Source organism: Triticum aestivum, chromosome 7A (assembly GCF_018294505.1).
Source record: "Triticum aestivum cultivar Chinese Spring chromosome 7A, IWGSC CS RefSeq v2.1, whole genome shotgun sequence".
Lineage (NCBI taxonomy): Eukaryota > Viridiplantae > Streptophyta > Magnoliopsida > Poales > Poaceae > Triticum > Triticum aestivum.
The window spans coordinates 544,840,358-544,912,446 of NC_057812.1; the positions used below are offsets into that span (position 1 = coordinate 544,840,358).

At 46.6% G+C, this 72,089-nt stretch overlaps 2 protein-coding genes and 1 pseudogene across 3 annotated transcripts; 1 reads left to right on the forward strand and 2 right to left on the reverse strand.

Annotated features, from left to right (window-relative positions):
* Positions 1 to 12,839: 12,839 nt before the first annotated feature.
* Positions 12,840 to 14,518, forward strand: LOC123154738 (uncharacterized). The gene has a single exon (XM_044573385.1). It carries the CDS (start codon positions 13,188 to 13,190, stop codon positions 14,385 to 14,387), a length of 1,200 nt encoding a protein of 399 aa, XP_044429320.1. The 5' UTR covers positions 12,840 to 13,187; the 3' UTR covers positions 14,388 to 14,518.
* Positions 14,519 to 21,094: 6,576 nt separating this feature from the next.
* Positions 21,095 to 24,088, reverse strand: LOC123148091 (protein RMD5 homolog). Of its 2 annotated transcripts, XM_044567448.1 has the most exons (3): positions 24,001 to 24,046; positions 22,338 to 22,483; positions 21,095 to 22,267 (listed from the first exon to the last, which is right to left on the reverse strand). In XM_044567448.1, the coding sequence occupies exon 3, from the start codon at positions 22,242 to 22,244 to the stop codon at positions 21,288 to 21,290; it is 957 nt and encodes a 318-aa protein (XP_044423383.1). In that variant the 5' UTR covers positions 22,245 to 22,267; positions 22,338 to 22,483; positions 24,001 to 24,046; the 3' UTR covers positions 21,095 to 21,287. The 2 variants fall into 2 exon arrangements, with proteins under 2 accessions (XP_044423383.1, XP_044423382.1); XM_044567447.1 differs by having other exon boundaries at positions 21,095 to 22,483; positions 24,001 to 24,088.
* A 1,285-nt stretch (positions 24,089 to 25,373) lies between these two features.
* On the reverse strand, positions 25,374 to 41,103 carry LOC123148093 (ABC transporter A family member 4-like; annotated as a pseudogene).
* Between the last annotated feature and the right edge of the window lie 30,986 nt (positions 41,104 to 72,089).

Consider the following 72,089-nt stretch of genomic DNA (forward strand, 5'->3'; position numbering starts at 1 on the left):
GGATTACAAGCTCATTGCCTTGTTCAACATGGGATTAGTCTATCTGGAATCCGGTCGCCATACATGGTTATGGCTCATCATCAATCCTGTTGAGGCAACATTTCTGTCTGATGCTATAGTGCACGATGGCATCGTTTACGCGGTCGACGCACATATTGGCTGCCTATACTGGTGGAATCTATCGTCGTGTAATTTTTCTATCTCATCTCATCTTTACCTTATGAATACGACTGCCTGTTCATTTGTTACAAATTTAGAATGCATAGCATGTCTATAACCACATCATTGCTATATGTTCCTCTCATTTCCTAGATTTTTATGACCACACATGTTATTGTTAGAGTTGATATGAGAACAATTGGCATCTAATGATTGTTAGAATACATATTATGAGCATAACATCATGATTGCTATATGTTACTCTCGTTTACAAGATTTTTATAACAACGCATGTTATTGCTTAGAGTTGATATGAGAACAGTAGTAGTAAGTGCTATGGTAGAATATGAGTAGGCGCTGTCATAGCTGTTTTCCTCTCATTGTTACATGATGTTTGAACCATGACATATTGCTAGAATATGAAAGCCATTGGCTTATTTTTTTAACTTGGGGTATGATTATGACCACGGCATTGCAATTCTCTGTCTATGATATGTGTCACTGTTATAATAATCTTAATTCCACACATACTCTGAACATGATTGTTTATTTTTGTCCTTTTGGTCTCCAATTTGAATTGTTGCAGCAGACGCAAATGCGCTGGCCTTCATGATTCCAGGACCTGGAATCATACCAGCCGATGGGTGGTGGTTTATCGCTCGTTCAGCTGACGGCAGTCATTTGATGCTCATTCGCACGTACCAAATTGACCAAACCATTACATCAAACCACATGCATTACAATGCGTGGGGCGTTCGTGACATTGATGGCTATGGCTGCTTCGTGTTCGAGAAAGATCCCAGCTCCGTTGGGCCAGGCGTATTCAACTGGAGGCGGGTTTACAGCCTCGGCAACCACTCCTTGTTCCTCGGGCTCAATTATCCGATCATCCAACCAATCATCGATCATGTCACCGGCGATGATTATTGTGCTATGCAACTTCCATTCGCGAGGGGGTCTGTGTTTACACATCATACCATGGGTTTCATGAATCACCATATCCAGAGATTCGTCGACACATCTTGTTGCCAGATAATCTTCAGTGTGTGAAAGGCATCAAGCTTCCATGCGATGGATGGCTTTTGCAAACCCGGCATGCGGGGATGTGGTTCATGCCAACAGCAAATATGCACAACTTGATTCGTGTTGATATCTAGACTAAGCCATGTATTCTGCTGCTATAGCACGACCCTCTTTTGTTGGATATTATGTAATGTTGTTAGTTTGAAGCACTCCTCTGGTTTGAAGGATAGATACCTTCCTGGGATCAAGTGCATCCTAACTCACCTGCGTAGGATGTACTGATAATGATGATGAAGATGTTGTGCAGAAGCCATATATATCAGTTAGGCTTTAAGTGCATACTTATTAGTTAAACCTATGTATAAATTGTGACACTAAATATGACTAGTAAGTACTCCAGTACAGTAGCAGTACTAGTATACGTTGGTCAAATTATTCATCATGTCCACACATTGAATTGACGTGACAACACGCTGCGCATGAGGTGACACAAGAATCCCGGCGACATGTTCGGGTATTCTGGACTTCAGATTTGGAGTACCACTTATCTGTCGAAATCTTTCATCATTCACTTAAAACAGTCGATTGATCATACATTGAGTACCATATAACTGGAATTACTGATGTAAGTCGAAGAAGGATTGGCTGGTGCTGCCGGCTGGCGTCAAGTTCCATCCCACGGATCAGGAGCTGATCGAGCACCTTGAGGCCAAAGTGAGTGCTGACAGCGCGAGATTTCAGTCTTTCATCGATTTGTTCATACCAACCATCGACAGCGAGCACGGCATATGCTACACCCAACCTGAGAAACTTCCAGGTAAGACACCGATCGGTCGTCTACTTGCACAAACATATTCCTTTGTTTATAGCTCTATTTTTATTTTTAAACGCAGACCTGGTGAAGCAATTACAATTTGACAGTTAATAAAAAGTGAAACAAGTGACTGCAACATGCCAAAGATGTTATGAAAATGCCAACTAGGTACACTAAAACCTGTATTCCATAATACTGCAGGTATCACACTGAGTGGCCTAAGGAAGCATTTGTTCCAGCGCAATTCCAGGGCGTTCAAAAGGGGCACATGGACGTGTCGCAAGATAAAGTCAGAGTGCGGCATGCACGCGATGTGGCACAAGACCGGCAATACCTTGCCGGTGATGGTCAACGGCCGGCAGACGGGCAGCAAAAAAGGTTCTGGTGTTGCACACCAACAAGAACTTCGACCAGCAGAGGTCCAACTGGGTGATGCACCAATACCACCTCGGGGACCTGGAGCAAGAGAAGGAGCAGGAGCTGGTCCTCTGCAAGATTTTCTACCAGACGAACACTAGGGCCAGGAGTAAAAAGATTATAAGTTAGTTTGGTATTGGTAGTTGTACTACCTTATCGTCCACAAGTTGGTATTGTTGTTAACGATCTTTTGGTATGAACTTGCATTTGCTTCCAACCATCATGCCGAGGGTCGACGTGGATATAAAGCTGAATCATTTGTTTCGAAACGAATTTTCAGGCACCTGATTTTTATTTGATGGGTAGCATAAGCACCCGCCGTTCGAATTCCCAGTTCTCCAATTTTTTCGAAACAAGTGCATGCACTTATTATCACGATAAAAAACAATATCCGTGCTGCATCCCAGTTATCAGTCTGTACTTGCAGAATTCTCTCGTTTATTGAGCACGTATATTGTTTTTTCAGGTCGAGCAAGTTTCAACTGGGCTGTAGACTGCCCAGGGTTGGTTTTGTTTTTAACAGGCCCAGCCCATGACGACAACGGGGCACAAAGATCCAGCAGGTATCTACTGGCCTCTGGCCCGCCAGCGTTAGTTATATTTTGTCTTACAACATCCGCAGGCAGTTTTTTTACTGAATCAAACACACAGCCCAGTTCTATTATCCTCTTGAAACGCATGTCCTACATCCGTTTTCTAATCTCTACCTATAGTTTTACTAGTTCATATACACGTATCATTATATTGAAAACACATAAAATTCCCTTTTCATATTTACATGCTTATTTTTGTTGTTTTTCCCCACCCAGCGCTGATTTTTTTACCACTGGTTTTCCCTTAAACCAACTCAATTGTCCCACGTCTTATTTGCTTACAAAAACAAAACGATTTTTTTGGCAAATCAATAAGTTCTTAAAAAATGTTTATCATTTCGGGATTACAACAGTTCGGACTCCACCGAAATATGCAAAATAAGGTTGAACTTTTTGACCGTGGTCCTGGGCAGAAAATGGGCTGTAATAAATTACTTAAGAATTAGCAAATGGGCTGCAAATTATAAAAAATAGCAAATGGGCTTTATGTTGTCTGCCACAGATTTGGAGGCTGACTTGTGGGCCTACTAAGTTCATGCATACACAAGGTTTCTCAAAAAAGAAACTTAGTCAACAATCGACTCTACCAGCGTCAGACCGTTAGATGTCAATCTAACGGCAATCGTGCTTCTTCAGTCTCTGATCTTCCTGCCCCAGCCGCCCAAACCAGCGCCGTCGGAACCGCCTGCTCCCGCCTCCCGTGGCCGGCAGTGCTGCCGGGCAGGCCTCACGGCCCCATCATACTCGCATCCCTGGCCTGTCTATCCCTCTACTCACCCACACCTCCTGTTATTTTCCGGCGACGGCAGCCGAACCAGTCAACCCTCGTACTCTCCACCACGTGGGCAGCCACTGCCGTGTCTTCCCCGGCTCCGTGTCGTTCCCTTCGTAGGCCTCGCCGTCGTCCACCGCCCTGGTGCTCTCGGCGCGGCGTGGTCAACGATGTCCATCCAACGGCCGTAGTGCTTCTTCAACCTCTGGTCTTCTTGCCCCAGCCGCCCAAAGCAGCGCCGGTCGTGCCGCATGCTCCTGCCTCCCGTGGCCGGCTGTGCTGCCGCGGAGGCCTCACCGTCCCCATACTACTCCCACCGCTGGCCAGGCCATCCCTCCACTCACCCACTCCCCCTGTTATTCTGCGGCGACGGCAGCCTCACACCACAGCCGAACCAGTGAACCCTCGTATTCCCCTCCGCGTGGGCATCCACTGCCGCGTCTTCCCCGGCTCCGCGTCGTCCCCTTCCTAGGCCTCGCCGTCGTCCACCGCCGTGGTGCTCTCGGCGCGGCGTGGTCAATGTGGTCAATGACCGACTTTCATCGGAAGAGTACTGTACGTGGAGAGGCTGACAGCTGGGTCCACGGCAGCCGCAAGGAAGTGCCTCCTTATTACACGCAAAATAATTATTCCTCCACCTGACAGCAGGGACCTACCGGACGGGCCACCAGTATTTCGGGGAAAAAATGTTTCCCCCCTGACTGCTGGGACCCATCGGACGGGCCACCGTATTTTGCGAAAAAAATGTTTGCCCCTGACTGCTGGGACCCACCGGACGGACCACCATATTTCGCGAAAAAATGTTCCCCTCGCTGTCAGCTCGGACCCACCGAAAGTGCCTCCTTATTACGCACAGAAAAATGAATACTCCCCCTGCTAGCTGGGACCCACTATGGTGGGAGGCTAACTTGTGGGCCTACTAAGTTGACGGGGACGGAGGGCTTTGTCAACTTAGTCAATATGAACGATTCTAGCTCTAGTGACCGTACGATGTCCATCGAACGGCCATCGTGCTTCTTCAATCTCTGCTCTTCCTGCTCCAGCCGCTCAAACAAGCGCCGACGGGACTGCCTGCTCCCTCCTCCCCGCGGCCAGCTGTGCTGCCGCGTAGGCCTCACTGCCCCATCATACTCCCATCGCTAGCCTAGCCATCCCTCTACTCACCCACACCTAATGTTCTTCTCCAGCGACGGCAGACGAACCAGTAAACCCTCATACAGTCGTACTCCCCCCCCCCGCGTGGGAAACAACTGCCGAGTCTTCCCTGCCTCCGTGTCGTTCCCTTTCTAGGCCTCGTCGTCGTCCACCGCACTGGTGCTCTCAGCGCGGCCTGGTCAACATGGTCAACGACCAACATGCATCTGAAGTGGACTGTACGTGGAGAGGCCGATAGCTGGGTCCACGGCCTCACGCAAGGAAATGCCTCCTTATTACGCGCAAAATAATGATTCCTAAACCTAACATTAGGGACCCACCGAAAGGGCCTCTGTATTTCATGAAAAAAATGTTACCGCCGCTGACAGCTCGGACCCACCAGCTATATCTTCGCACGCAAGAAAGTGCCTCCTTATTATGCACAAAAAAAATGAATACTCCCCATGTTAGCTGGGCCCAGTATAGTGGCAGGCTGACTTGTGGGCCTACTAAGTTGACGGGGACGGAGGGCTTTGTCAACTTAGTCAATATGCACGATTCTAGCTCCAGTGACCATACGATGTCCATCCAACGGCCGTAGTGCTTCTTCAACCTCTGGTCTACTTGCTCCAGCCACTCAAACCAGCGTCGGTCGTGCCTTGTGCTCCTGCCTCCCGTGGCCAGCTACGATGCGGTGGAGGCCTCACCGCCCACTACTACTCCCACAGCTGGCCAGGCCATCCCTCTACTCACCCACACCCCCTGTTATTCTGCGGCGACGGCAGCCTCACACCGCAGCGAACCAGTGAACCCTCGTACTCCTCTACGCGTGGGCATCCATTGCCACGTCTTCCCCAGCTCTGCATCATCCCCTGCCTAGGCCTCGCCGTCGTCCACCGCCCTAGTGCTCTCGGCGCGGCGTGGTCAATGTGGTCAAGAAACGGCTTCCATCGAACGTGGACTGTACGTGGAGAGGCTGACAGCTGGGTCCACGGCCGCAGCAAGGAAGTGCCTCCTTATTATGTGCAAAATAATTATTCCTCCACCTGACAGCGGGGACCCACCGGACGGGCCACCGTATTTCGCAAAAAAACGTTTCCCCCCTGACTGCTGGGACCCACCAGCTACACCTTCGCACACAAGGAAGTGCGTTCGGGCAAAAAAACGATTCGCCCCCCTGACTGCTGGGACCCACCAGCTACATCTTTGCAAGCAAGGAAGTGCCTGACAGTCGGGACCTACCTGGTCGAAGCATACGTAGCGTTGTCATTCTGGTCGCGAACGTGTACGTACATACTGGCTGATGTAGAGGCGTGCACGTGTCGTAGTAGAGGCGCACACGTGTCGTAGTAGAGGCGCGCACGTAGCATGTACACGTACATACAGCGGCCATGGTGCAAGAAAGAAAATACGGCCATGTATGTGTACATACGGGCAGGGTCTCGAACGCCTACTCACGCATATGTACGGCCAGGGCCCGTGTACATGGCTGGGTCGGAACGGAGAAATAGCGTTGTCGTCGTGTTCATGGGGAGGCAACGGAATGCGTCGTGTTCATGGGGAGGCAACAGAATGTGTCGTGTTCATCGGGAGGCAACGGAATGCGTCGTGTTCATTGAGAGGCAACGGAACGCGTGGGAGCCAACCGGCTGGGTCGGAACGGAATGCGTGGTCGTGTTCATCGGGAGGGCTTGGACGGAACAAGCGATGGAAACGAGGCCTGGCGTACCGCAAAAGGAGGAAACGGACCTCCTACGGTCGAAATGGGGGTCCGGTTGATCGGGAGGGGTGTGGCGTACCGCAAAACGGAGGAAACGGACCTCCTACGGTCAAAACGGGGGTCCTGTTGATCGGGAGGGGTGTGGCGTACCGCAAAACGGACAAAACGGGCTTGTGTTGGAGCGCTACGGTCGAAACGGGGGTCCTGTTCATCGGGAGGGGTGTGGCGTACCGCAAAACGGGACTCCACGGGATACTGTTCATCTCCACCACCGACCTCCTCCAGCCTCCACGGGCTACTGTCGACCTCCTCCAGCCTCCACGGGCTCCTGTTCATCCAGCCTCCACCGCGCGCTACTCCACCGGCTACTGTTCAACTACCCCTCTATCGTCTACTGTTCATTCAGCCCTCCACACCACGGGGTCATGTTCAACCACCCCTCCACGGGCACCCCTCCACCACACCACGGGGTCCTGTTCATCCAGAGGCAACGTCACCGCTCAATGTTCATCCACCCCCTCCCCCCCCCCGCAATGCTCACTGTTCATCCCAGAGGCAGCATCGATCGGCTTCAGTTAGCAGCAGTAGCGAAGGAATCGCTCGATCAGGTTCAGTTAACAGTCATCGATCGATCGCTCGGGTTCAGTAACGCGTAGCCTGCAGTGCAATCGCTCGGGTTCAGTTAGAGCCCAACGCCTCGCTCGGGTTCATTTAGAGCCAACGCCTCGCACACACGCGCGTACGTGTATGAGAGAAATGTGCATCGCTCGGCCCCCGACCTCCCACCGTAACCGGGAACTCCCCGAAAATTTTCTCCCCCTCGCTTCTACCATGGTTTTTCCGTCATGGACGGCCCAAAGAATGTCATGCAGCTGCGTCTCCGGCCCGCCCAGGACGAAAAGCCCATTTTCTGTCATGATTTTTTGTCATAGAAGTAGGAGCCCACCACATCTATGATGATACCGGGTTTTGTCACAATTATTGTCATAGAAGTGTCATATGTATGACAGAAAAAATTCGTTCGGCCCAAAATATCACGGATGTGTCTTTTTTTGTAGTGAGAGTATTAAGTTAAAAACAGAGTAACGCCTTAAGCAAGATGACATGATGTAGAGGGATAGACTCATGCAATATGAAGAAAACCCCATCTTGTTATCCTCGATGGCAACAATACAGTACGTGCCTTGCTGCCCCTACTGTCAATGGGAAAGGACACCGCAAGATTGAACCCAAAGCTAAGCACTTCTCCTATTGCAAGAAAGATCAATCTAGTAGGTCAAACCAAACTGATAATTCGAAGAGACTTGCAAAGATAACCAATCATACATAAAAGAATTCAGAGAAGATTCAAATATTGTTCATAGATAGACTTGATCATAAACCTACAATTCATCGGTCTCAACAAACACACCGCAAAAAGAAGATTACATCGAATAGTTCTCCACAAGAGAGGGGGAGAACATTGTATTGAGATCCAAAAAGAGAGAAGAAGCCATCTAGCTACTAACTATGGACCCGTAGGTCTGAGGTGAACTACTCACACTTCATCGGAGGGGCTATGGTGTTGATGTAGAAGCCCTCCGTGATCGATGCCCCCTCCGGCGGAGCTCCGGAATAGGCCCCAAGATGGGATCTCGTGGATACAGAAAGTTACGGCGGTGGAATTAGGGTTTTGGCTCCGTTTCTGATCGTTTGGGGTACGTGGATATATATAGGAGGAAGGAGTACGTCGGTGGAGCAACAGGGGGCCCACGAGGGTGGAGGGCGCGCCCCCCTACCTCGTGGACTCCTCGTTTCTTTCTTGACGTAGGGTCCAAATCTCCCGGGTCTTGTTCGTTGAGAAAATCACGTTCCCGAAGGTTTCATTCCGTTTGATATTCCTTTTCTTCGAAACCCTAAAACAGTCAAAAAACAACAATTCTGGGTTGGACCTCCGGTTAATAGGTTAGTCCCAAAAATAATATAAAAGTGGATAATAAAGCCCAATAATGTCCAAAACAGTAGATAATATAGCATGAATCAATAAAAAATTATACATACATTGAAGATGTATCAGTACTTATTTTTTTAATGGCCTTTCTTCCTGTACTCATTCGCTCAACTCCATGCTTTCCTGATCATCCTCTTCCTCTTATCACCTGCTAGGCATTTAACCAAACAGGGTAAATGCAGAAAGGTGCATTCTACAAACCATGTGAATGAGATCGACATGGATTGATTGATCAAATAATGAAAATCTAAGAAATCTAAATCTCCAAAAGAATGCAAACAATCTTCAGGCTATGTAACTGTACCCACATGTTTGCTTCAAATAATTGATTATGAAAAGAAAAGGGAGTGCAATGTAGTTGGGTGAGTTAAATCCACAGGACCATCACATTCGTGTCACGATTAGTGGAAAACCACCGCTTTACGTTTCATGACAGTTTGCCCTGAACCAAAAATTTGACAGGCGCAAAAAACACTGAGTCATTTTCTGAGCGCGTTTTGGCGTGGTTGATCACTTGTCGGCCGGCAGCAGTGAAGGCACGCCGTTAACGGACGTCAACGGCCGGTCGGGAACCGCGGTCAAGCCCAGGCGTTAACGGGTGTCAAAGATTCATGATTAAAAATATTAATGAAATTGAACAAAATGTCCACCAATTCAAAAAATGTTCATGAATTTGAAAAATATCCTAAAAATTCAAAAAATGTTCATGAATTGCAAACTAATCTATTGATTTTTTTAATGTTCGTTGATTCAGAAAATGATCAAGATTTTTTAAAAATGTTCATTAAATAAAAAAAGTTCATGAATTTTAAAAATTGTTCCACCAATCTCCAAAAAGATGTTCATACATTATAGAAATGTTCCCGATTAAAAAATATTCACAATAATAAAAGATATTTGCAAATATTATAAAATGTTCATGATTTTAGAATGTGTTCAAAAATTTATAGAAATGTTTAGGAATTTGAAAAGGTTCATGATTTCAAATATGTTTATGAGTTTCAAAATATCTTCATGATTTAAAAAAAATCACAATTTCAAGAAAATGTTCACAATAAAGAAAAGGAACAAAAAAAGAATAAAAACAGAAAACAGAAAAGAAAAATGAAGAAGTCAAAAACCCGGTTCAGGGAAGGTTCTAGATTCTTCCCAGAACTGGTGTGGAAGAAATCCGAAAATAGGCTGGCCCAAAATAGGATCGAATGCAGGAGAGGCTACATATTAGGTTGCTAGGAAACGACCTGCGTGCCAAATAGGAAACCCCCACGCAGTAGCGGTTGAAAAAAAATTACATTTTAGACAAGGAACACCCCCCCCCCCCACCTGGGTTGATATACATAGTAGCGGCTAGATATACGTTTGGGAATCCCCCCACCTGGGCCGGCACATGGAGTAGCAACCGTGCAAAACGGTTGGGAAAAAATCCTAAAAATTTCTTGTGCTACACATGAATACAACCGATTGCTCACGGATGCAGGTAGTTTTTTTTTTGCATGGTAATACGTGTCTCATTCATATCATAAAGATTAAAATACAAGTCACGCAAGAACCGACATGACAAAACTAAAAAGATAGCAGAACATCTCTGAGCTTGACACCAACGCCCATCACCTGCCTCCGGCACCACGACAGCAGCCACCGAAGAAAAAAATGATGGATCACCTCCTCACCCGAGCTCGACACGGCTCCATCACTGATATGCAGCTTTGCGGACCTCCAAGGTGGCTCACCAAAAGTGAAGCCCTTACCGTTGAACGAATCAGACCGGGGCAACACCCCGGACACGTCATCGAACTCCAGATCTGGCACCCCACCGCGACTAAGACGTCGCGGAAGGAAACCATACCTGCCATCCACGAACCACGAACCCAGCACATGTTCCGTCTTCCAGATGTCGTCGATGCAGACCACAATCTGCATCCGCTCCTGGACTACCTCCCAAGCTCCGCGCCGACGCTGGAGCAAACGCCGTCGCAACGGCGGAGCCCGAGGACACAGGTCCACCACGAGGATGCCGCCGCCGCCACGCCATCCTTGCTTGAACAGACTGGTTTCCAAATCCAACCCCAACCATAGGACCAATGGCCTTGTCAAATAAGGATCTGAAGAATCTTTATTCAGCGCTGTCATCGTCGTCGTCGAAACAAAAACGATGAACAACCTAAAAATCTAAACTACGAGGGAGTAAAAACGATCCACACGCGTGGATCCGGCGACCCCCCTCACCACCGACGATCGAGGTCGCCGGCGGAGGGGAGCCGCCGGAGGACGGCGCTGGAAGATTGGGTCTCCTGGCGGCGGCTAGGGTTCCAACCGCCAGGGACAGGAGGAAAACTGCACGGAGGCAGGTAGTTAAACAGTAGATCTTGTGAGCCTTTGTGACTATATACCCGTGTGAATTTTGAAGAATTAACTGCAGAGGTAGACCAAGAATTAACTGCAGAGGTAGACCAGAATATTATATGTTTTTTACATTTCTTGGAATTCATAATAATTCTTTAAGTAATATTTTTTTGACAAACACGATATTTTTTCCAAAATGTGAACAACGCTTCAATTTGTGAATAAATTTTAAAAGGGAACATTTTTTTTCATTTGTGAACAAATTCTGAAAAGTGGAAAAAATTCCTGAACAAAATTTTGTAAACGAGGCCATTTTTCTGGAAGGGGGAATTTTTTTTTGACATTCTAAACAACTTTTGAAACATTCGAATATTTTTATATTTCTGATTTTTTTTAATTTCCGCTTTTTGAAAAGGAATAATTTTTTGAAATACAATCATTTTTTGAAAATTCCAAACACTTTATAAAAGCAATAATTTTTTAAAAAAATTGAACAAAACTTGACATTTCGAAACATTTTCTGAAAACATGAGCATTTTTTGAATTTATGACATTTGGTAATCTTTTAGGCTTTATAGGGCTGATGTGAAAACAAAGTCAAAAAGAATTTTGTAATCACGAATTGGCATTTGGTAACTTATACGAATTAAACATCAATTTCTTATTCATCTATTTTCTTAGTTTTTGTGGATGAATGTATGACCCTCAAGATTTTAGGCTCTCAATAATATATGAAGATTTCAGGATTTGGTGGTTTTTAGCATTTTCGTTGTTGTTAGTCTCAATGGCGGTGATGATTAGCAACTGGTGTTGGTTGTTTTGCTTTAAGCTCTCTCCCAAGACTGCATTGTATCTTCTTTTTCCTGGGGGTATTTTGTATTAGTGTTGGGACACCTGTTGTCTCTCGTGATTTCTCGAAGATGATATATTTGTGTTATCTTCTTCTTTTTGCAAAATATATACAATTATTATTTAAATGAAGATCTCAATGAAAATGAGAGTGATAGTGTATCTCGGTGATGCGGCAAAATTTGATCATGTCCATTGAAATTTATGGGGGGGAAAATCCCGTTATAACACATGGACCCTTTTACTAATACCACTATATAGTATGCGAATAACTTTGAATAACAACCATTGGATGAAGCCGATCTAACGGTGAAGACGTGGCAAATCCGAGTGTTATTGACCGTTGGATCTTCTCATTACTTCACTGGATTCTTCCACGTGTACTATCTAGAAGATTCTATGGTTGGGCTAAAGCCATATGGACATTTTGCACAAAATTTAAAGCACACTTCTACTTTATTCTAGACTCTTCCATACTCAGACTCTCCTAACTTCTTTTTCTATCGAAACTATCATTCATTTTACTTCGTATTCAAGTCTATGTACCTTCATAAATCATATTTATCTTTACAGATACTGTAGAACATTAGCTTTGAGATAGCCAAAAAAGATACCTAGATAAAACACGCCCAGTATATTTTACGTGATTTTTGTATGTTATACTTCATGCATATGCCTCACAATTTCATTTGCCGGCATAACTAGCCAAAAAGGATACCTAGATAAAACAGGCACAATATATTTTACAGTAACAATATGTCTATATTTGGTTGTAGTTTGACTATACGAGCTCTCACGTGCTATGCACGTATAACTTACTAGTACTAATAGATATAGATATAGATTGTGGCAGTTTTTTTTAATGAAAGTCGACGGGGAAGCCGTTGTATAGAAAACCCAGCGCCGGCGCTCGCCGTGCCGGAGCCGGAAACCCTCCTCAACGATGCCGCATTAATTGCGCCAAGGTACAAACCGGATTCACCAAATCCCACCCCCACCGGGATCGAAACGGCTTGCCGCCCTACGCTGCAAGCACCTGCCTTTTCTGGCTAATCACAATCGCGCCTGACGTTTTAATCCGCTGCCAACAGCCAGCAGCAGCATTTGTTTGGAGCTAAGCTGGACTGCTAATGCCAGATTACGGGGCTTAATAAGCCTAGTGCCTACTCCCGCCTAGCTTCTAGGTATAGCAATCATGGCGGGCAGCCGCCGCGTCCGGGAGAATCCGCGTCGCGCACCTATATATATTCCAGCCGCCTCGCCGGAGAGCGGCAAGGAGCTAGCCAAGCCAAGCCAAGCCAAGGGCGTCTGATCTCACCGGAGGAGCAGAGGAGGGAAGCAGAGCAGAGCACGCACGCGCGCCGCAGCCGACCATGGCGCGCCCCATGAGGCTCATGGAGAACGCGCGGGAGCGTGCCAAGGCGCACGCCAATAGGGCCAATGCGCTCAAGAAGCAGGCGGAGAAGCTCGCCACGCTCTGCGCGGTCCCAGTCGCGCTCGTCTGCACCGGCGCCGGGGCTCCGCCGCTCGTGTGGGAGTCGGAGGAGGGCGTGCTCGAGAGGTACCGCCGCGCCGTCCCGCCGGAGGCCCGCGCGGGGCACACGCACCGGGACTACCTCGAGGCGGAGCTGGGCAAGCGGAGGGCCAAGCTCGCCAGGGCGCGCCACGGCTGCCCCGCCGCGCTCCCGGACTGGGACGAGGCGCTCAACGACATGACGCTGGACGACGCGCGGGCGCTGCTCCGGGCCATCGACGCGGCGCTGCGGGCCACGGGAGACAGGATGGAGGCGCTAGGCGTGCCTGCTGACCACGGCCACGGCCCACTCGGTGAGCAGGTCGCGCCGGACTCTTCCGACGTCGCCGTCATGCCGCAGCACTTCTGGCACGACGGCGGCGTGTCCTGGACCGTGGGCGACCCCGTGGACATGGCCGACGCCGAGGGCTTGCAGCAGCTGCAGATGGTGCCGTACCACGGCGGGAACAACGACGACCTACTCGAGCAATTCCCACGGGACCATGGCTTCCAGATGCAACCAGGATGCAACGGCTTCCAATGCGCCGGCGGCAACTTCTCGGGCGACGGCGACGACGGGATGCTCGCGCTTGGCCTCGGCAATGCTGGCTACAACCACTCGGGCTGCGGCGATGGGATGCTCGCGCCGGGCTTCGCCAATGCTGGCTACAACTACTCAGTCGGCGGCGGCGACAAGATGCTCGCGCCGGGCTTCGGCAACGCTGGTTACAACTGGCCTGATCTTACCATGTGGCACACCGACGAGGTGTGCTTCGCCGACGGCACTCTGGCGCCTGAGCACTACTCCGGCGAGGTCGCCGCCGGCGGCGACTACGTGAGCACACTACCATCTGGGTACGGGTACCCCATGGCCATGGGCATGGACGTCGGCGACAACTTCACCAGTCTGGAGAGCAACTACACGGCGGCGCATTGGCAAGCCAAGGCGCTCCATCGCTCCAACGCCAACGCCAGCGCCAGCACCATGTCAGGCTCAGCCTTGATCATCCCCTGTTTCCAGCATGCCAGAAGTGTTTTGGTCCGTCGATCGTCAATCTAACGGCTCACCTGCCTTCGTACCGGTTCGCCAGCTATAGCGATCTCCAAGCGTTCATTATCGATCAAACGGTCAAGAGGGTGTCCTGTAGCTTTTTCGACAAGCCATGTGCTCCGCTAGCTTTCTGTTCTTCTTTTCAGTCGTGTAATGGCTATAAAGCCACCCATTCCCCTCTTTCTAAGGCATGTAATAGAATTATTGGGTGTAAATCCTAGCCGCCAGTGGCTGCTACTACTTTCCCCTTCGTTCTGCAATGAAAACCCTAGCTAAATTCGCCTTGATCATGTCTGAATTTCACTAGTTCGTGCCTAAATTCAGTATAGTGGGACTCTGTTCCTGACAATTGGTATCAGAGGCCAGTCTTTCCTCGGCGGCGGTAGGTGATTGGGGCAGCGTAGAGGTTGGCTTCTGCTGTAAAATCTCTCTTCGAGCTCTGATCGGACGGCGGAGGCAGCAGGCGGCGGCCGGAGTGGCAGCGTTCGGGTGCAGTTGGAGGAACAGTATGGTTGCCCGGGAGTAATTCTCCGGCGGTAAAATTCCAGCTCCTGTGATCTGACCGTGTACCAGCAGAGGCAGGCGCAGGCGGCGGCGTAGGCGGCGGTGACAAGCAATCCCACCCGCCCAACCCTCTATGGTGGTGATTGCAGACGGTGTAATCATGACGGGCCATGCTGATTCAGGGTCCATCGCAGAATTGCAGCTCGAATCCCTCGAGTTGGACATCAAGGCACTGCAGCGGGACCGAGAGGAGGATCGCAAGGAGTTCCAACAGTTCCAGGCGATAGTTAACAGGAATTTTGCTACGATGCAGAAGAATTTTGATAAGATCCAAGACAACTTCCGACGCTTGTTATTAGAGTCTGAGCCAGCTCAAGAGGAGGGTATGGAAGGACAGGGCAGTGTGCAAATGAAGGACAACCAGGTCAATTCTCCACGAGTGGCTCCAGGTCGACCAAAGCAACTGCAAGCACCTACTCCTCCTTCTATGGCAATGCCTGAAAAAGGAGCACCTTTGCCAATTGGTACAGCTGTTTTGCGTGATCAAGCAGGTAGGGAACTGAACATGGATGGGACTCCTAAAGTTCCTTACAGACATCCAAACTATGGACAGAACAAGGAAAAAGAACACTTTCAGAGAGATATAGTTCAATCAGAGGAAGTGCAAGAAGATGATGGGGCTGAGCATTATTACAGAAAAAGGAATGTTCTTACTGTCAAGCCTGCTAAATTAAACATCTCTGAGTTTGAGGGACAAGATCCTGAATCATGGATTCAGAATTTGGAGCAATATTTTGCTGCTGCAAGAACTCCAATTGAGCATAGGACTGAAGTGGCCATTTCTTATCTCAAGGGTCCGGCAATTCAGTGGTGGAGGGGTACTGGATATGCCTCTAGTAATGTTCCATGGCATAAGTTCTGCTCATGCTTGTCTGACAGGTTTTCTCTAGATTCAGCTTGTGACATTGTGAGCTCCTTTCATGCAGTTCAGCAGACAACTACAGTCTCTGCTTATGTAGAGCAATTTGAACAGCTAATGAATGTTATGAGAAGGGAAAATCCTGCAATTCCAGATGATTATTATGTTTCTAGTTTTGTGTCAGGGCTGAGCACATATATTAAGAGCCATGTGGAATGTTTCAGACCCAAGGACATGCAAACTGCAATATGGTATGCTAGGAGAATGGAAAAATCCCAGTCCCCCAATATGGTTGTGCAAACCAGACTATATGTTCCTCAACCAAGAAGACAGGTCCTATTTGAACAACCCAAGCAAGCACCCACATCTACAGTTCCTAATAGAAATACTGTGATTCAACAGGCTAAGCAAAATCAGGTCTGCTACAAGTGTAGAGAACCATGGGTGCCTGGCCATAGACAGGTCTGTAAGATGAGTCAGAAAGCACAAATTCAGGCATTGCAGGCTCAGGGCAGTGACAATGTGGAAACAATTTATGTGACTGACTTTGAGGATCCTGACTTGGAGAATTCTGAACCCCTTCCTGAGGACACAATGTTGCAGGTGTCAATGCATGCTGCCATGGGCATTGGAGCTGCTAAAAACACTTTTATTCTAACAGTGAAGGTGGGCAACACCACTGCTACTGCACTAGTAGACAGTGGTAGCACCTCTACATTTGTTTCTCCTGAGATGGCTGCTTAATTGCCTGTTCCAACTGCTCCTAATCCCAAGATAAAAGTGGTGGTTGCAAGTGGAGGAGTGTTGTGGAGTGAATTTACAGTTAAGGACTGCCCTTATGAAATTCAGGGCCACAAGTTTTCTGATGCCTTTAGGGTCTTAAAATTAAAAGGATATGATATGATATTAGGGGTGGATTGGTTGAAAAAGTATAGTCCCATTCAAATGGATTTCATTAAAATAGAAATGAGAGTCTCAACAAAGAGTGGCCAGTTTATTTCTTTTGTGGATGAGACCATACCACTGGCTGATATAACAGAAGCTACTGAAAATCCTGATAAGTTAATGGAGCAAGCTGTCTGTGGTTTCTTTCTGTTTACTTCTTCTGGGTGTGAAGTAGTAGCTGCAGCCCAGGAAATTCCTTCAGAGTTGTTGCCTTTATTGGAAGATTATGCACAAGTCTTTCAAGAACCTCAGGGACTGCCACCTAGCAGACCTTGTGACCACAGAATTCCACTAATTGAAGGAGCTAAAGTGGTTAATCAGAGGCCTTATAGAGTTCCTCATCATCAGAAGGAAATTTTGGAGAAAATCATATTGGAATTGTTGAAAAAGGGCATAATAAGGCCTAGTACCAGTCCCTTTTCGTCCCCAGTATTGTTGGTCAAGAAAAAAGATGGGTCCTGGAGGCTGTGCACAGATTACAGAAAACTGAATGCAATCACTGTAAAAAACAAATATCCAATACCAGTAATTGAGGATTTGTTGGATCAACTAAAAGGAGCTAAGTATTTCTCTAAAATTGATCTGAGAAATGGGTATCACCAGATCAGAATGGCTGAGGAGGATATTTATAAAACAACATTTTCCACTCATATGGGCTTGTTTGAGTATTTAGTAATGTCCTTTGGACTTACTAATGGGCCTCCTTCTTTTCAAGCATTAATGAATTTATTGTTTGGTCTCTTGAAGTTTGTAGTGGTGTTCTTTGATGATATATTAGTGTACGGTTTTTCTTTGGAAGAGCACAAAGTTCACCTGGCAAAAATATTTGATATTCTGCAAGCTAACAAGTTATATGCTAGAATGGAGAAGTGTTCTTTTGGCCAACAGGAAGTTGAGTATTTGGGCCACATAATTAACTCAGAGGGAGTGTCTACTGACCCTTCAAAAATCAGAGCTATCCAGGAGTGGCCCACTCCCACTACTGTCACTGAACTGAGAAGTTTCTTGGGGTTAAGTGGCTACTACAGGAGATTTATTCAAGGGTATGGCATAATTTGTAGGCCTCTCTTTGATTGCTTAAAGAAGGATTCTTTCTCTTGGAATGATAAGCAAACAGAAGCCTTCATAGCTCTGAAACAGAAGCTGACTAATGCACCTGTACTGGCACTACCTGATTTCACTAAGCCCTTTATACTAGAAGCTGATGCTTGTGGCTATGGTCTAGGAGCTGTGCTGATGCAGGAAGGGAGGCCCATTTCTTATTTCATCAAGAGTATTAGTCCTAAGGCAGCCGCTATGTCCACTTATGATAAAGAGGCCCTTGCCATAATTGAAGCAATGAAGAAATGGAGGCACTATTTCTTGGCAACTGCACTGGTCATTAGAACTGACCAAGAAAGTCTGAAATACATTCAGGAGCAGAAGATCACTGAAGGAATTCAACACAAATTACTGTTGAAGTTGTTAGAATACAATTTCACTGTTGAATATAAGAAAGGGAAGGAGAACCGAGTTGCTGATGCTCTTTCAAGAGTGAAGTATGTGGTATCTGCTCTCACTGCTAGTGCTGCTACTCCAACTTGGGTACAAGAAGTGGTAAAGAGCTATAGTCAGGATAGCAGAGTACAGGAACTGATTGCTGAATGTATTGTAGCTGCTCCTAGCACTACTGCTTACTCTTACAAAAATGGCATCCTGAGATTTAACAACAAAGTGGTTGTGGGAACAGCTACATCCTTGAGGCAGGGTATTCTTAAGACTTTTCACAATTCTGAGTTAGGTGGTCACTCAGGGGAGAGAGCTACATACCACAGGGTGAAATTGGTATTTCATTGGCAAGGAATGAAACAGGATTTTATTGCTTTTGTTAAGGCTTGCCCTGTCTGCCAGTTGAACAAAGCAGAACACTCTCCTTACCCTGGCCTCCTAGAACCCTTGCATGTACCTGACTTTGCTTGGGCCCACATAAGCATGGATTTTGTGGAGGGATTGCCAACTTCTGAGCACAAGAATTTAATTATGGTGGTGGTTGATAGGTTTACAAAATATTCTCATTTTGTAGCTATGCAGCACCCTATAACAGTGCAAACAGTGGCTAGAGCTTTCCCTGATAATATCTTTAAATTGCATGGCATGCCCTTGGTCATAGTAAGTGACAGGGACCCGATCTTTACTAGTCACTTGTGGCAGCAGCTATTCAAATCACTGAAGATCAAGTTGCACATGAGCACTAGTTACCATCCCCAATCTGATGGCCAGACTGAAAGGGTGAACCAGTGTCTTGAGAATTATTTGAGATGCATGTGTTTTCAGCAACCGAGGAAATGGCATAGTTGGCTAGCTTTAGCTGAGTGGTGGTACAACACTTCATTCCACACTGCTTTGCAAATGACATCATTCCAAGCCCTCTATGGCTTCCCACCCCCAATGGTGGCAGAATCAGCTCTGCCAGATTCTATTTGTGAAGATAGTGATAACTTGCTTCAGGACAGGGAAGTGGCATTGGAGGTAATTAAACATAATCTCCTGAAAGCTCAAGAGAGGATGAAGTATTATGCTGATAAGAAGAGAAAGGAAAGGGAATTCTCTGTGGGAGACATGGTTTATCTCAAGCTACAGCCGTACAGGCATACTTCACTGAGTTTACACAGGCATCTGAAGCTTCACTCCAAATTTTATGGCCCCTTTAGAGTGTTGGAGAGAATTGGTCATCATGCATACAAGCTACTGTTACCAGAGGGTTGTATGCTGCACAACACCTTCCATGTCAGCCAATTGAAGAAGCATATTGGCCCTAGTGTTGTGCCCTCTCGTCACCTCCCACTTGTGGGTCCTGATGGTATTATTAAGGTGGAACCGGAAGCAATACTAGAAAGGACACTCATTCCTCGTCCTCAAGGCAAGATCAGCATTCCCGTGGTCAGATGGTTGGTGAAATGGGTGAATCTGCCCGTGGAAGAGGCAACATGGGAGGATTCGGCTTTCATTCAGAAAGTTTTTCCTTCTTTTCGTGCTTGAGGGCAAGCACGAGCTCAACCGGGGGGTATTGTCAGGCCCAGCCTTGATCATCCCCTGTTTCCAGCTTGCCAGAAGTGTTTTGGTCCGTCGATCGTCAATCTAACGGCTCAGCTGCCTCCGTACCGGTTCGCCAGCTGTAGCGATCTCCAAGCGTTCATTATCGATCAAACGGTCAAGAGGGTGTCATGTAGCTTTTCCGACAAGCCATGTGCTCTGCTAGCTTTCTGTTCTTCTTTTCAGTCGTGTAATGGCTATAAAGCCACCCATTCCCCTCTTTCTAAGGCATGTAATAGAATTATTGGGTGTAAACCCTAGTCGCCAGTGGCGTGCTACTACTTTCCCTTTCGTTCTGCAATGAAAACCCTAGCTAAATTCGCCTTGATCTTGTCTGAATTTCACTAGTTCATGCCTAAATTCAGTATAGTGGGACTCTGTTCCTGACAAGCACCAGCACCGGCGAGCTCCTGTCAGCTGCATCATCGCCTCGTTATCTCTACTAGACTACGTAGCACTTTTGTCACGGAAGGTGTTCAGGTCCAGGAGGAAGAAAGCGTTCTGTTACTAGGGGGAAAATGCAGTGGTAGTTCCGTAGCTAGCTAGCTAGAATATCTTAGAATCGAGTTGGAATTTGGCAGTTTTTCACATGATTCATCTGTGTATTAGGTCCATGATTTTGTACGAAATTCCAAACCTTATATACTATCGGTTATTTGGGAATTTTCGCCTTTTGGTGCTCGGGCTACAAGTTTCAGTGATTCAAAAGTATCCACAGTACCATACGGACGTATACCTCATGTGTGCAAATTTTCATGATGAAATACATTAGCGAGCTACACAAAAAAGTTCTGAACAGTGTGTACTGTTCACTATATAAAAACCAAAGATTTTCACTTTTTTGTGTAGCTCGTAAATAATGTATTTTCTCATGAAATTTTACAGACATGTCTCTGTATGTTTGGAAAAAAAATTCATATTTTTTTTAAACTTTAAAATGTGATTTTATGAAACTTTGCACTCATGGTTTCCTTGTTAACGAAGTTCATGCTCACAAAACATACCCCACTCAAGCCTCAAGATTAAAAACAGCCCGTGTCTAATACTCCATCTAATTTGTCTTGCATACATGATTAACATGATTTCAACGACAATTATTTTGTGTTTATTACTCCCTCTGTCGCGTAGTGATCTAAACGCTCTTATATTTCTTTTCGGAGGAAGTACATGACTAAGCACAATCTGGCAAAAAAAGGTGTAGCAAATTTACCATCCTACATGACTTCATCACCAATATATCATGAGCATACAGGACTCGAACGACAGGCTAAGCCAGTAGTGAAACTTATTTTCGTATTTTGTACCAAGAGATATTTTTAACACACTGGAATTTGCTACTGTACAGATGAACATCCAGGTTTAAATAAAGATACAAGGTTATAATACAGGCAAAGTTATTGTATGGGTGAAACAGAAACACGAAGGAAGGGCTTGTATAAACAGAATTTGATCTGGAAAAAGTGAAACATCTAGAAATGAAGCTGCTTGCACTGCGAAGCTACCGCCTCCGAGGGGCAGTAAGGGCACTTGAAAGGTCTGGAGCTGCTCTTTGATAGCTTCATGATCGACTGCTTTGATACGGCATGTCCACAGGGCATCAGCATCGGAGGGTTCTCGTCACTCGACTGCTCCCTGAGCACCGGGCATACGAAGACTGAGTGGTACTGGAACTCTGGTCCGATGTCTATGGGGACTGGAAGCTGTTTCATGGTCTGCCACTCTTGCTTCTTGGCAGCCATTACCGTTGTTAGCTTCAACAAGGTTGGCAGCCCTTGAAAACCAGCTGATATAGCTACGCTCAGTGGGCTATTGCTAGACTGACCTAAGAGGCTGCAGAACTGGTGGATTAGCTCCTCGGCTAGCTTCTCCCAATGCGTCGATGAGACAAACTCGGCATATGGGGACTGTTCAAGCCGGTCAGCCCAGATCAGGCAAGCCATTAGCTTCTGGATCTCTGCCTTGTGCAAGGAGGCAAAGGGCACCAAGTGAGTCCTCGCATATTGTAAAGCAACATCTCTGCTTCCTTTGGTGAGTATCTCAACAAACTGAAGAGAATGGAGCTTCAACTCGAGCATTGAGCTATTCTGTAACAGCTGATCATGGTTCTTGGCAGCCCAATTGAGCGCAGGCTCAAGGTTTCTTGCTTTCATCGCTTCAAGTATTCCATACATCTCCTGAAATGGCAATTTCAGGCAAGTCTCATCTGATTCACCGCACTCATGGACAAAGCAGTCTCCAAGATCAAAGAGGCCCTGGCGATAGAAATGATTCGCTATTATGTTGTTTACTGTGCTGGCCTCAAAATCCACATTTCTATATGCCTTTGATATATCTGTAGTAAAAGACTTCTCGAGAACCTTGAGATATTTGCTCAGTGCAACATTCATTTCCTTTTGACAGCCTTCGAGTTGGTTCAATGGCACCATTTCGTTCAGCTTGGCCTTCAATTCTGCAAGCATGGATGAATGGTCACAACTGTCCATGGAATCTGTATCCATCATCTGCATCTTGGATATTACCTGCTTAACTTCATCCACTATCTGATCAATAACTTCCTGAACTTTTGTAGAAGATAACACACGTTTTTCAACAACTCGGTCAAAGGCTTCTCTTAGACTCTCAAACTCCATTGTAGGACACCCAACTAAGTGGCACGGTCTTGGCACTGCATGTCCATGTCAAAAAATCACATATACATAAATAATTTGTAGAGAGAACTACCATGAAGCAAAGAAAAAAAGGTAACTAACAATGTCTAACTGCTGATAAATCAGAACACAGAAATTAAAGCATGGGTTTAAAACTTCAATATTCTAAATAAACCTATGGTGATCAACAAGATACAAGAAACACAACCAGCATCACTAAAACATTGAAGACAGTGTCTAACATTCAATTTTATCTCACTCGTGCTACACCACACTAATAGTGTAAAATGTTGGCCAAATACTAGCAGTATCTTAGGAACCCATTAGCAAGAAACATAGTACTAGTCTGAAATGACACCTACAGAATATGTTGCTAAAATGATCACACATTCTCCTGAAGCTGCAGCACTAGAGTAAATAAATAGAAGGCAACAACATGTAATCACCGTAACCCTGTTCCCGCAATTCACAAACATTAAGGATGCCTGGGATTACCACCTCAGGGCAGCCTCCAAAAAATTTCACAATGAATCGCCATTCAAAACTTTATAGCTATGTTGGCCACAAAAGGCCAGTGGGTTCCATGAAATCAATTTGTTAAGATGCCACGAGCATAAGAAAAAAAATGTATGGCATGGTTCTTGAGGCCATGGTTGCAAACACACCTTTTTTAGGGATAAAGTGTGAGCTTTATTACCAAGTGGGTTGGGCATATCACTCTTTACATGGTCCACAACCTGTGCTGGTACATCACTACATCATGACGACAAACCATTCTTCGCGTCGAGCTGAGAAATGGACCATAAACAAACAGAGGCCACGGCAAGAAGAGCCCAAACAGCAGTCATGCGAGCCACAGGAAAGTGTATCATAGTCACAGACTTACTGTCATGCTCCTAAATGGGCATTGCGGAAGTAATCTACTTAACAAGTTATCTAGTGTGAACACGATACGATAATCCCCATCCATCAAATCCAACAGGCGTGCAAGCCTGATTCATAAAGAGGATTTACATCACGAGAAAGCAGAATCAATACCAAAGCCACTTCACTTTCCAATCCCACTCAAGACTCAATTCAGATTCCTTCGGCACGCTATCCACAAAGAGGGCACACACACATGTACTACAACATATAAAGGTTGGTGGCAGGTGGCGCACTCACTGCAGACCAGTGATCCGCGAGTCATGCTACGACACGCAATCAGCGGGCTTTGCGAGCTTGCCTGTGCGCGCAAGCAAGCTCGTTCGATCCGAGACAGGGAGCTACCTAGCCTGGAGCATGGGGGTTCAGTTGAATCCCCAAAGGAATTTGCAAAACCAAGTGCTACAAGGCGGCCAGCAAACAATTCCGCGACAAACGGGGTGGGATATAACTCAGAGCAGCCCAGGCAAGCATGCTGGCTGGGGTTCGTCGCCGACGAAACGAGATAATTTATAGGGGCGGATCCAGATGTAGCACGGGCACAGCTCGAAATTAATGGAAGCTTAGTGTGTTCCACCGATCAGCTGGACGGCGGAAGGGTCATTCGTACCTGAAAATCCAATCTCCGAGATTGCGGACGGGGTGGAGACGGCGGGGGGGGGGGGGGGGGGGGCGGCGGCCCGCGGGGAGAGGCGGATGGGGCGGGCGTCGGCGGGGGCGGCACGGCGGTGGCGTTCTGTGGGGGAGATTTTGCTCAGCGCCGCATTGGAGCGTTGGGTAGGTCAGGGGGGCTGGGATGGGAGAGGGAGGAAGGGGGGAGGAAGGGGAGAGAAAGGTACTGGACGGGACGGCGTCCAGGAAAAGTCCTACGGTGCTCGGTGCAGATGCATTTCCAGCGTGCCCGGGGATTGGATGGCACAGATTTTTCATTTGAAAGAAAACAAACTACTCCATCCATCCGTCTCATAATATAAAATATTTCTACAAGCTAACCGTCTATAAAATGTTGCTACTCCCTCGATTCCTGATTATAAGTCTTTTCAGATATTTTAATATAAACTACGTATATAACAAGATGAGTGAATCTACATTCCGTATGCAATTCATATTAAAATCTCTAAAAAGATTTATAGTTAGTAACGGAAGAAGTACTCCCTCCATTCTAAAATAGATGACACAACTTTGTACTAACTTGGTCCAAGTTAGTACTTCCTCCGTTCGAAAATACTTGTCATCAAAATGGATAAAAAGTAATGTATCTAGTACAAAGTTGGGTCATCTATTTTAAAACGGAGAAAGTAGCTTACAAAAAAGTTTTATATTGTGGAAAGAAGGAAGCAGTACTGACTAGTGCTAATAATATTATTATGAGCTATTTTTCTGCCCCCGGGGACAACGACAGGAAGATTCTCAATTGCAATGAAAGCTAGTCCTTGCCTACAAGCAAACAAACTGCAGTGCAATCCATAAGACTGATTGTAATGCTAGTATCATGCATGTCAACTAGGCAATTTTAATGAGGTGTTATAGCATTAAATGAAGAAAAAGAGAATGGAGTATCATATTATGATACCGTATCATAATAAATGCTATGTTATTTATGTCATGCATGATAATAAATAAAGTACTACATGATACTAGTATATGATACTCCTCATTACAACCAGCCTAACTCGCTCGCGCAGTACTACAACATAAACTGTGTGCTATCTTTCACACCTAATCAATTTGAATATAAATGGCAGAATGACAAATTCCATCTCGCTAAAACAACTGAAGTGCACAAAAAGTGATTGCATCCCAGAGATTATCTTACACAGAAGCCAATAATTGCCATTACTTTAGTTATCTAATAATTGGGCAATGGAAGATGCAGCAATAATGTCAGCCACAAGGTCATTCTAACAAAAGCATAAGCTACACCTTGCTGAATGAAATAGACATGAAAGCAACAGCACAACCAGAGGGGAAATGATGTCAAAATAAAAGAAAAATAAATCATATTAAGAAAATAAGCTGTTGAGTGTTAGCTAGGTACATTTTCTGACTGTACACCTAAATATACACGTCTGTTACATAATGATCATCATACAGCACATACAACCACCTACAGAAAAGTATGGGAAAAAACATACATACAGGATGAGCAAAGCATTGGCTCCACAAACAGAATTTCTACAAAGTGTACACCAGCATATCACAAGCAAGACCTTGCGCCGGGCTAAGAGAGTTCGTCGCTTGACTGCGCCCCTGTCGCGACCTTGACGAACACATCTTCCATGGTGGTGTCCGCGAGGCCCCATGCTTGCACTTCCACTCTCCTCTTGAGATTCTCCACGGCCATGAAAACATCTGCAATCCTAACTTCTTGCTTCGAGAGCTCGTATTTCTGTGTCCCTGACAAATGATATACCTTCCTCGCGTTCTGAGAGAGCTTCAGCGCCAAATCCTCGACCTCGCGCTCGAACTCTGAGGATGTCGTCATCGTCAGCACATAATAGCCTCCATATCTTGCTATGAGCTGCGATTATAAAGTTCCAAGTGCTTAATATAAACAGCAACAAACAACAATGTCACAACTGATCTTCAGTTATGGAGGAGGGGTTGTAATTATATGATATATGATCATATACCTCTTTAGGCCTTCCTATGCACTGGAGCCTGCCATCGACCATAATACACAACCGATCGCAGAGAACTTCGGCTTCTTCCATGGAATGGGCTGCAAAAATGACAGAAAATCAGTGCTTTGATGGCTAGTTGGCTACCATGGAAGAGGAAACTATGGTTATAGGTTGAAGGTTACTTGTAAGAATGATTGCTCTATCTTGCTTTGCTTGCTTCACAGCAGTCCAGAGACTCTTCCTCGAAGCTGGATCCAGTCCAGTGCTGGGCTCGTCCATGTACACTACCTGAGACGGATTTATAAAAGCATAATCATGGATCAACCGGTGACTGAAGAAAATGAAGATGACGCCGGAAGCTATACTTTAGCATCTCCAATCAGCGAGATGGCCACGCTAAGACGCCTCTTCATGCCACCGCTGTACTTCCTGACTTGCTTGTCAGCAGCACCGCCAAGAAGTAAATTTACACTTCTTAAAGATTCTTCGACGGCCTAGAAATCATTGCCATTAGATGTCAAATCAGAAATCATTTTCATTTCAGTAAGCTTTTTTCCAGGTTTCTTTCTAACTCCATAGAACAAAAAGATACCGTTACATATCTTACAAGGTGAATGATCCAGAAATAGTAAAGAAATTTAAGTCTTAAAAGCAATAGCTAGCATACACCGGGTTTTCTTCTAGAACATATATTGGATTCACCTTAGAGAGTATGCTAATGCACTATGCAATTAATGTACTGTTATAACTTACAAGGTCCAAAGCAGAGCCACTGAGGCTCTTCAGTCGACCATAAAACTGGAGGTGTTCTCTGCCAGTCAGCATCTCCCAAAGCATACTGCATCCCAAAAATAGAGACAAAATAATGTGAAAATCAGAAGGAGTTTATCATGAGCTTAACCAAAATTACTATGAATCTCTTGAAACAAAGAAGTGCATATCCTACTCATTCTGCGGGCAAACCCCCATGCTGTTGTATACGTTTTCCATGTCAGTGTGTATGCTGAAATCCTGTACAAATGCATTCCCTGATGTTGGCTTTGAAAACCCAATCATCTGTCAGGCATCAGCAAGAAGGATGAATACCACAATAGGATTAAAACATCACAACTAACCAATGATACTACTCAATTTAGAACTTTGAGCAAGAGTTCATTTACGGGTTTGGTAGTTTGATCATGAAAAAAGCTGATGAAATTGACCCGCAATACACATGAATAGTAAATAAGATTGCAAATGAAAGAATCAGGATGGGAAATATCATAATATTATAATTAATGTGTTTAGAAAAAATGAAGATTGAGCAGGAAGGACTTGATGTCTTCCACACATACTCCCTCCGTCCGGAAATACTTGTCATGAAAATGGATAAAAAGAGGTGTATCTAGAACTAAAATACATCTAAATACATCCCCTTTTATTCATCTTGATGACAAGTATTTCCGGACGGAGGGAGTACATTGTAACAGAGTTAGGATATAGCAAGTCAATTAAGGGTGACAAACCATGCTAATAAAAGAGCTCTTGCCAGCTCCATTAGGACCAAGAATGCCCAAACACTCTCCGTACGGCAAAGCAAGTGATAGACCTCGAACAGCATACTTATCAGGGTTACCATCCTTTCCATGATATACTTTCTTGAGATCATCACAGACAACAGCGTAGCCACTGTTCCGCTGCTGTAATACTTGATCAACAGTCTCCCTCTGTGATTCACCATACCATAGTAATGTCAGCACATAATCAAGGAGCAGGTGATGGCGGCTTGCATCACCTGATGCAGAGGGCGGGGGTCTGTCCTCCTTTTTAGAAAAAAAAATCTGATATGCATGTTTCCCCATTCATCAAAGGTAACATGATTCCAAAGAAACACATTAAAGCAATGGTAAAATTTTAGTTCACAATGACAGCATATGTTTTTGGGGACATAGCTAATTAAGTAGTTAAGTAAATAAAAGATCACGGAGATAGAGATCACGGAGATTACACTGCGGACATGACGGACGTCCTGGGCGGCGACGCAAGGCCGCCTGACGTGCTACCGCCGGGCGCGCAGCCGACCGGCGCACTTCGGCTGCCGGGCACGCAGCCGACCGGCGCGCTTCGGCCGCCAGTCGCGCGGCGGACTCCATCACCTCCGAGGATATTGCCGGGGATCTCAGAGGATATCGCCGGGGATGACGAGATCCGGGTTATGGCGGATCAGTGGGTGGTTTGTTTCTCCGATCCGATCCGCGGATGGATCGAAGGACGGCTACAGCATTCTCCGTCATCGCGCTGGACGTCACTTCGTGATATGGATAACGACATCCTTGCCGGCGACTACCTGGCGGTGGACGTTCAGATCGAGGTAGGGATGCGATTTATTTTAGATGATTTCGATGTCCATGTGTTGTAATGTTTGCAGGAGGTTCAGAGAGAGGAGATCGAAGTGATCGATTTGACGACGACGCACGAGGCGACGCGGGAGGCGCCCGCGGCCATTGCCGTGAGCCGGCCTTCTGTGCATGCGACCTCGTCTACGAGGCATGTCGGGGGGAGGTTTTGGGTTCTTGCCGACTCGGAAGATGAGGAGGAGGACGACGGTGATCCTGATGGCAGATCGCCGGCGAACTACTCACTGACGCCGTCCCACGTGGTCGTGGAGGCCTTCAGCCCTGGTCACTCGCAGGAAGAGGTGGCCGCGCTGGTGTCGGGCGATGCTCCGGGGTGGATCGAGCTGTGTTCTGAGGAAAGGGTGGATCGTCGGACCATCCACCGGAGGACGGCGGCGACGGTGATACGGCCTTGGAAAGGGCCTATACCTAAGGTATGTATCAAACCCATTACCTTGTCAGATTTTTTCCCGCAAGACGCTTGGACTCGGGTTGTCCGTAAGAAGAAGAAGAGAGGGAGACCGGAACCAGTACCGTCGGTGCCGGAGATCAGGGCGGCGGCTGGGATCCGAGCGGCTAGGGCTGCTCGTTTAAATTTCCTCCTGGGCCGCGAAGGGGCTGTCGAGGAGTGGGCCGGCTACAAGCCTGTGCATGGGTATGAGGCCCAGCATGGGGGTGTTGACGAAGGGCTTGGTGGAGAGGCGCCGACTGGGTATGTGGCCCAGGAGAGCCTGGATGCGCCTTCCCTGCTTATCGAGCCATGCAGGGTAGAAGATCGTCGTGTTCGATCTGTCCTTCAGCCGCCTAGGGTTGACAAGCGCTCCGTTCTGTCGGGCTTTCCTCGCTGTGGTCCTGGCCGCGCAACTCGTATCCCTCCCCTCGCCATGGCTGGGCGGGGGAGTGCCCCTTCTGCTGATCCTAAGAACCTCGGGAGGGGGGGGGGGCGGAGCGACGCCGGCTGGACGAGGCGGTGGCGCGCTAGGGCAGAGGCCGATCCTGCTGGCAGGGCGCGGCGCGCCACCTGGAGCCCGACCAGCGGCTGCTGCAGGGAGTGGCATCCCGCCCGCCCCAAAACCAGCGCTCGCGACCGGACCTCCTGCGGCTGCGGGTCGTGGCACGGCTGGAGTTAGGCCGCCGCCGCCGGCTCCGGCGGGACCTATGGCGGTGGGCCGCGGCGCTGCTCCGCTGAGGCCACCGACAGCTGCAGCAATGGGGCGTGGAGCCGCTCCGCCGAGGCCGCCGGTGCATGTGTCCAATGGTCCTCGGCCGGCTCTCCAAGCCAACGCCCCGCGGCCAGTCGTCCCGGCTACTTCTGCCGGCACGCATCATCGTCCCGCGCTGCCACCTCACTATGTTGCGAGGCCGACGCAGAAGCGATTGGGCCCAGCGCAGACGAGACAGAATGTGGTGGCTGGAGAAGCTTATGATCCGCCCCGAGGACAGTGGGGGGATGACGGCCATGATGCGTATGGGGATGGTCAACACTGTGGATCGTCATCGACGGGAGGCGGTCGTGCGTATGCTTGGCAGAGTGATGGTTCTGCTGAGAGGCCGTTTCTAGGCCCTCTGGGCGGTTTTGTTGAGGGAGCTTCTGGACCGGACTACCGGCAGAGAGGGGGTTTCCGTGGTCACCGTGGTGGTCGTGGCGGGGGTCGTGGTCGTCATCGCAGACAGCCTCCGCTACCGGCCGTTGTGGATCATCAGGAGTCTGAGGTGGAGGCCGATACCGTTCAGACGAATGCACTGCCTAGCCAGGTGATGGAGGTAGTGACGAATTTGGCCAACGCGGAAATTCCTGGGAATGGGGTTACAACTGATGCAGGCGACCGGGCAGAGTCTGAGAGGGCGTCCAAGTGGGCGCGTAAGAAGGAGAAGATGCTATGCTATAGATGTGGTGACAAGGGTCACTTCATTGCTGAGTGTGTGGCGGAGTTGTGCGACACGTGTGGTAAACCAGCACACGACATGGGGGATTGCCCGCTTCTGCGTGATCAGGCTCCGGCTCTCACGATGTATGGAGTATATTGTGTTGAGCTTATGCTCTTTGAGTCCCCGGCGGCGAGAGAGATTCCGGTAGAGTCACGGAGCTTGACTACTGGAATTGTGAAAGCTACCCAGGGAGTGGTGTCTGAGGCTCAGATTGTGCAGAGACTCCGGGAACTGGCCCCATGTGATTTTCAGTGGGAGCTTGTCCAGGTTGAGGACAATGTGTTTAGGGTTGACTTCCCAACGGTGGATGACTTGCAGAGGTTGCTGAGTTTTGGGTTGTGCAAGGTTCCTGGCACGAAATGCATCCTAGAGTTTCACGAGTGGAAGAAAGTGGAGCCCAAGGGAAAGCCTCTCACTCAGGTGTGGCTGCGGCTTTCCGGGGCCCCCTCCAAGTCATTGACGGATGCTCGAGTTGTGGCTAGTCTGGGTATTATGGTTGGCAAAACTGAGAAAGTGGATATGGCATTCACACGTGCCCATGGGGTGGCCCGGCTATTAGTGAGTGTTCTGGATATCGAGTTCGTACCGGATGTGGTCAACTGGACTTATAGGGGAGAGGTGTTTCCGCTTGAGATTGAGTTTGAGGATACGGAGTTGTTTGCTGTCGCGGTTAATGGGACAGATGTGGATATGCACGAGGGTGATGGCGATGTGGGTGCTAGTGGGGACCCGACTGATGAGGTTGGGCGCGAGAGGTCTACTGGATCTGGTCTTGCTACTCAGCTGCCCGGGGATGGAGTCGGGGCTCTGCCAACCCCAGCTCCGTCGGCGCCGATGAGCACGTTGAGGTTTGGATCCTTTGAGCCAGCATCTGCCCCTCCCAGACTTTGGAGCGACCGGGTGGATTCTGATGATGGTTTTGAGTGCACGCTTCCGGTGTTGGAGTTTGAGGATGTGGTTGGACCAGGGGTGGAGGGTTTAACCCCAGTGGCCTCGGACCGGGAGACGACATCTGCTTCGGATGCTGTATATGGGAGGGGGAGTCCGGGTCAGGTGACTTCGATCTCCTCTCCTCCTATTGTGGCGCCGAGGACACCGGTGACGCCTTCGATGGCCGGCCGTGGGGGAGGTAGTATGGGTCAGGTGGACCCGATTCCTTTTCCTACGGTGCCGGCTTCAGCCGCCGCTTCTCCTGTGGTGTTGGGGGAGAGTCTGGGGCAGGTGGCCTCGACCCTCCTTCCTGTTTCGCCAGTCACCTCTGGCCAGGCGGGTGGGGCGGGGGGTGTGTCTGGGCCGACGGCGCCCGCGCATCCCTCCCCCGGTTTCCCGTCCATGGGCCTTGTGAGCCCTCCTTCGCCTCCACTGGTATCCTTGGCTGAATCTTCAGCGCAAGGTGTTACACGGGAGGAGGTTATTGCCTTCGGTGGGATCCCCGATCCGGTATCTGCGGGGCGACAGATGAGTTCTCGTCTCCAGGACAACCCGGAGGTTGATGACATGCAGCAGAGGTGCTCTATGAGGGCGGCCATGATTCGGGATGCTGCGATGTCTACTGGTATGTCCGTCAACATTTCTAATTCTTTATTGCATTTTTTTAAGGAGGAAATTATAAATAATGCAAACCAGTTAGGAGTTTCGCTAGGGGCTAATGATAGTGAAATTTCCAATTCAGTAAATGATCTTTTAGATTTGGAGGCGGAACGTGCCTTAGAGATTATTCATAATCTGGCTGCGGTAAAGCCCATGAATGATGAGGGGATTGACGAGTTGGGGGTCCAAGTGCTCAATAACTTCTGTGCGGATCTAGCACCATCAAACCAGGAGTCTGAGGAGGATGATGTTCCTCTGGCTCATACAGTAGTTAGTGCCAATGAGCCCGGTTATGAGGACCGGGTGGAAGAACCTAGTAAACCAAAGCGCAAGTGGAAACGAAAGATTTACCCCGATTCTGCGGTTCGTAGGAGTGCTAGGATTCAGACTACCAAAAAATTTCATGATGAATTATGAAAGGAATCTTTTGGAATAGCAGAGGTCTGAAAGACTTGGCTAAAAGAAGGTTTCTTGCTGAGGCATCTTTAGAGCATCGTTTAGACTTTATTGCTCTCTCGGAAACTGGTCGTGAGAACTTTGCGCCCTAGTTTCTTACCTCTCTTGTGGGCGGTATTGACTTTGATTGGCATTGCCTTCCTCCGCGAGGAAGATCGGGGGGGGGGGGCGTCTTGCTTGGTGTGAGATGTGACTCACTAGAAGTCCGCAGCGTAGTGATGGGTGACTTTGCGGTTAAGTTTCAAGTTAGGTCAAAAGTTGATGGGTTCAATTGGGCTTTGGTGGCGGTATATGGTGCCGCACAGCCCGAGCTTAAACCGAAGTTTTTGGCGGACCTTGTTCGAATCTGTGGGTTTGAGCAGCTCCCAATTTTAGTTGGGGGTGATTTCAATATCATTCGGAGGAGAGAGGAAAAGAACAACGATAATTTTGACGGCAGATGGTCGTTCATGTTCAATACCATTATTGAAAGCTTGGATCTGAGGGAGATAGAGCTTTCTCGTAGAAAGTTCACCTGGGCTAATGCTTTACCAAACCCGACGTACGAAAAGCTTGATCGAGTCCTCGCGAGCGTTGAGTGGGAACAGAAGTACCCTCTCGTAACGGTACAAGCCCTCTCGCGTGGAATATCCGATCACACTCCTTTGTTCGTGGACTCGGGGGAGCCGAACCACGTGGGAAACAAGAATACCTTTTCTTTGGAGATTGCCTGGTTTGAACGCGAAGGTTTCTTGGACCTGATTGCCAGGGAATGGGCTAAGGGTGCAGGAGGTAGGACTTCGGTCGAGCGTTGGCAGAATAAGATTAGGCATTTGAGAAGTTTCATAAGGGGGTGGGCTAAACACCGTAGTGGGCAGTATAAGATTGAAAAGGACAAGCTCCTTTCTCTTATTCAGACCCTTGACATACAGGCTGAATCCATGATTTTACAGCCAGCAGAGCATCAGGTTAAAATCGAGGCGGAGAAGAGGTTGAAAGAACTTCTCCGCGAAGAAGAATTGAAGTGGGCATTACGGGCTAAGGTCCGCAAAGTTGTCCAGGGGGACGCGAATACCCAATTCTTCCACTTAATTGCTAATGGCAAACATAGAAAGAAGAGAATCTTTCAACTTGAGCAAGACGAAGGTACTATTTTAGGACAGGACAACCTAAAAACTTATATAACCGAATATTACAAGCAGTTATTTGGACCTCCCGAGGATAGCTATGTGTCCCTCGATGAGTCCAGGATTGAGGATGTGCCTCAACTATCGGATGCCGATAATGATATTTTGGTTGCTCCGTTCTCAGAGAAAGAAGTGTTTGATGCTATTGCACAGATGAAAAACAATAAGGCTCCCGGACCGGATAGTTTCCCGACTGAGTTTTACAAAAAGTGCTGGCACATTATTAAGGGGGATTTGTTACCTATGTTCCATGATCTGTTCTCTGGACAACTTCATTTATTTCAATTGAATTTTGGAACTATCACATTGCTTCCTAAGAAAACGGATACTGTGAGAATAGAGCAGTTCAGGCCGATCTGCCTTTTTAATGTTAGTTTCAAAATCTTCACCAAGGTCGGGACTAATAGGCTTACATAGATTGCGCATTCTGTGGTGCAACAGTCCCAAACTGCTTTCATGCCAGATAGAAACATCCTTGAAGGGGTGGTTGTCCTTCATGAAACGCTTCATGAAATCCATTCTAAAAAACTAGATGGAGTAGTTTTTAAGGTGGATTTCGAGAAAGCGTACGATAAAGTCAAATGGCCATTCCTCCAACAGGCATTGCGTATGAAAGGTTTCGATGAAGCCTGGCGCCGCCAGGTTACATCGTTCACGCAAAAAGGAAGTGTTGGAATTAAGGTGAATGATAATATTGGTCATTACTTTCAGACACATAAAGGCCTAAGACAAGGAGATCCGATGTCCCCCATCCTGTTTAACATTGTGGTTGATATGTTAGCACTTATGATAGGAAGGGCTAAGGAGAATGGTCAAGTCGGTGGCTTGGTACCTCATCTTGTTGATGGAGGAGTATCCATTCTTCAGTACGCTGATGATACAATCATTTTTATGGAGCATGATTTGGCCAAGGCGAGAAATATGAAGCTGGTGTTATGCCTTTTCGAACAATTGACCGGGCTTAAGATTAACTTTCACAAGAGTGAGTTGTTCTGCTTTGGTAGAGCCAAGGAAGAACAAGAGGCCTATAGGCAATTGTTTGGGTGTGATTTGGGGGAGCTACCTTTTTCTTACCTAGGCATACCAATCCACCACTGTAAGCTGACAAACAGAGAATAGAAGTGCATCGAAGACCGATTTGAAAAGAAACTGAGTTGCTGGAAGGGCAAGCTCATGTCATACGGAGGCCGACTAATTTTGATAAATTCGGTGCTCACGAGTATGCCTATGTTTCTCTTATCGTTCTTTCAAGTCCCAGTTGGAGTCAGGAAAAGACTGGATTTTTATCGATCATGTTTCTTTTGGCAGGGTGATGAACTAAAAAGAAAGTACCGGCTAGCTAAATGGGATATCATCTGTAGACCGAAAGACCAAGGGGGGCTTGGTATTGAGAATCTCGAAGTTAAGAACAGATGCTTTCTTAGTAAGTGGCTGTGGAAGCTATCCCATGAGACTGATGCCATGTGGGCGCAAATACTTCGTAGCAAGTACCTTCAGACCAAAACTTTGTCACAAGTGACAGTTAGGCCGACCGACTCGCCTTTCTGGAAAGGACTGATGAAAGTCAAACAATCCTTGTTTAATAGGGCAAAGTTTATTATTGACAACGGCGCTAGTACACGGTTTTGGGAGGATACTTGGCTCGGAGAGACACCCTTGGCCATTCAATATCCGTCTTTATATCGTATTGTTCAACGTCGTGAGGTGTTCGTTGCAACGATATTTCAATCTATCCCCCTTAATATTCAGTTTAGACGGTCGCTAGCGGGCAATCCTTGGGAAGAATGGCTCCGTCTAGTTAGGAGACTGATGGAGGTTCAATTGTCCCAATAACCCGATGAATTACGCTGGAAGCTAACTAGGTCTGGAGTATTCACAGTTAAATCAATGTATATTGATGTAATCAATTCGAGCTTCATCCTACCTCCAAGCATGTTTGGGCTGTCAAAGTTCCTTTAAAAATAAAAGTGTTTATGTGGTTTGTCCATAAACAAGTCATTTTAACCAAAGACAACCTAACAAAGCGTAATTGGACAGGATCAACTAGGTGTAGTTTCTGTGATCGGGATGAGACAATTAAGCACCTGTTTCTTGATTGCCCGTTGGCCAAAGTTCTTTGGCGCACCGTCCACATTGCTTTCAATATTACTCCACCAAATTCTGTTAACATGTTATTTGGGACATGGCTTAATGGGATTGAGCCCGACTTAGCGAGACATATTCGTGTGGGAGTATGCGCTTTACTGTGGACTGTCTGGAATTGCAGAAATGATTTGGTTTTTAACAGAACATCACGATTTCATTTTATGCAGGTTATCTTCCGAGCCACGGCATTGATCCGTTTGTGGTCGCTACTCACTCCGATGGAGGCCAGGGAGCATTTGGTTACTGGATCTATCCGCTGGGAGATGGTAGCGCGGGATATCTTCAACCGGTTTGGATGGCGGTCATGTAATAGGATAGGCAATTAGTTTACCTATCTTGCTTTAGCCAGCCGGTTGTGGCGTCCCTGTTTTGGCTAGTATGTGTTTCTAGTCTTTTTGGCTCTGCGTGAGCTTTTGTTTCAGTTGGAGACTTTTGAGACCTTGTTACAACCCTATTTATTTGTTTTAATAAGATGGCCGTATGCATCGTTCTGATGCAGAGGCCGGGGTAACTCCCTTTTCGAAAAGAAAAAAAAGTAAATAAAATAATGGAGCCCTACAGGTAATTTTCAAATTTTCAAACTACACATAAAACAAGATGAAAGTTTGAACTGTGTGCACAAGAGATGAACTGCAATATAACAACTTACTTCTTTAATAATGTCTAGCTTCTCCATTTCTACATGAACATCGTTATCGGCGACTTCGTTAACAGCTATCCTTCTCCAAGTGGGGTTTTTCCTTAGGAGACGTTTGATGATGGAAAGGAGACCAGAGCTGTTTCCAACTGAAGCAGCATAGTCAAAATAATATGCAACGGGAAGCAAAACCAACCACTCAACAATAATAATGATCAGCACATCCCTCATTCCATTTGTACGGTCATTTAGATCACTCCATCGCATGCCAGGATTTCCTGTTTCTGAAGCCCTAATAGCATACTGGCTAAGCTCGTATAATCCTCGATATAAAGAAAATGCAGGTATTATCTCCAGAACTGTAATCCAGTTTCCTGCAGTAACACAAGAGGAAGAAAATGCAGGTATTGTCTCCAGAATAGGCAAGGACGCAAGGTTGGTCTCAAAATGGATGGTATATGTTCATCAGGAAAAAGGACATTAACTTGCTATGGCATGGTTAAAACTTAAAACTGTAACTAATTCTACTGAACAAAGTTAATGTGAAATTTGATAGGTAAGAACTTGGAAATTTTCTTTAGATGATCGTGAACTTACTTGGAAATTTTCCACCTTCAAGAAAATTCCGAATAAGAGATCCTGCCATTAACCCTGATCCAAATATGTACAGATATGCAATTGCTGGTACAAAGAAGATAAGAAGCAACAAACATCACATACCTTGCAGCACTGAACAAGAGGTAACAAATTCGAAGATAAAATGGTAAAATAATTTATACCTTGAGCAGTATTAACCTTCGAAAAGAATGTTGCAGCTAGGAAGGATAATACAATCTGCAAGTTAATGAAACTGAAGAAGAAAACAAACTGGATACTGTAGTCGTTCGTCTTGAAAAAATTTAGACCTGCAAAGTAACAACTGAGGTAAATGGCTTGATAACTGCTATTCTTTTTATGATAACTGTGTTTTGATAGCTTTGATACCTATAAGGGCTCCAAAAATGACAAATAGCACAAGATACACCGTAGACAAAATAAGGAAGTATGCGTAGTAGATAATCCAGTAAGGGCCATTTCCAAGCCCATGCATTTTCATCATTGTTCAGAGCTTATGTTGCTTCTCATATACAAGGTATGTCAACATAACCTGCATTAGAACTTAAGAGGTTCAATCATTGCAATCATGCAACAATTTACTCTCGAGTAACTTTTACTGTATGCTAGATATCCTCTTATATCCAATCAAGTTCCTTGTTATAACAAAAAAAAGTCAAATCTGGTACCATTTACCGGGAAAAGCAACGCAACAACCCATTCAAAAAAGAGAGGGCCAATAAGGGAAGAAAAATCAATCGTCAGACGAGTCGCTTGCTTAGGCATTTCTTTTGTGAACTCAAGCAACATTTTTATGCCTGAACCTGGACCTTGTAGGAATTGGAGATATGCATTTGAGACCTACACACATGTTAAGCAATATGTTAATGAGCGAATGAGTTATATAACTTTCTGGTTGCATTGATAAAAGAGCAACATAGCCCAAGTTAAAAATAGACTAATATCATTTTGGAAAATTTGAAATTACTGTAATGAATTTGGAACAGTTTTGATGATTCGGCATTCTTCTTAAAGACAGGACAATTAGTAGTAAAAAGGATGCAGAAAGTATCATTCAGTGACATATTAGTAGCAAAGCAAGGTGTATATATAGATATGCTTGCTCATCAGTTTTATCCTCTTTTTTCATGTCATGTTGCATGTTTTCGTGGATCTTGTTGTGGATTTGTTATGGGATCATAAAGTGGTTCAGAGTTCAGAACAGTAAAATATGGAGGACAATTTTTTTTTCAGCAGGTTCATAACAAAATTAATAGTAACAGGTCAATGTTATGATCAATGAAGTACATGGCACGCACCGCATTCAGTGAACGCGAAACACGCAGAAGTCCGAATGGCATCGGGACATAAGAGATATTCTGATAGGTCGAGTTATACAATGCAAGCACATTGAAACGCTTCTCATTTGAGTCCTGGAAATCATAAGCTATAGCAACAGAAGTAGTTAGTGTTGCTGGTGCATTAATGCCCGCGTATAAGGAAACAACAGCACTTTATATTGTATAGAGAAGGAAAAGTGCCAAACCCATTGCAACTTCACTAATTCCTTCCCCTATTTTTCCTTCCCGGTAACCCTTAAAGGTCTCCTCATTGATTGTTCTTGAACTATTCCGCCACAAGGGTAGACCTTGAACACATCTTATCTCTGCTCAATGAATTCAGAAGTTCAGATGTGAAATCCAATTCAACCAAACACTTCTAAAGAGGTGCATTGATAATATCGGAACATCATCATGGGAGTGTATAGAATTCAATGGTTCTGATGAAATAGAAAAATAATGAGAACTATTATGCTAGACCATTCCACTGAGAAACAAAAGTAGTAATACATAGAAAATTTACCTTTCTGAACATTAATAGCATCAATTGTAGTTCGGAGTGTAACTGAATCCCTGGATTTGCATTCCGACTGAAGAACATAAATGGGTACATCCGAGATAAAAGCAGGTTCGATGAAGCCCGTAGAAGTACCTGGCATATCTGTCCCCTGGAATTATACATGGTAAGAAAGCAAGTCTCGACTGACATGTTCCTTAAACAAACATACATACAAGTAATAGCCTGGTTATTTTAACTTACTAGGAGAAGACCAGATATGCTCGCATTATCAGAAAGATTTGGAAGTGGAGAGTCTGTGAACATGTTCTGCATGACAGCTGCCAAACAAACAAGCAGAGTTGATGGTTAGAGGAATAATGCACTATATGTTTGCAGACTTATCTATCACCCTTATTTCCATTGTTACTGGAAACATAGAAATTCCGGTACAAAGTACACACTTTACTTCACAGCGCAGTAGCTTAAGAAGATTTGTGGCGATTAAAATAGTTATATGATACAGATTACTTACTAGTAGATAGAGTTTCATTTACCCCCGTGAACGGTATGGCAGCCGGGCAGGATTGTGATTTTCTGCATGATTCAGAGGAATCCTGGATGGTGCGATACTCGGGGCGGGGTACTTGCAAGAGAGCAGGCCATTCGGGAGGATTTGGTATAGGGCAACTGCCAGCCTGGTCCAATGTAGAGTACTGAATGCCACACACATTTTGACAAGGACCAGTGCCATTCACATCAACACACATGCAACCACACTTGTATTTCGGTTTATCCAATAAATTGTTGATGACTCGCTGGAGAACACTGAGTAATACGCAGAGGTATATCGGAACTATGATTAGCCGAATGGTTTCCTTCCTGTTGCGTTTCTGCAAGGTGATGAAACATTGTTAGAAACTACCAGGGAGGGGGGGGGGGATTTATCCAATAGACATGGTTTGCCACTTCTTAGGACGACACAAACAGCCAGTATGCAATTACAGAAACTAATGTCAGTGATGTGATAAAAAGTTAGGAACTGCCGGGGCTTTTTTTTTGCATATCCCCCTTTTTTTAAAGGCAAATATGCTATATATGGTACCATCGTGAGCCATTCCTCCCAAAAAAAAATTCCTAAACTGACCAACACCTCTTGATCTGCAGGTTTCCGAGCAACTAGTGGCTACGGGTAGTGCTGGTGGAAGTTTGAATTGATTTGTTGATATGCGACCACTCGCCAAAACATCGACGTGTAGCACATCCCTTTATTTTTCTTAATGTATTAACCAATAAAGTTGAAATATACTGGAAACATGTGCTAGCCATAATAACGAAATATATACAATCTCTTTTAAACAAATAAAAATATATAGAATCAATAATGGATGGTTGCTTTCAAAAAAAAAAATGGATGGTTTATTGTTCTTTTTAAGCGCCGGTTAGTAAGAAAAACAATTATTTAAAAGAAATACTGACTACAATTACCAAGTGCACAAGGCACTATTATGGTGTTAACAAACTGTACTCCCTCCTCCTCAAAATATAAGGCGCGCATTGACTTTTTTGGTCTTCATCGCATAAATTTGACTATGGCTTTCACTTAATGTATGCCTTCAAAATTATATCAAGAGGTATAAAACAAAATTGTTTTGCAAGACAAATACGATGATACTATTGATACATGTTCAATCCATGTATTTTGCTATATATTAATGGTTAAAGTCATGCATCAAAGACCGTGCAAAGTCAAATGTGCCTAAAATCTTGGGAAGGAGGGAGTGTTACCCAATGAGTGGTATTGACAACTTGACAACGATATCGTTCTCGATTTGCATCAAAATATTACAGCCTTCTCTTATCATGCTAGCAGGATAATTGACCGGTCATTGCTAAAAGCTCAACAATAACAACAAAACTACGGTGAGTACATGTCAATACAACCCATGAATTCCCGCAAATGGGCCAAACTGTGGGCGCAGTAGCGGTAGATTGTGGTAACATCACCGGGGAGCGACGGAAGCCAGTAAATAAGCCTGATTTTTTTTCAATTATTGCTAAATGTTAAAGAACCAGGAAACCCCATCCAAGGGTTCCATGCCGCTAACCCAAAAAAGAATCGAAAAAACTGCAGAATGGCCATGGATTGGACCTGGAAGATGAGATTTTTGCGTAGGAGGGCATTGGTCTGCGAGGCAAAGCTCGGCGCCCTTGATGCACCACCACCGCCAGCGGCGCCGGCCGCGGCGTTGGCGGCGCCCGACAAGGGCTCCATCTCGCGGCGGCAGTTCTTTTTTGAAACTGCGGCGGCAGTTCTTGGGCTTTCTTTGTCTTCTCTCTCTTTCCTTTGACTGGTCTGATCTGAAGGTGGAAGAGGAGTTCGTGGCCGTTCAGGAAGGGGCGAATTTATAGGGTAAACCACTCAAGAGATTCTTCCCGCCACAGACTATTTTATATGGGGTGGCTATAACAGGACGAATCAATCCAACATCTTTTCTCAAATACTCACTAGTCAAATTATTGTGATGTACTCCCTCCGATTTCCAAATATTTGTCTTTCTAGAAATTTTAACAAGTGACTATTCCCTCCGTAAACTAATATAAGAGTATTTAGATCACTACTTTAGTAATCTAAACGTTCTTATATTAGTTTACAGAGGAAGTACATACGAAACAAAATGAGTGAATCTACACTCTAAAATATGTCTATATACATCCGTATATTATAGTCCATTTGAAATTTCTAAAAAGACAAATATTTAGGAACAGAGGGAGTAGTACTATACCTGTGTAATTTAATGCATGTCCTTCTAGCAATATCTTTAGTTTATTTAGGACATGAGTGTGTGTATTACTTTGAGCTATATGAAATTGTCGAAATGCCGTTATTTAACGGATAAAATATCATAAATTTATTTTTAGGTTCCGGTCAACACTCACTTATGTTTTCGTGTTCGCTTTGTATTCGCTCCTTGTTCGTTTCTGGTAGTATTTGTTTTCATATTCATTTTCGAGGTTTCTGTATTCATTTCTGCTTCTGCAAAAATATATGAAAACAAATGTGATAGCGCTCAATTTCGTCCGTTTCCGCTCCGTTTTCATCCCTACCCTAAGGTAGATCTTCGGCAAGCCTGCCACCCTAAGATAGATCGCGACGATTGCTCCTTCCTTTCTTCCTTTTCTCTGACGAACTTGATTCTTTAAAAAATCAACCGATTCAAATTGCAAATTCAGGTGACTTACATATGGCTATTGTCATTTTATATTGTTTCGGCTTGCTACACCGCTAGGCCAGAGGCCGCCAACTGCTCCTAAGCGTACATAAGAAACAGTAGGCCCTCGCTGTGTGCTGTGTGCACCACTTCCGTAAAAAGTTAAAGAAGTCAACTTCTCGATCCAGATTAAAGAAATGTAAGCCAAAGGAATGTGTGATTTGCCCCGAAAAAACAGGGGGAGGCGGTCTCTGTGGTTTGAGTTTGACTTTGAAACTTGTGTTTGTTGAACGGACCTCTCCGTCGGATGCTTTCTTCGAACTTTCGTGCACCTTGATTTACGCGGTTAGTTGATCCTTCAACTAAGCACGTACGTATTTCTCAAAAAACTAAGCACGTACGTTGCTAATTGCCAGCACATGCACATTGCTAATTGCCAAGAAACTAATACGTGCAGAGCGCAGTGCATTTGACGGTACATCATACATGGATCGATTGGTACTTTCTTCAAGCAATGTAACTACGCTAGTGTCTCTTTCAACGTGTTCGCAGATCCCAGGAGCCCAAATCAACACGGGAGTCTGAGAACTAGTACGTTGACCGGAACGACATCGACCTCCAAACCAGGAAGTCGACAACCATGCGCTAATGAAATGATAAATACTAGTGGCAGGTGGGGCACCGTGTGCTAGCTGCAGAATCAAGGCTGGCTGTGGTGGATTTGGTTGATTTGCAAGGAAGAAACCGATCAGGTAGGCTTCATTTTGAAATACATACCGATGACCAGTTCCATTGACTTCACGGGATGGTGGGTCGTCCAGTTGCCCCAGAACCTGACTCCTGCGTTGAGTCAAGATGGTGTTTCATGACTCGGTGGTATTTTTATTCGATAATTAGGCAATTTCGTGGTTCATTTCAGAATATAAACCATGATTAAAATTATTATTAGCATGCAACGGTCTAGTATACTAGTGTGATGACCGAAGCCCGTGGATTTGAGATCAGCCACACAGGAAAGGGGAATCGGGGTGAGGAAAGAGGAAAGAGGATCGGGATGAGGAAGAAGCAGGGTAAGTGAGAGAGAGAACAGGGGGTGAGTATGATTCAGACTTTTCTCATTGCATAACCAATACAGAGTTGCACAAGGGACTAAGTACCCACACGCTTACACGACCACACATGGCCCACTGTCATAACCACCAGCTCTCTCTCACCCACGCAGGTCCACCGATACTCCTGTATCAGGTGTGACATTTGCCTCCCCTTGAGCGCGAGCGTCTTCTTCCCAGCAGAGTGCTTCCGGATAGCGATGGCGAAGCACCGAGTAATCTTCCCAAGTGGCCACAAGGGACTAAGTACCCACACGCTTACACGGCCACACATGGCCCACTGTCATAACCACCAGCTCTCTCTCACCCACGCAGGTCCACCAATACTCCTGTATCAGGTGTGACATTTGCCTCCCCTTGAGCGCGAGCGTCTTCTTCCTAGCAGAGTGCTTTCGGATAGCGATGGCGAAGCACCGAGTAATCTTCCCAAGTGGCCATGTCCGGGGAGAGCGAGGACCATTGTACCTTCACTTGCACGATAGAGCTATTGCCTTTCTTCACCATGCGCCGATCGAGGATGGCGATGGGTTGCAACGAAACAGCCGTGAGGTCTGGTACACGGGGCAGCTCGGAGAACACTGGTGTATAATCAGGTGTATAGGGCTTCAATTGGGAGACGTGGAAGACTGGATGAATGAGACTGTCGTCAGGTAGCCGCAGCTTGTACGCCAGTGCCCCAATGCGCTGCAGAATCTGGAATGGACCGAAAAACTTGTAGGTTAACTTGGGGCAGGGGCGATTCACCACTGACGACTGGGTGTAAGGCTGTAGCCTGAGCAGAACAGAGTCGCCCTCTTCGAACTAGCGCTCGGTGCGGTTTTTGTCGGCCTTCTGCTTGTACTTGTTCTACGCGCGCGACAGTTGATCACGCAGCCAGCCGTTGTGAGTTGCCCAGTCCAGATCCATACCTGCACCCTCGGGTAGGTTGTTGGCTAGCATCGGAAGGCCTCCCAGATTGGGTTCTTGGCCATAGAGTGCCTGAAACGGGGATGTCTTCAGCGACGCGTGATGGGTGGTGTTGTACCAAAACTCTGCTGTGGGAAGCCACTGGCGCCATTGCTTTGGGTGGTCGTGCACGGCACAACACAGGTACATCTCGAGGCACTGGTTGACGCGCTCACTTTGGCCGCCCGTTTATGGGTGGTACGCTATGGAGTAGCTGAGCTTTGTGCCGGCGGCGTCGAGGAGGGCGCGCCACATGTTGCTGGTGAAGATTTTGTCGCGATCGGAGACGATGGAGTGTGGCACGCCGTGCAGCTTGATGATATTGTCCCAGAAGGCGCGTGCCACGGTCGCCGCTGTGAAGGGGTGCCGGAGAGGCACGAAGTGGGCGTACTTGGTGAACCGGTTGACGACGACCATGATCACCTCGTAGCCCTCTGACGGCGGCAGGCCCTCGATGAAGTCCATGGTGAGGTCACGCCATGGCTCCGTCGGAATTGGGAGGGGTTGTAGGAGGCCAGGGGATTTGAGGTGCTCGTGCTTGGCGTGTTGACATACCTCGCACTGACGCACAAAATCCTCCACAGCCTGCTTGAGGCCGCGCCATGTGAATTGTTTCTTGAGGCATTGGTAGGTCGCTGTGACACCAGAATGACCCCCAATCGCACTGGAATGAAATGCGTTGATCAACTTGGTTTGGAGAGCAGTGTTGGCCCCAATCCATAGCTTGTCATGTAGGCGAATCACGCCTTGCCGGAGTTCATAGCCTTGCTCGTCCGGACTGCAGATTGCTAGGCGCTGGAGCATGTCTTGAGCATCAGTGTCCGTTTCATAAGAATTGGCTACCTCCTGTAGCCACTATGGTTGGCACACAGAGAGGGGTTGAGGGCAAGAAGGTGCCCAACACGAGACAGGGCGTCTGCTGCGCCGTTGTCAATGCCATGCCTGTACTTGAAGGAAAATTGGAGCCCCGCCAGTTTAGACATCGCCTTGCGTTGCAGCTCTGTGTCCAACTGTTGATCTCCAAGGCTGCAGAGGCTTTTATGATCAGTCACAATGACGAATGGTGCTCTTTGGAGGTAAGCATGCCACTTGTCGACCGCCATGATCACCGCTAGGAATTCCTTCTCGTAGATGGAGCGGCATTGATTGCGGGTGCCCAATGCTTTGCTCAAATACGCGATCGAATGGTTGTCCTGCACGAGTACCGCGCCCACCCCGGTGTCACACGCATCCGTTTCAATGGAGAACGGGCGTGTGAAATCCGGAAGAGCCAGGACCGGAGTGTTGATCATGGCCTTCTTGAGGAGGTCGAATGTCATTTGAGCTTGATCAGACCAGGCAAACCCCTTCTTGGTGAGCAATTGGGTGAGTTGCTTGGCAAGAATCCCATAGTGCTTGACGAACTTGCGGTAATACCCAGTCAGGCCTAGGAAACCCCGGAGTTCAGTGGCGTTCGTCGGAGTAGGCCATGCACTCATGGCACTGGTTTTGCTCTTGTCTGTTGCAACCCCTTCCTTGGAAATGACGTGGCCCAGGTATTCAATGCTTGGTTGCGCAAAGGAGCACTTTGACAATTTGGCGTAGAGTTGATTCTGACGCAGGATGGAGAGGACAGTGCGTAGATGTTCCACATGTTGATGTAAGGATTGGCTGAAAACCAATATGTCATCCAGAAAACTGATGACAAACTTACGATTTGGTTCCGCGAAGATAGAGTTAATCACACATTGGAAGGTTGGTGGCCCGTTGGTGACTCCAAATGGCATGACGCGGAACTGGAAGTGACTGTGATGTGTCTTGAAAGCTGTTTTCTCCTCGTCGCTCTCCCGCATACGAATCTGATGGTAACCGGCGCACAAATCTATCTTGGAGAAGAAAGCGACACCAGCCAGTTCGTCCAACAGCTCATCAATGATAGGTAGTGGGAACTTGTTCTTGATTGTCACCGCGTTGAGACGTCGGTAGTCGACACAGAAACGCCATGTGTCGTCCTTTTTCTTGACGAGAAGGACGGGTGCTGCATAGGGGCTCATGTTGTGAGTGATGACACCCGTACGCAGCATCTCTTTTACTTATCGTTGATAACCCACAAGTATAGAGGATCGCAACAGTTTTCGAGGTAGAGTATTCAACCCAAATTTATTGATTCGACACAAGGGGAGCCAAAGAATATTCTCAAGTATTAGCGGTTGAGTTGTCAATTCAACCACACCTGGAAACTTAATATCTGCAGCAAAGTATTTAGTAGCAAAGTAATATGATAGTAGTGGTAACGGTAGCAAAAGTAATGTTTTTGGTATTTTGTAGTGATGATAGCAATAGCAACGGAAAAGTAAATAAGCGAAGAACAATATATGGAAAGCTCATAGGCGATGGATCGGTGATGGAGAATTATGCCGAATGCGGTTCATCATATAACAAGCATAACCTAGGGTGACACAGAACTAGCTCCAGTTCATCAATGTAATGTAGGCATGTATTTCCGAATATAGTCATACGTGCTTATGGAAAAGAACGTGCATGACATCTTTTGTCCTACCCTACCGTGGCAGCGGGGTCCTTACGGAAACTAAGGGATATTGAGGCCTCCTTTTAATAGAGTACCGGAACAAAGCATTAACACATAGTGAATACATGAACTCCTAAACTACGGTCATCACCGGTAAGTATCCCGATTATTGTCACTTCGGGGTTAACGGATCATTACACATAATAGGTGACTATAGACTTGCAAGATAGGATCAAGAACTCTCATATATTGATGAAAACATAATAGTTTCAGATCTGAAATCATGGCACTTAGGCCCTAGTGACAAGCATTAAGCATAGCAAAGTCATAGCAATATCAATCTCAGAACATAGTGGATACTAGGGATCAAACCCTAACAAAACTAACTCGATTACATGATAGATCTCATCCAACCCATCACCGTCCAGCAAGCCTACGATGGAATTACTCACGCACGGCGGTGAGCATCATGAAATTAGTGATGGATGATGGTTGATGATGACGATGGCGACGGATTCCCCTCTCTGGAGCCCCGAACGGACTCCAGATCAGCCCTCCCGAGAGGTTTTAGGGCTTGGTGGCGGCTCCGTATCGTAAAACGCGATGAATTCTTCTCTCTGATTTTTTTTCTCCCCTAAACCAAATATATAGAGTTGGAGTTGAGGTCGGAGGAGCTCCAGGGGGCCCATGAGGTAGGGGGCGCGCCCTAGGGGCGCAGGCGTGCCCCCCACCCTCGTGGACAGGTGGTGGGCCCCCTGGCCTTCATCTTTTGCAAGGATTTTTTATATTTTCTGAAAAGTTGTTCCGTGAAGTTTCAGGTCATTCCGAGAACTTTTGTTTCTGCACATAAATAATACCATGGTAATTCTGCTGAAAACAGCATCAGTCCGGGTTAGTTCCATTCAAATCATGCAAGTTAGAGTCCAAAACAAGGGCAAAAGTGTTTGGAAAACTAGATACGACGGAGATGTATCAACCGTTCAATCTCGTCCTTCTGCAATGGTGAGTAGCGATAAGGCCTGCAGTTGATTGGTGTTGCACCCGGTTCTAGTGTGATCGCATGATCATATTGTCGATGGGGAGGAAGTTCAGTTGGTTCTGCAAATACGTCATTGAACTCCGTCAGTACTTTCTGAATCACCATGGGTGGTGGTTGTCTTCCGTCAGAGTCTGAAGCTGGGTTCACCTGAATTTCCAAGAGGGCAGCACCCCAAATCTCATTAGCGTCATGCATCTGCCAGAGAGTCGCTGCATCAAGGGCAGTTAGCGTTGGTGGCTCGTCCGATTGGACGCCGGTCAGGTGCACTGTTTGTCCCTCTCGTTCAAACTGCACTGTTTTCTGTTGCCAGTCACACTTCATTGGGCTGTGCTGCGCTAGCCAATCGACACCAAGCACTGTGCCATAAACCCCGAGGTCCAGAACCCACATAGTTGTGCTGAACTGGTGCCCTTGGACCTGCCACTGTAACTTTGGCACCATAGTGTTGCAACTCAATCGTTGACCGTTGGCAACCCGAACCGAGATTGGGGTAATACTGGTTGTTTCTGCTCCAATCCTTGCTGAAAACGTCGAGTTGACGAAGCTATGTGTGCTGCCGGAATCGACCAATAGCAGCATGGTTTGATTGCCTACAGTTGCACGCAGACGAACGGTTTCTGATGTTTCAGTCCCTTCGACTGCATGTGCAGAGAGTAGGCAACACGCCGCATTGGCCACATCTTCTGGGTCATCGAGCAACTGTAATGCATGCACGGCCTCGTCAGATATCACCTCTCCATGCTCCCCTACCTCGATCGTGAGGAGTTGCGCTGCTCTCTTGCACTGGTGCTCCCACGAGTATTTGTCCCCACAGCGGAAACAGAGACCACGTTGCCGTATGTAGTCGCGGAGCTGGCGTTCCCGGCCAAAATCATCTTGCGCTGGTCGCGGAGCTGGAGCCGGACGGGGTGCTGCTGGGATGTGTGGCACTGGTGGTGGAGGTCGGCCTGGTGTTGGAAGTGTTGCTGGTAGGGGAGGAGGTCGTCCTGGAGGGAATGATCGGAAATGAGGGCGTTGATGATCGAGCTCCTCCTCTTGTATCCGAGAAAATACGGTCGCCCTAGTGATGCTAGTTGGAGCTTGAAGGTGCACCGCAACATGCAGTTCATCCTTGAGACCCGGCAAGAACTGTGTGACAAAAAACTTCGAGCTGAGTGTGGCATCGAGTGCTAGCAGATTGTACATATATACTTCAAACTGCTGCCTGTACTCCACGACCGTGCCGGTCTGTCGGAGTTGCAGGAGATTGTGCATCGGGGATTCAAACTCCTCCGGGCCAAATTCCTCTTCAATTACACGACAAAACAACTCCCAAAAGATCACCGGATTTTGCTGACGAAACGCCCTGAGCCAGAGAGCCGCATGACCTTCCACATAGAGCGCGGCCGTCGCCACCCAGTTGAGTGGGGGCACATTGTAGAGCTCGAAGTAGGCGAGGCAGCGGTCTAGCCAAACCCGAGGTAGTTCCCCGTCGAAGCGGGGAAAGTTGTGCTTCGGTGGCTTGGTGGCGTACTCCTCTCGTGGCCGGGCAGCATGCTCGTCATGCTGTAATGGATGCTGAACGTGCTCCACCGCGGATGGCTGTTCGGGGCGAGCGAGTAGGGGTGGGCCTTCATTGACGAGTCGCGCGACGGAGCCGTGGCCCGTGATGGCCTGCGAAATCGGCAACGCACTTGGATGAGGTGCGTCCCTCTGCGCTGGTGGAGGTGCGGGTTGCTGGAGGCCGTTGGTGGCCGTCGGCTTGCGGAGACCCACCGTGGAGGGGTCGTCCACCTGCGACACCGATGCCACAGTGGAGGAAGCCGTCGAGGAAGCCACCTTGCGCACATCATCCATGTCGGCCTGCGTGAGCCCGATCTTCTTGGACAGGCTCAGCAGCTCGGTTGAGACATGCGTGTTGAACGTGGCCTGCTCCTCCGCACGTTTGGTTGCCAGAGCTTGCTCTTCATTGAACCTGGACAAGAGCTTCTCCATCAGAGCAGTGAGATTTGATGTTTGTTCACCCATGGCCGTGAGGAGTTGCCGGGTCTGGACGGAAGGCTTGGATGGCGCCATGGTATCTGCCTCGAACAGATCGAACCCCGCCGAGGATTTCGTGGGATCTCACCGGAGTGAATTTCGACCTACATCGGTGGATGTTACCGATCAGCCAAGGGAGTTGAGGATGCCGCGGCACAAAAAAATGGGGGGAAATTGTTGGCTCTGATTACCAATTGTGATGACCGAAGCCCGTGGATTTGAGATCGGCCACACAGGAAAGGGGAATCGGGGTGAGGAAAGAGGAAAGAGGATCGGGATGAGGAAGAAGCAGGGTAAGTGAGAGAGAGAGCAGGGGGTGAGTATGATTCAGACTTTTCTCATTGCATAACCAATACAGAGTTGCACAAGGGACTAAGTACCCACACGCTTACACGGCCACACATGGCCCACTGTCATAACCACCAGCTCTCTCTCACCCACGCAGGTCCACCGATACTCCTGTATTAGGTGTGACAACTAGATGATCAGGAAAACATATACAACAACATTGCACGTCTAACAGCAACCATGATTGGAGACATGAACAGATTCCCGAAAAAGGGTTTCCCCACGCTTTATATTCCAAAGCAACCAACACCGATACATAGGAATGCTTGGGCGAGAAGCACAAGAAGCCCAAAGAAAAGAACAAAGAACAAAGAAGAAGAAAGAAATGCCAACAACGGCAGCTCGACAAAGCGCGGATGACCCGCCACCGCTGCGCCCTCCGAAATTGACCCACCACAGACCCAGGCTCCGACCCGCCGCGTACCAAGCAGCACCTCCAACAAGGGATGCGACGTCGACGACGCTGCTGCCCGGACGTACGTACTATTCGTTGGTAGCTGGTGCATGCAGGTGTTCGGGGTGGAGTAGTCTACGATAGCGGCGCAAGTTGCGAGTTAAGGGAAGACCTTAGCTTGTTTCGGTGTTTCTTTGTCGTGCCAGGTAAGTTGACATGAACAGATTATGATGCACGTACTATTCGTTGGTAGCCGTAGCTGCTGCAGTAACATTGGTGTTGACGATGGCGTTGGTGAAGACCGGTCGAAGCAGACGACGTTGGAGACATCAGTATGCGACGACGACATGGATGGTAGACAACCCACGGTGACGAAGTTGAGCAGTCGCGTGAAGGTGAAGGCTGAACACTTCCCAGAAACCTAATTTGTCCTTTCTCGATGCAGGATCACAAGGATAAAGATGTTTCGAGGCCTGCTTTCCCGACTCCCGTTAGCCGGTGCATGCAGGTGTTCGGGGTGGAGTAGTCTACGGTAGCGGCGCAAGTTGTGGGTTAAGGCAAGACCTTAGCTTGTTTGGTGTTTCTTTGTCGTGGCCGGTAAGTCGTATATATAGGAAAACCCACATGGTACCGTGTCACGATCACGATTCCAATCCTACTTGATTTCCCAATTGCACATTTACCGAACAAGAAAGACAAACAACTTGTCCGCCAAAGAACCAGAATATAAAACAACAAAATGAAACTGTGCTCATGCAAGGCCACCGATCGGATTTTGGTGGACCATTCACGCGCATGTCGCACGCCTACGTTATTCGCCCTAAAGCGCACGTGTCGGGTGTTCTATTTCTCTCCTCATACGCATCACTTAGTGGAGTGGGGAGACTCCACTATTTAGGTTGGTCTAGTACCTCCTTCACTTCCAGGGTGACACTCTAAAGATTGCAACTCCGCTTGCCATTTATACATATTCTTTGAGATTTACAAGCGTATTATTTTTTCCCAACCTAGATTTTTTCAAATATGAAATGTTAAAAAGAAATTCAAAAGGAAATAAAATTTACAAAAATGGTTTGTGATTTCTTGTTATTAGCTAAAATTTAAATATGAGTTGTTTGATTAAATTTAAAATGTGGCTCGAATAAGTTTCTGGACTTATTCATAAAACCAGAAATTGATATCACAAAATGTTTGTGACATTTTGTCAAATATTTTGGGCTGTGAGTAATATCCATAAACCCCTATTTTATTGAGACCCTAAAGTCACTAGGTATTAAATTGACCCCTAGAAGAATTTACGGAATAAACTGGTATTCCAAAAAATAGGGTGAAAAATCAAATATTTAATTTGGACATAATAAAATGTTCAATAAGTCCCAACTAATGGATTGAGCCAATGGTAAATTTCCCAAAAGATTTGAATTTAATTTGATTTTTCAATCAGTTCAAAAGTCAAATGGGAATATTTAATATATGGGCTTTATGTTTTATTGGTCATGAAATTAAATTCCAATAAGACCAAGTGCTAGGGCTGACCCTATATTAAAATTTTAAATTTGATAAAGAGCATACTTGGTTCTGAAACCAAGCTCAAATTCAAAAGGAATCTGAAATTAGAAAAGAAAAACAGAAAACAAAATAAATAAAAAAGGAAAAAAGAAACAGAAAATCTATCTAACCTAAACTACATATGGCCCAACCCAACTTCCCGTCTCTCTCACTCACGCGGACGATCGAGTCAAGCCAAGCCCAGCAAACGAGTTGGCCCCGCGCTCACCTCTCTCTCTCTCTCTCTCTCTCTCTCTCTCTCTCTTTCTCGCCACCACACGAGGACCACCCATTAGGAGTCGCCCTGTAACACCCACAATGCGGCTATATCTCCCGCGTGTCGGGGCACAACTTAGAGGCATAGCCGCATGGTAGGCATGTCGCAAGAGGGGTAATCTTTACACATCCCATGTACTGAATAAGAAAGGGATAAAGAGTCGGCTTACAATCGCCACTTCACACAAGACATAAATAGTCATACATCATCCAGAATACAATCAAGGTCCGACTACGGAACCAAAACAAAGAAAGACAACCCAAAATGCTAGATCCCCGATCGCCCCAACTAGGCTCCTCTACTGAAAAGAAACATAGTAACCACTACAAGAAATATGTCAACTAGTGACCTTCTGTCATTGACCCTAAAAGAATTGGTCATAGATCTATGACCATTTGAGACCAATTGGTCAAAAGTTGTTCGAGGGGCTCCAAACCCTAAGCCATTGCGACCATTTTGGTCAGAAAGGTTGTAATTTCCTTACACGAAATGGTCATAAAGCAAACAGCGCTAGTCCGCTGCCTTATTTCTAGTTGTTAACGACCAATATAGATGGTCATATCCTTGTAAATTATGGTGGGTTGCGATGACTAGGCGCCATCTCATCAGTTTTGCCTATGTGTCATGTCCATGTGTCAATTTTTGCCCTAGGTTGTGAAACAACCTATATTTTTGTTATTCCAAAAATTCCCAAAAAAATTCTCATAAATTGTTTGGATCATATCTTCATCAAATATGTCAAAAACCTTCCTTTCCTAGTTCAAAAATAATTCAACAATATTCATTTTCCTATTCTGTTCAGAGCAGCACTTTGTGAAGGATGTACCACTTTGGCATGTCCAAATAGTATCCATTTTCTACAGTGCTTTCCTATGCCCAAATAACCATCCGCCACCAAATGCCAGCTCAATCCATTCATTATTTTGAGCCTAGCTTCAACATTCGTATTTATGTCTAGTGTGGTACTTTGCAAAGCAAGTACCACCTAGGCTCCTCCTTTTGAGCTGAAAATTTGTGAAGACGGTCTTCTTAGTAACTGATCATCCTCAGCCAAAACTTACGCCCATTAGCCATGTACATTTCCCGTACCGCTAATCAAACACTTGGCTGCTAATTCATGTTTGAGCATCGATTGGTCTCCTCGTGAGAATCTTATGTTGTAATATTCTTCCTAGCACCTACCTGGGGAGTGCCCAACCCACTAGACATGCCTAGGCCACCTAGAACACATGGCAACGCCACGGTCACGCGATGACCACGTGACGGGCATGTGAGTTTACGCGCTCTAGAGTTGGGGCCCTCGGCCACCGCCCAAACCTCGACGTATCGCCACCAAACCATGTATTTATGATTAAATAGGTACTTATGTAACTAGAAATTATTTTTGGAAAAAATAAATAGCAAACTATGAGGCAGCTGCAGTTCAAATTTGACCCGCTTCCAACCGAATTGGCGGAAATTTGTCTTTTTCACGAGAGGTGGATCAAAACTTTTTACACCCAACCATTTTGTCAATTGTGCATTAAATATGTCCTACTATTTTAGAAAATTGATTTGGTCCAATTTTGCAACAAATATTTGGGAGGTCCTTCACAAAAAAAACTCCTTTTGGGCACTCGAAAAATGGAAAATGGTTTTTTCGTCCAAAGAAAATGAAAACTTCCTTGGGCAACATTGTTTGCCATTCCAATATGCACTCTTGTGCACAATATGAGATCATTTGAACAAACTATGCCATGAATGTGGCCATAAGATTGATCATTTGGCTTGAAAGTCATTGATCTCCACACGTGATAGCTCGTTTCTAGGAACACTTTTTTAAAATAATTGTCGTATTACAAGTTTGTTATTTTTCCTGGGAACTTGGCCACATATAATGACACAATGCGAAGGTTTCCCAATTTTTTGTTTTTTTTAATTTATTATGCCCGTTTCAAAATGCGGTCAAAACGGCGGGAATGACCATTCCTAGCTAGTGGTTGAATCTTGGAATTTTTTTGGTGTTTCTCTGATTAAATAGGTACTTATGTACCTAGAAATGATTTTTGGAAAAATAAATAGCAAACTATGAGGCAGCTGCAGTTCAAATTTGACCCGCTTCCAGCTGAATCGGCGGAAATTTGTCTTTTTCACGAGAGGTGGATCAAAAAAATTTAGACCCAACCATTTTGTCAATTGTGCATTAAATATGTCCTATTATTTTAGAAAATTGATTTGGTCCAATTTTGCAACAATTATTTGGGAGGCCCTTCATAAAAAAACCTCCTTTTGGGCACTCGAAAAATGGAAAATGGTTTTTTCGTCCAAAGAAAATGAAAACTTCCTTAGGCAACATTGTTTGCCATTCCAATATGCACCCTTGTGCACAATATGAGATCATTTGAACAAACTATGCCATGAATGTGGCCATAAGATTGATCATTTGGCTTGAAAGCCATTGATCTCCCCACGTGATAGCTCGTTTCTGAGAACATTTTTTTAATAATTGTCGTATTACAAGTTTGTTATTTTTCCTGGGAACTTGGCTGCATATAATGACACAATGCGAAGGTTTCCCAATTTTTTGATTTTTTTGAATTTTTTATGCCCGTTTCAAAATGCGGTCAAAACGGCGGGAATGACCGTTCCTAGCTAGTGGTTGAATCTTGGAATTTTTTGGTGTTTCTCTGATTAAATAGGTACTTATGTACCTAGAAATGATTTTTGGAAAAAAATAAATAGCAAACTATGAGGCAGCTTCAGTTCAAATTTGACCCGCTTCCAACTAAATCGGCGGAAATTTGTCTTTTTCACGAGAGGTGGATCAAAACTTTTTAGACCCAACCATTTTGTCAATTGTGCATTAAATATGTCCTAGTACTTTAGAAAATTGATTTGGTTCAATTTTGCAACAATTATTTGGGAGGTCCTTCACAAAAAACCTCCTTTGGGGCACTCGAAAAATGGAAAATGGTTTTTTCGTCCAAAGAAAATGAAAAGTTCCTCAGGCAACATTGTTTTCCATTCCAATATGCACCCTTGTGCACAATATGAGATCATTTGAACAAACTATGCCATGAATGTGGCCATAAGATTGATCATTTGGCTTGAAAGTCATTGATCTCCACACGTGATAGCTCATTTCTGAGAACACTTTTTTAAAATAATTGTCGTATTACAAGTTTGTTATTTTTCCTAGGAACTTGGCCGCATATAATGACACAATACGAAGGTTTCTCAATTTTTTTGATTTTTTTTGAATTTTTATGCCCGTTTCAAAATGCGGTCAAAACGACGGGAATGACCGTTCCTAGCTAGTTGTTGAATCTTGATTTTTTTGCTGTTTCTCTTATTAAATAGATACTTATGTACCTAGAAATGATTTTTGGAAAAAATAAAGAGCAAACTATAAGGCAGCCGCAGTTCAAATTTGACCCGTTTCCAGCTGAATCGGCGGAAATTTGTCTTTTTCACCAGAGGTGGATAAAAACTTTTGACACCCAACCATTTGGTCGATTGTGCATTAAATATGTCCTAGTATTTTAGAAAATTTATTTGGTACAATTTTGCAACAAATATATGGTAGGTCCTTCACAAAAAAACTCATTTCGAGCACTCAATGAGAGAAGGGGAACGTACCACCGGGCGCCGTGGTGCTGCGTTGGATCTCCCCGACACTGCAATGGAGCTTCATCGGGCACCGTGGCGTTGCATTGGAGCTCTTAGCACGCTGTTGAGAGCTGTAATGGAGCTTCGTGGGGATGTTATCGGTGCCGCGTTGAACCTTTTTCACGTTCGGTGCTGTCGTGACATATTGATGTGATCGAACGATAGCCAATGCGCAGATCGGGCGGCTAGCTAGGCAGATGATTTCTAGACAAAATCATCTGGCTGACTCGTAGTTCTTTGCTTATTGTTAATCGATTAAGACCAATTTACATGGTCATAACATCATCAAAGCCTATACTTCCTTCTGATTGGTCTATGGACAGGTCACACGGATCAAGCATCACAGACCGTCGGATACCCCCAGATCCAACGGCCCACACACCCCTCACCTCTCACCCCTCATCCCACCCGCAGCCCAACCACCCAAACCCTAACTCCCCTCCTACTCCAGCCGTCGCTGCCCCCTTCTCCCTCCCAGATCCAATCCAAGTCAGAACCCCTCGCCCTCCCGCCCCGGCCTCCATCTCCATTCCTGCGCACGTCGGCCACCTCCCTCCAGCGGAGTTCAACCCCCACCACCAAGCACTGTTGCTCCACCCTCTCCCGCGCCCATCACAGATCGAGCGAGGGGTGAGGCAGTGCCCAGATCCATCGCCCCGCCGGAATGAGATGCAACACCAGATGCCAATCAGGACCTCGATCTGGATCGAGCAGGCGCTCTCCACCGATGGGGCTTGGGCTGCCCGGCGTCCCACGTTGATGTCCTCCTCCCTCCTGCTCCCGGCAACATGCTCGGTCTCCGCAGCCGATGGCGCAGTCCGGCAACAACGACGCCGCCCCGATCAGTACTCAGCTCGCGGCGGTAAGGGATCTCACCCCGAGATTTGATTCGGTTTTTCAATTTCCTCATGATTTGGTGTTGATTTGTGGTTTGTTGGCGCGCGCGCAGGAGGATGTGAAGGTGGAGAGGACGCCCGAGGAGGAGGAGGCCAGGCTGAGGTACCTCGAGTTCGTGCAGCAGGCGGTTGCGCAGGCTGTCTTGCTGGTCGCCGCGGCCTACGCATACGCCAAGCAGGACACCGGCCCGCTATGCCCCGGCGTCGACCACGTCGAGGGGACCGTCAAGGCCGTCGTCGGCCCCGTGTACGACTGCTACCACGCCATGCCGCTCGATCTCCTCAAGAACCTCAACCTTATTTCTTAGTTGTATGCAAGGATCTACTATCCGATCTGTTCCTGGTCGTTGCTTTTCGCCACGGGAGCACCTAGTTGTTCTCTGCTTCTTGATTTCTCGTCGCATCTGCAAAGTGTTATCAGTCGTTATGCTGATGAAATGGCTTGTCCAATCTTATGGTGGATTGGTTTATCCTGTTAATTTTGGTTTTGCGAAGAAATACGGATGATGTTCTGACAATTTGATACCTAGAAATCAAGATGTTTTCCCTGTCTGTTGACCACAAACCTTGATAAGTTAAACCCAGGTGCATGATTTTATACCTGATCTGATATGCATTTAAACTGTACCTGTGTCCTAAACTCAAGTTAAGTATACCTGAGTATTCTCACGCTTGCATAATATGTGTGAGCTAGGTTTCAGTTGGCCTTTGTATTTATATTTTCGTCCTGTTTGTCATTCTGCTAGTCTCACTACGGTTAGCTCTAACAACCCAGTTCAGTATTTCAGTTACGGAGTGGCCTGTCCTATGCCGTGTCCTGCCACTCAAACGTATTTTGGGGGCATGATCAACCATTTTATCATGATTGAATGAATAGCCCAAATTTGCTTCTACTTTTAAGCTAAAAAATGTTTGTGTAGTAAACATTATATGCAAGATTGTTACTGCCATGCATGCACATTATACATTTTTTATTTGGTTAATGTTAATCAATACCGATCTAGGTGACTGTTCAATCAACATTTGCTGGAATCGTGCACCGTGCTGGTGTTAGTCGCAATGATCAGTTTCAATAGCATGACCAGTACCTGAACATGATGCATATTTATTAACAAAAATGGTAATGCATTTTGCTCATACCAGGGTGCTCGATTTAGTCTGTTGTGAATGGTAATAGACCATGATAACTTGTATATTGGACCTACCCCCTCTCTCTGTTTGACTCGCTCAATCTCTCTCTATCTTTTTGTAGGCGCCGCTGGATTCGAGGGTGGAGCCTGAGCCTCCACTGGAGCATGGATCAGACGTGCAGGAGGTGGAGCTCTGCATGGATCATGACATGGTCGTCGTGGGGGCTTGGATCATCAAGTCCGCAGGCGGCGTTGGGGGCGGTGCAGTGCCAGCTGCTGGACATAGTTCACCCTGGGTTGGTGTTGATGCACAAGGTTAGGAGGCGTTCGGGCCTGATTGATCTGTTCTGGAGCACTGCGCTTAGGCGGCTTGGCTTAGATGGCTGTGATGTGATGCTCATTTTGGGGTGTTTTGCAGGTGAATTTTGATGCCAAGACGGAGTACGACATGATCCAGAACTACGGGATTCTCCTGGATGTGTTCAACATGCTATGGATAGGCAAGGTACGGGTGGTGATTCTCCTGGCTTAGGTCTCTACCCATGGATTTATCCGTGATTGTGTCTTGCATTTTGTCATCTGGGAAAGCAAATGTGATCTGTCTGTACGGTAGTTCGGTTTATATATGCGGTGTGTGGGGATTCAATCTGGAACAGTTGTGTGTGATTGAAGGTGATTCGATAACCGACTAAATTTGCTGTGCAGTATTGAAATTATGCTCATTGCTGTGTACAGTACTAAACTTGTACAATTCTTGTCCTGTTTCCACACAACATTAAGATTAGAGTCATGCTTTTTGAATGTTTTGTCGATTTTTATGGCATGTGTGCTTGCAAACTGAGCTAAGGGTGCTTCATCTCTGTCCTTCAGCTTCTATTCTTATGACAATTAAATAGAGGATCTATTTTTCTCCCTGCTTTGATTGGTTTCAATGATTTGACACAGTAGTTAACAGTTAACAGGTGCATTTAGTCCTGTGAACAAATCATGCTCCTACAGAGAGAAACTTCATTTCTCTATAAATTGACAGTAAACAGATTGATCATGTAAACAGGAACATTGCCAAGTTTTTTTCTGAACATTTATAACCTAGCAAATTTTAGACTGACTGAATTTTAGGGGTGTCAGATGTTTTGAAAATTTCTTTGAATGTGTGGCATACACTGCATATTCTGAACATCACACAAATTTCTTTGAATGTGTGGCATACACTGCAAATTGGCAGATTTTATACTGCATCTAACTCTAAACCAACAGTTATTTAGTTACACGACATCTAGCTGGCAGGACAAAAAATGTTAATCAGTCCGCTCTCTCAAAGTTGAGTCCGTGTTAAGATGTCAAGAAACTGATTGTTTGTTGAAACAACCATCAGTCACTCTCAGATACTGCTGATTGCTTTCTGTTGCTAGTATAGTTCAAGCTTCTTTGCCATGTATCTCATTAGGATGTGAACAATCTACTACACGCTCACAAAGATTGACTTAAATTTTTTGTCACATTGGGTTTGGCAGCAGTTGCTAATCTCTAGCATTTACCTCTTGTTGCAGACCAGGAAATAAAAGATCGCTCGACAAACGGCCGCTTCCAGACAATTGGATCTGATCTTATACCCGCACACGAGAGCTACCGGAGCAGCAACAGATTAACAAGTACCCAAGCTGGACTCCCAAGTTCTTCGGTGAGCTGGCTCCATCTCCTACCCCTAGCTCCCTCTTTCTGCTCCTATAGCATGCTTTGTTGGACTCATGCTCTGCTCCTACACAAGCTGGACTCATGCTTTGTTATACACTAGCAGCAGTACCTCATGTACATGTAATTGGACTCCCAGGGTGTTGTTCTTGTAAATTCTTCCATGTCTTGCTCTTTTGCTGGTGCTACTACACATGTCAGATTGTTAGCTGTACTTGTTTCCATCTCAAATTACTTGTCTTCTTGAACATATGCCTGATGCTTGGTGCATGTAGGATGTGCTCTGTGTGGACATCTATGCATTTGTTAAGATTTTTGTAGCACATGCTATGGCCTCAAAGATTGTTTATTTTATTTTCGTTCATACATGAGCACCGTTTTTATTGCCGTCAAGGGGTGAATTGATTTGATCATTAATATGTGGCTGGATGTGATGTTTTGCAGGCTCAAGGCGCTAAGGTGTTGGATACATGCCTGTACTTGTTGAGTGTTTTATCTATAGAGTGCTATATTGTGATTGGTGTAATATTGTATGGTTATATTGTGATTGGTGGAATGTAATAAACTTGATTGGTATATTGGTGATTTGGCTGTTATTTGAATATATTTAAAATGTGTTCTCTGATTGTATATCATTGAGTTACAAGTTGTGAAAAATTAAAACCTGATGTTTGGGACCTAGTGCCTAGAAGAATCTGACAATGTGCATCCAGTTGACTACAATAATCTGAAAATTGAATGTAACAAAAAAAACCCGAAAATAAAAAATATATAGAATGTGAAAAGGCTGCACCTCAGAAAGCAAAAAAGGCCGAAACAATGGCCCAAGCCCATGTAGCTAGTAAAAAATAACAGGAAAAAATATATTAAAAAGGCCGAAGTGTTGGGCTCGGCCCATGTAAAATGCTGAATCGAACCGGGTTGATTCTTGTGCCACATCAGATTGCCACGTCGGATGCCTATGTGGCCTGGGGAGGCTGCTAGTGACCAAAACACAACAGTAGGCATATTTTGGTCGTAAACGTCTACGACCTTCTCACAGAGAAGGTCGTTAATTTCAGTTTACGACCGCCAGCTTTTGACCTTCTGTTTTTGGTCACAAAAAGGTTGCAAATGAAAAACAATGACCTTTCAGTGACCAATAGTCAAGGTCACAAGTTTACATATTTCTTGTAGTGAGCGGCCCGAATCCTCGTCGAACTCCCACTTGAGTTCGGTAGCATCCCCTGCACTGGCATCATCAACACCTGCATCTGTTTGGAAGTATCTGTGAGTCACGGGGACTCAACAATCTTACACCCTCGCGATCAAGACTATTTAAGCCTAAAGGTAGGAAAGGGTAGTGAGGTGGAGCTGCAGCAAGCACTAGCATATATGGTGGCTAACTTACGCAAAAGAGAACGAGAAGAGAAGCAAAGCACGGTCGAGAAGCTAATAGTGATCAAGAAGTGATCCTGAAGCTACTTACGTTCAAGCATAACACGAGACCGTGTTCTCTTCCCGGACTCCGCCAAAAAGAGACCATCACAGCTACACATGTGGTTGATTCGTTTTAATTAAGTTAAGTGTCAAGTTTTCTACAACTGGATATTAACAAATTCCCATCTGCCCATAACCGCGGGCACGGCTTTCAAAAGTTCAAAACCCTGCAGGGGTGTCCCAACTTAGCCCATCACAAGCTCTCATGGTCAATGAAGGGTATTCCTTCTCCCGAGAAGACCCGATCAGTCTCGGAATCCCGGTTATAAGACATTTCGACAATGGTAAAACAAAACCAGCAAAGTTGTCCGAATGTGCCGACAAATCCCGATAGAAGCTGCACATATCTCGTTCTCAGGGCACACCGGATTGTCCAAACTTCTGGTAGGCCAGCCTAGAGTTGCCCATGGTGGCCACCGGCGGCTGACAAGTTGGACCAACTCTCAGAGGAGCACTGGCCTGAGGGTTTAAAATAAAGATGACCCTTGAGTCCGCAAAACCCAAGGGAAAAGGCTTAGGTGGCAAATGGTAAAACCAAGGTTGGGCCTTGCTGGAGGAGTTTTATTCAAAGTGAACTGTCAAGGGGTTCCCATAACACCCAACCGCGCAAGGAACACAAAATCAAGGAACATAACACTGGTATGACGGAAACTAGGGCGGCAAGAGTGGAACAAAACACCATGCATAAGGCCGGGCCTTCCACCCTTTACCAAGTATATAGACGCATTAAAGTAAATAAGAGATAATAATGATATCCCAACAAAATCTATGTTCCAACAAGGAACAAACTTCAACTTCACCTACAACTAGCAACGCTATAAGAGGGGCTGAGCAAAGCGGTAAGCCGGTAACATAGCCAAATAACAGTTTGCTAGGAAAGGTGGGTTAGAGGCTTGGCATGGCAATATGGGATGCATGATATAGCAAGTGGTAGGTATCACGGGCTAGCAATAGAGTGAACAACTAGCAAGCAAAGATAGAAGTGATTTCGAGGGTATGGTCATCTTGCCTGCAAAGTTCTCATTGTTGACGAAAGCTTGATCCTCGTTAGCATACTCAACAGGTTCCTCGATCACTTACTCGTCTCCCGGCTCTACCCAAAGCAAGAACACAAGCAAAGCACCAACAATCAATCACGGTGCAATGCATAATCAACATGATGCAAAAACATGGCATGATATGCGAGATGTGATAAGCAAAGCATATGTGTGCTTCGGAAGGAAAATATTGATCAAGGCATCAACTTGACAAACCAAGTGTGCCGCTAGAAAGATGAGATGATTTCGATCAAAATCGATATAAAGATCACCGGAAATGGATGCACAGTTTGCAAATGGCAAGCAAAACAAGAATGGCACAATGGAACGAAATGAAGAGCATCTCCCAATGAACATTTTGATATATCATGCGCATGAAACAGAGCTACGGTCATGGAGTTATGATGCAATGAACAGAGGCATAACACATGAGGGGAAAGTACTAAGAGGAAAAACGACCTCCCGAAATCTCAGATCTAGGGTTTGATGCGAAGTTCGAGGATGGCCGGTGCGAGCTCGCCGGAGACATCGGGGACGGCGGCCGAAGCTGAGGAGGTGGATCCGGCGCGTCGGAAGGTGGCCGAAGCGGAGGAGGAAGTCGCCGGAGGAGAGGCCGGGTGTAACGCCCTCGATGCGGCTATAGCTCCCACGTGTCGTGGCACGACTTAGAGACATAACCGCATTGAAAGCAATGTCGCAAGTCAGGCAATCATTACAATATCCCATGTAATACATAATAAAAGGGGGAGATAACATAGTTGGCTTACACTCGCCGCGTCACATCAGAGTACATAAATAACATCCATCAAACAAACACTCATGGCCCGACTACGGCGCCAAAATAGAAAAGAACCCAACATGCGACAAGGCCCTGAATCGATCCCCAACTAGGCACCACTACTGATCATCGGGAAAGGAAACATAATAACGCTGAGAGTCCTCGTCGAACTCCCACTTGAGCTCGTACTCGTCACCTGGAGCGGAATCACCTGGACCTGCATCTGGAGTTATAGTATCTGTGAGCCACAGGGACTCAGCAATCTCGCACCCTCGCGATCAAAACTATTTAAGCTCATAGGAATGGATAAGGCAAATATATGTGGTTCTGCAGCAAGCGACTAGCATATGTGGTGGCTAACTTATACGCAAAAGAGAGCGAGAAGAGAAGGCGAAGCACGAGCGAGAAGCTAAAGGAACATCCTGCGCAAGCATAACTCCAACACCGTGTCCACTTCCCAGACTCCGCCGAGAAGGGGCCATCACGGTAACACACACGGTTGATTCATTTTAATTAAGTTTAGTTCAAGTAATCTACAACCGGACATTAACAAATTCCCATCTGCCCATAACCGCGGGCACGGCTTTCGAAAGTTCAATCCCTGCAGGGGAGTCCCAACTTAGCCCATGACAAGCTCTCACGGTCAACGAAGGAATAGACCTCCACCCGGGACACACCGATCAGACTCGGTAACCCGGTACAACAAGACAATTCGACAGGTTAAAACAAGTCCAGCAACACCGCCCGAATGTGCCGACAAATCCCGATAGGAGCTGCACATATCTCTTTCTCAGGGCACACTCAGATGAGACTAGCTACGAGTAAAACCAACCCTCAAGTTTCCCCGAGGTGGCCCCGCAGGCAGCTCAGTTCGGACCAACACTCAGAGGGAGCACTGGCCCAAGGGGGGCTAAAATACGATGACCCTCGGGCTCCGGAAACCCAAGGGAAAAAGAGGCTAGGTGACAAATGGTAAAACCAATGTTGGGCATTGCTGGAAAAGCTTTAATCAAGGCGAACTATCAAGGGGTTCCCATTATAGCCCAACCGTGTAAGGGACGCAACAATCCGGGAACATAACACCGATATGACGGAAACTAGGGCGGCAAGAGTGGAACAAAACACTAGGCGAGAGGCCGAGCCTTCCACCCTTTACCAAGTATATAGATGCATTAAGATAACATAGCAATATAATGATATCCCAACAAGTAAAATAAATGTTCCAACAAGGAACGGCTCCAATCTTCACCTGCAACTAACAACGCTATAAGAAGGGCTGAGCAAAGCGGTAACATAGCCAATCAACGGTTTGCTAGGACAATGGTGGGTTAGAGGTTCAATCATGCAATTGGGAGGCTGACAAGCAAATGGTAGGCATCGTAGCAGTGGCAAGCAAAAGAGCGAGCAAACTAGCATAGCAAAGATAGTAGTGATTTCGAGGGTATGATCATCTTGCCTGCACAGTTGTCAGAGTTGACTGGATCCTCACAAGCAAACTCAACGGGCTCCTCGGTAGCGAACTCGTCTCCCGGCTCTACCCAACAAGACAAACAAGCAACAAGGATACAATCAACCACGGGCAAGTCCAAGCAATATGATGAAATGACGATATGCTATGCGGGATGCGATGCGGGATGCAAAATGCAAGATATGACAGGAAATGCATGAACCTGGCATCAACTTGGAAAACCAAGTGTGCCACTGGATAGAGGGGATGAAATCGATTGAAAACGATATAAAGATCATTGGAATCGGAGCTACGGTTTGGAAATGGCAAGCGTTTTAAGATACGACACCGGTCTGCGATTTGCAGCAAGTAGGCATCTAAATGCAACGAAATGAACATGCTACAGCCACCAAACATGAAAACAAAATACATGGCAGTGATGTACACAAGATGGTTGACAAAACACTAGCACTGAGCCATAGGCAAATTCATCCATTAAGAGGTTCAAACAAGCATGGCTAAAACGCAAATGCAAAACAGATTCCAGACTTAGTGAAATTAACACTAGTCTGAAATTTCAGATCACGATGCTCTCTTCGGAGCAGCAAAACAACATGATAGAAAACCTGAACATGACAAGTAAGAACATGGCATGGAGCTACTCAACAAGCTTAACAAAACACCCAAAGTGACCTGGGGCCAAAAGGGTTCACAAAATACTCTACCGAGCTCACGAACATAGCTCGAACACAATCAGTTTTCAGACTTAGTGAAAACTGAGACACGCTGAAATATAACTCACGAAGGCATGTAAACGAGCTCGATGCACTCACTACGGTGCAAGTCATGGCAAGGAAAGCATATAACCAGCAAGAAGGCACAATGTGCTAGCTACACATGGCAAGAACGAAGGCATAGCATGCATGGAACACTAACGGTAGCATCGGCAAAATCGCAAACAAGTTGACGATCTGCCCAGATTAACAACGAAGCAAAAGTTGAGCTCGATTGAGTCAACCTAGAGCACTCCACATATGCAAACAAAGACATGGATGGATAGAGCATAACATAAATATCAAAACTCCCTTACTGATCATCCTCAAAAGAGGCACGGATCACTAGGAAACAAGCTGGACATATAGCATCATGAACTAAAATATCCCAGACTTAGTGAAAATCACTAAGTCCCTGAAATCTGCAATCTCAGGTACCTCTCTTCGCAAGCTTGCACAAGACAACACACACATCCTAAAAATGCATGGGTGGCACCTCTGGAAAGAAGACAAAATGCTTAACAATTCATCCCAAAGGGGCACAGGCATATCATGCACGAATTAAACATGGCAAAAATGACAAAAGTGCATGATGAACTAACGGATCTGCAATTTAACTCACGAAGTCTCCTTCTAACAGCATTTTGGGCGTCAAGATGACCTCAAATGCAAATGATGCAATGGAAAGAAATGATGTACATGTCGAGGCGAAGATTTTGATATATCATATGCCCAAAACGGAGCTACGGTTGTGGAGATACAAGCAGTCAAAGATAGCAAAAAAATAAGGGGGAAGAGGGAAAGTCAACCTAGATCTAGGGTTTACTGTAGCCGGATCGGGCACTGTAGCTGGGCGCGCGCGACGAGGTTCGTCGGCGCCGGATCCGAGGCCGCCGGCGTAGGGGGAGGCGGTGGCCGGCGTCGAGGGGCGGCGAGGTGGCCGGCGGGGCCGGCCGCGGGCGAGGGCGCGGCCACGGAGGCGCGGGCGCGCGGCGTGGAGCGGACGGGCGGCGGGGCCCGGCGCGGCGGCGGCCGGTGCGGTGGCGGCGACGGCGCCGGTCGCCGGAGGTCAGGGAGGCGGCGGCGCCCGAGAGGAGGAAGAGGCGCGGGGGCGCGGGCTCGCGGGGGCCCCTCCTGGGCCTCCCGGGCCGGGACGGCGGCGGCGGCGGCGAGGTACACGTGGCGCACAGCGACTGGCGGGGGTCGGCGGCGGACGTTGTCCGGCCGGGGGCGGACACGTCCGTCGGTGGAGATCTTTTTTTTTTAAAAAAAACTAGGGTTTCGGACGGGGGAAGAAGAGATCCGAATGGAGGGGGTATTAATAGGCATAGAGGGAGCTAGGAGAGTCCAAATGAGGTGCGGTTTTCGCCCACATGATCGTGATCGAACGCTCTAGGACATGGAGCAGAGTTTGGTGGGTTTTGGGCCAAATTTGGGGGATGTTGGGATGCAACACACACGAGGCCTTTCCGGTCCCTCGGTTAACCGTTGGAGTATCAAACGAAGTCCAAATGACCCGAAACTTGACAGGCGGTCTACCGGTAGTAAACCAAGGCCGCTTGGCAAGTCTCGGTCCAATCCGGAAATGTTTAAACCCCACACACAAAAGAAGACTAGAAATGACCACCGGAGGAGAACGAAGCGCCGGAATGCAAAACGGACAACGGGGAAAATGCTCGAATGCATGAGATGAACATGTATGCAAATGCAATGCACGTGATGACATGATAAGAGATGCACGAAAAAGAAAAACAACACACGGAGACAAAGACCCAAACCCGAGAAATAAATATAACTTAGCGCCGGAGACGACAAGAGTTGGATACAAATATGGAAAGTATATCTGGGGCGTTACACCGGGGCGGCGCTGGCGTTCGAGGTGAGGCGCTCTCGGCGGTGGGGAGCGAAGGTCGCCGGGGCGGCGGAGGTTGACGGCGGTGCGCGATGAAGGCGGCTGCCGTCGTGGGTTCGAGGCGGCGACGCTGGGACTCGGGCGCGGCGCGGCGTGGTCGGGCCGCGGGGGCCCCGCACGGGCCGAGCGGGCCGGCGGTGATGCGGTGCCACATGGCTGGCCGTGATTGGCTGTGGGCGGCGGCGCGGGCGTGTCTAGCGGGAGCGGACACGTCCGGTGGCGGAGAGGACGAAAATTAGGGTTTCGGGACCCGGAAATTGGACGGGGTGCACATATTTATAGCTAGGAGAAGGTAGGAGTGTCCAAATGGAGTGTAGTTTTCGCCCACACGATCGTGATCCGACAACGGAGGACATGGAAGTGGTTTGGAAGGGTTATTGGGCCGTTTTGGAGGGGTGTTGGGCTGCAACACACACGAGGCCTTTGCGGTTCCCCGGTTAACCGTTGGAGTATCAAACGGACTCCAAATGGCACGAAATTTGACAGGCGGTCTGCCGGTGGTGTGCCAAGGCCGCTTGGCAAACCTCGGTCCATTCCGAGAATGTTTAACACCCACTCATGAAAAGAAACAAAAGGGGTACGCCGGTGCACGTAGGAGTGTCGAATTGCAAAACGGACAACTGGGAAAAAGCTCGGATGCATGAGACGAACACGTATCCAATGAGATGCACATGATGACATGATATGGTATGCATGACATGAATAAAATGCAAAACGAAGACAAAACCCAACCACGAAGGGAATCTCATAACTTAAAGCCGGAAATGGCAACAGTCGGAGTTACAAATATGGCAAGTTACATCCGGGGTGTTACAACACTCCACCACTACGAAAGGATCTCGTCCCGAGACCTAGGACTGAAAGAACTCCGGATATTCAGAACGGAGGTGGTCCTCGCGTTCCCAGGTGGCTTCCCGATCGGAATGGTGTGACCACTTCACTTTCAGGAATTTGATAGACTTGTTGCGAGTCTTGCACTCAGTTTCTTCAAGAATAGCAACAGGATTCTCATGATAAGACATGTCTTCTTGAAGATCAATCTCTTCGAAGTTGATGATGCGCTCAGGAGTCTTGAAGCACTTGCGAAGCTGTGACACGTGAAACACGTCGTGCACATTTGCGAAGTTGGACGGAAGCTCAAGTTGATAGGCGAGGTCGCCTCTTTTGCCAATGATCTTGAAATGACCCACGTATCTAGGGGCAAGCTTCCCTTTGATACCGAAGTGACGAGTACCTTTCATTGGAGAGACGCGAAGGTAGATGATACGTCTCCAACGTATCTATAATTTTTGATTGCTCCATGCTATATTATCTACTGTTTTGGACTATATTGGGCTTTATTTTCTAAGAAGGGGTTCTTGCCTGTGTTGCAAGGTGTGAAATTGAGCTCAGCTCAATGTCCGACCACGGCAGAAGATATAGAAGAGATGAGTGTCATCCCCTATGCGTCAGCCATAGGTTCTATTATGTATGCCATGCTGTGTAACAGACCTGATGTAAACCTTGCCGTAAGTTTGGTAGGAAGGTACCAAAGTAATACCGGCAAAGAACACTGGACAGCGGTCAAGAATATCCTGAAGTACCTGAAAAGGACTAAGGAAATGTTTCTCGTTTATGGAGGTGACGAAGAGCTCGTCGTAAAGGGTTACGTCGACGCTAGCTTTGACACAGATCTGGATGACTCTAAGTCACAAACCGGATACGTGTATATTTTGAATGGTGGGGCAGTAAGCTGGTGCAGTTGCAAGCAGAGCGTCGTGGCGGGATCTACATGTGAAGCGGAGTACATGGCAGCCTCGGAGGCAGCACATGAAGCAATTTGGGTGAAGGAGTTCATCACCGACCTAGGAGTCATACCCAATGCGTCGGGGCCGATCAAGCTCTTCTGTGACAACACTGGAGCTATTGCACTTGCCAAGGAGCCCAGGTTTCACAAGAAGACAAGGCACATCAAGCGTCGCTTCAACTCCATTCGTGAAAATGTTCAAGATGGAGACATAGATATTTGTAAAGTGCACACGGACCTGAATGTAGCAGATCCGTTGACTAAACCTCTCCCTAGAGCAAAACATGATCAACACCAGAATTCCATGGGTGTTCGATTCATCACAATGTAACTAGATTATTGACTCTAGTGCAAGTGGGAGACTATTGGAAATATGCCCTAGAGGCAATAATAAAAGCATTATTATTATATTTCCTTATTCATGATAATTGTCTTTATTCATGCTATAATTGTGTTATCCGGAAATTGTAATACATGTGTGAATAATAGACACCAACATGTCCCTAATAAGCCTCTAGTTGACTAGCTCGTTGATCAACAGATAGTCATGGTTTCCTGACTATGGACATTGGATGTCATTGATAATGGGATCACATCATTAGGAGAATGATGTGATGGACAAGACCCAATCCTAAACATAGCACAAGATCGTATAGTTCGTTTGCTAGAGTTTTCCAATGTCAAGTATCTTTTCCTTAGACCATGAGATCGTGTAACTCCCGGATACCGTAGGAGTGCTTTGGGTGTACCAAACATCACAACGTAACTGGGTGACTATAAAGGTATACTACGGGTATCTCCGAAAGTGTCTGTTGGGTTGACACGAATCGAGACTGGGATTTGTCACTCCGTATGACGGAGAGGTATCACTGGGCCCACTCGGTAATGCATCATCATAATGAGCTCAAAGTGACCAAGTGTCTGGTCACGGGATCATGCACTACGGTACGAGTAAAGTGACTTGCCGGTAACGAGATTGAACGAGGTATTGAGATACCGACGATCGAATCTCGGGCAAGTAACATATCGATTGACAAAGGGAATTGTATACGGGGTTGCCTGAATCCTCGACATCGTGGTTCATCCGATGAGATCATCATGGAGTATGTGAGAGCCAACATGGGTATCCAGATCACGCTGTTGGTTATTGACCAGAGAGTCATCTCGGTCATGTCTACATATCTCCCGAACCCGTAGGGTCTACACACTTAAGGTTCAGTGACGCTAGGGTTGTAGGGATATGTATATGCAGTAACCCGAATATTGTTCGGAGTCCTGGATGAGATCCCGGACGTCACGAAAAGTTCCGGAATGGTCCGGAGGTAAAGATTTACATATGGGAAGTCCTATTTCGGCCATCGGGACAAGTTTCGGGGTTATCGGTATTGTACCGGGACCACCGGAAGGGTCCCGGGGGCCCACCGGGTGGGGCCACCTGTCCCGGGGGGCCACATGGGCTGTAGGGGGTGCGCCTTGGCCTACATGGCCAAGGGCACCAGCCCCAAGAGGCCCATGCGCCTAGGGTTTCCAAAGGGGAAGAGTCCCACTAGTGGAAGGCACCTCCTAGGTGCCTTGGGGGGAGGGAAACCTCCCCTTGGCCGCACCCCCCTAGGAGATTGGATCTCCTAGGGCCGCCCCCCCCCTTGGCCCTCCTATATATAGTGGGGGAAGGAGGGCTTTTCATCCACGCCTTTGGTTGCCTCCTTCTCCCTTTCCAACACCTCCTCCTCCTCCATAGTGCTTGGCGAAGCCCTGATGGAGTACTGCAGCTCCACCATCACCACGCCGTCGTGCTGCTGCTGGCGCCATCTTCCTCAACCTCTTCTTCCCTCTTGCTGGATCAAGAAGAAGGAGACGTTACACTGACCGTACGTGTGTTGAACGCGGAGGTGCCGTCCGTTCGGTGCTAGGATCTCCGGTGATTTGGATCACGTCATGTTCGACTACCTCATCCCCGTTCTTTGAACGCTTCCGCTCGCGATCTACAAAGGTATGTAGATGCATCCGATCACTCGTTGCTAGATGAACTCATAGATGGATCTTGGTGAAACCGTAGGAAATTTTTTGTTTTCTGCAACGTTCCCCAACACCATCTTGGGGCCTGTTCCGGAGCTCCGCCGGAAGAGGGCCGTCATCACGGAGGGCTTCTACATCATCATAGCCTCTCCGATGAAGTGTGAGTAGTTTACCTCAGACCTTCGGGTCCATAGTTAGTAGCTAGATGGCTTCTTCTCTCTCTTTGAATCTCAATACCAAGTTCTCCCCCTCTCTTGTGGAGATCTATTCGATGTAATCTTCTTTTTGCGGTGTGTTTGTTGAGACCGATGAATTGTGGGTTTATGATCAAGTCTATCTATGAATAATATTTGAATCTTCTCTAAATTCTTTATGTATGATTGGTTATCTTTGCAATTCACTTTGAATTATCCGTTTGGTTTGGCCAACTAGATTGGTAGTTCTTGCCATGGGAGAAGTGCTTAGCTTTGGGTTCGATCTTGCGGTGTCCTTACCCAGTGACAGAAGGGGCAGCAAGGCACGTATTGTATTGTTGCCATCGAGGATAACAAGATGGGGTTTATTTCATATTGCATGAATTTATCTCTCTACATCATGTCGTCTTGCTTAAGGTGTTACTCTGTTTTTAACTTAATACTCTAGATGCATGCTGGATAGCGGTCGATGAGTGGAATAATAGTAGTAGATGTAGAATCGTTTCGATCTACTTGTCATGGACGTGATGCCTATATACATGATCATGCCTAGATATTCTCATAACTATGCTCAATTCTGTCAATTGCTCGACAGTAATTTGTTCACCCACCATAGAATACTTATGCTCTTGAGAGAAGCCACTAGTGAAACCTATGGGCCCCGGGTCTATTCTCATCATATCAATCTCTATCACTTTAATCTTGCTTTGCTTTTTACTTTGCCTTTACTTTTTACTTTGCATCTTTATACCAAAAATACCAAAAATATTATATCTATTAGATCTCAGTCTCGTAAGTGACCGTGAAGGGATTGACAACCCCTAATCGCGTTGGTTGCGAGTAGCTATCACTTTGTGCAGGTACGAGGGACTTGAGCGTGGGCTCCTACTGTATGGCTACCTTGGTTCTCAAAAACTGAGGGAAATACTTACTCTACTCTAATGCATCATCCCTTCCTCTTCGAGGAAAACCAACGCAAGCTCAAGACTTAGCAAGAAGGATTTCTGGCGCCGTTGCCGGGGAGTCTACGCAAAAAGTCAACATACCAAGTACCCATCACAATCCCTATCTCTCGCATTACATTATTTGCCATTTGCCTCTCATTTTCCTCTCCCCCCAATTCACCCTTGCCGTTTTATTCGCCCTCTCTCTCTCCCTA

What these genes read in the sequence shown, in the direction of transcription:
- LOC123154738 (XM_044573385.1), top strand. Translation starts at nt 13,188, where the DNA reads ATGGCGCGCCCCATGAGGCTCATGGAGAACGCGCGGGAGCGTGCCAAG.
- LOC123148091 (XM_044567447.1), bottom strand. Translation starts at nt 22,448, where the DNA reads ATGGAGTTTGAGAGTCTAAGAGAAGCCTTTGACCGAGTTGTTGAAAAA.